The sequence below is a fragment of the Numenius arquata genome, chromosome 24 (assembly GCF_964106895.1).
Source record: "Numenius arquata chromosome 24, bNumArq3.hap1.1, whole genome shotgun sequence".
In the NCBI taxonomy this organism is placed as follows: domain Eukaryota; kingdom Metazoa; phylum Chordata; class Aves; order Charadriiformes; family Scolopacidae; genus Numenius; species Numenius arquata.
Window position 1 is genome coordinate 1183327 of NC_133599.1, and position 66284 is coordinate 1249610.

At 51.6% G+C, this 66284-nt stretch overlaps 6 protein-coding genes across 6 annotated transcripts; 3 read left to right on the forward strand and 3 right to left on the reverse strand.

Moving 5' to 3' along the window:
* Positions 1-10887: 10887 nt before the first annotated feature.
* On the forward strand, positions 10888-12823 carry ADORA3 (adenosine A3 receptor). Its single transcript, XM_074163414.1, has 2 exons — positions 10888-11237; positions 12220-12823. The coding sequence occupies exons 1-2, from the start codon at positions 10888-10890 to the stop codon at positions 12821-12823; spliced, it is 954 nt and encodes a 317-aa protein (XP_074019515.1).
* Positions 12824-16938: 4115 nt separating this feature from the next.
* Positions 16939-20231, reverse strand: C24H1orf162 (chromosome 24 C1orf162 homolog). The gene is made up of 5 exons (XM_074163522.1): positions 20222-20231; positions 19084-19204; positions 18697-18785; positions 18072-18151; positions 16939-17500 (listed from the first exon to the last, which is right to left on the reverse strand). Exons 1-5 carry the CDS (start codon positions 20229-20231, stop codon positions 17447-17449), a joined length of 354 nt encoding a protein of 117 aa, XP_074019623.1. The 3' UTR covers positions 16939-17446.
* On the reverse strand, positions 19685-24749 carry ATP5PB (ATP synthase peripheral stalk-membrane subunit b). The gene is made up of 7 exons (XM_074163162.1): positions 24623-24749; positions 24464-24506; positions 23896-24041; positions 23023-23186; positions 22504-22629; positions 22120-22299; positions 19685-21554 (listed from the first exon to the last, which is right to left on the reverse strand). Exons 1-7 carry the CDS (start codon positions 24648-24650, stop codon positions 21483-21485), a joined length of 759 nt encoding a protein of 252 aa, XP_074019263.1. The 5' UTR covers positions 24651-24749; the 3' UTR covers positions 19685-21482.
* A 93-nt stretch (positions 24750-24842) lies between these two features.
* Positions 24843-30131, forward strand: WDR77 (WD repeat domain 77). Its single transcript, XM_074163377.1, has 10 exons — positions 24843-24990; positions 25100-25285; positions 25403-25544; positions 25617-25666; positions 26326-26396; positions 26775-26829; positions 27099-27170; positions 27274-27382; positions 27924-27992; positions 28181-30131. The coding sequence occupies exons 1-10, from the start codon at positions 24849-24851 to the stop codon at positions 28338-28340; spliced, it is 1056 nt and encodes a 351-aa protein (XP_074019478.1). The 5' UTR covers positions 24843-24848; the 3' UTR covers positions 28341-30131.
* A 4505-nt stretch (positions 30132-34636) lies between these two features.
* On the reverse strand, positions 34637-47996 carry C24H6orf132 (chromosome 24 C6orf132 homolog). The gene is made up of 5 exons (XM_074163483.1): positions 47849-47996; positions 43200-43315; positions 38260-38335; positions 35024-37922; positions 34637-34742 (listed from the first exon to the last, which is right to left on the reverse strand). The coding sequence occupies exons 1-5, from the start codon at positions 47994-47996 to the stop codon at positions 34637-34639; spliced, it is 3345 nt and encodes a 1114-aa protein (XP_074019584.1).
* An 8608-nt stretch (positions 47997-56604) lies between these two features.
* Positions 56605-60064, forward strand: GUCA1A (guanylate cyclase activator 1A). Its single transcript, XM_074163523.1, has 4 exons — positions 56605-56802; positions 58721-58870; positions 59409-59499; positions 59904-60064. Exons 1-4 carry the CDS (start codon positions 56605-56607, stop codon positions 60062-60064), a joined length of 600 nt encoding a protein of 199 aa, XP_074019624.1.
* The last annotated feature ends 6220 nt before the right edge of the window (positions 60065-66284 follow it).

A 66284-nucleotide genomic window follows, 5' to 3' on the forward strand; every position in this document is an offset into this window, starting at 1 on the left:
AAATTAAAAATAAAAAGGTATAAACAATGCTTCCTTCCTAAAGAGCCTCCCTGGTCAGCCTGGGCTCTGAGAGCCTCCCGAGCCCGGCTGCCTCCGGCACATCTTCCTGTTTGCAGAGGCTGCTCCGGCGCGGAGCCGAGCTCTGGGGGAGGCTCCAGCTACTTGGGACCCTCTGAGGACCACAGCCCCGGGAAATGGGCAGTGTTTTCGGTAGCATCTCTGATCGAATAAAGACCAAAAGCTTTTCCTTCTTCCCCAGCACCTTCATTTATGACTTTCCTTTGGATTCTGTCCTGGGAACCTGTTGCTGCACGAGATGGGCACAGCAGCCTCGTGCCGTCTCTGCTCTGATTTGGCAGGATTTATGGCAAAACAGGATGGGATTCCCCACAGAGCCCAAGCTGAGGCACCAGTGAGCGGGGGCTGCTGCTGCGGGAGCCAGTGTGGGGACACTGCGGGGGCTCGGGGACACGGGGGCAGCAGGATGGCTGCGCCTCTCTTGCTTTGGAGCCATCGGCTCCTTACGCCTTCAGAAAGGGCCTTTGGGGCTTCATTTGTTCATTTTCATACAAATTGCTGTTCCTCGGGGGAAAGCCTCTGCTTCCACCTCGGAGAGGATTACTGCAGCCACAGGACCAAATCCCTCTGTTCATTACACCCGTGTAAATCTAGAGTAAATCCTTTTAAGCCGTTGGGGCCACTCCGGGCTTACCCAGACATAAATGGCCGTACTATAAATAAAACCTTGGTTTGATTAGAGAACTAGAGGCAGGAAAAAAGCACTTAAAAGATATCCAGGGGAAATACAAGCTCCTCCCCCAGGTAGTTATGCTGACGAAGATGAATTAGTCCATGAATGGCAGTCAGGGAGTGAGTCATGTTTCATAAATCAATTACACAAAGATGTTCCCTGTCCTGGAGTACTCACCCACGGCAGGATTTCCACAAAACACAGCAGGTGAGAAGCCAGACCTGGGGGAAGGTGAAGGATGGAGCAAGGCACGCCCGGAGGCCACAGTCTTCCTCCTTGTGGCAAGCAAATTCCAGCTGGCCCTGACCCAGGAATCCCCAGTTCCGGAGGTGGGCGACGTCCCGCCGGGCTCCCTGCAGCTGCCCGGCAGGAGTGGGCTCGGGGAGCAGCCGGGGCGATGGAGGGGATGGAGAGAGATGGGAAAGGGGCAACTCGGTTCAACCCCAACCGCTCATCAGCGGCCCTTGGGGACTCCAGCAGCAGCCAGCCCTGCCTGCCACGTGGCTCGGAGGAGGCAGAGGTGGCACAGTGTGGCACCAGCCCCCCGGGAGCTGGTGTCCCTGCCCAGAGAGAGCCTGAGCGCCGCACGCTTCCCAGGCTGTTGCTCCTGCACCCCTGCTCTCGTAGCCACGAGGCCCCGCTGCCTCACAGAGGTCTTTCCCCGGACAGAAACCAGGCGTTGCCACCTTTACTACTAGCAGTAATAAAAATAACATTCTGCATCTGGTCAGCACCTTTCACCCTGAGACACGACGGTGCTTCACAAGCTGCAGCGCCATCGTTTCTCTCGGAAGCTGCCTGGGATGAAGGTGACCGTTCCCGTCCAGCCCAGGGCAGCGCCGGGCACGGGTGAGGGCAGAAGGGAGGGTGAGCTCCCGTCAAGAGCCCAGAGAGTTTGGAGAGGCTGAAAATAATTGTCTAACTTGAAAGGCAGCCAGGGCAAAGGAACCAGCAGCGCTATTCGGGACGTGTTAATGGGCTTTTAAATGACAACAAATGGCCATGCCTTCAGCTTGAGGCTGGATGGAAGAGGCTGCATCTTCAATCATTTGTCTAAATGTTGGATTTTCGCTCAGGAAAAAGGAAGGCAGGCGTGTATTGTTCAAAAGTGAGCAAATACTTTGCAGGCCTCTGTTCGAGCACCATGAACACAGCTTGTTCCTGGAGGGCTTTTCAGCGCCCAGCTGCAGTCTCCGTGCACACCTGGGTCTGACCCGGGACACGCGTGGGCTGAGACACAGCTAAACATTCAAAACAAGGAATAATTCCGTGACCCCGTATTAAGCACGTATATTTGCTGGGATTGACGTTAGAGCCACACATTTCGTGCAGGGTCAGTGCAGCCCTTCTTGGAGACAAACCCATTCGGAAACGCTGCTAAATGGGGTTTTCCCCCACCGTGTCCTCCAGCCCCTGCCCCGGAGCCAGGACAGAGGAGTTGCCTGTGGCCAGTGGCACGAATCCTCCAGCGGCCACTCACCAGCAGAGCAACGGCACTTCCTTCCCTCTCCCTCTTAAGAAAAAGTGGCTACTGTAAATTGCAGTCCACTGCAGCTAAATAATTTAATGGTGGTCAAAAATAAGAGCTGGGAAGAGAGCTCAGGCCCTTGGCTCTGCCGTTTCACCCCTCTCCGCCTCCCCCAGCCTTGCCATACTTAGATGCGAAATTATCAGCAGAAGAGTTTATAAAACGTCAAAACAGTTTCTTTCACATCAGCTAGACAATTTGTATAAACAGTGCCTCTTTAAAGAGCCTCCTGCCAGCTCAAACCTCCCTTTCATCTCCCCGGGATTTATTCCATGCTATTTTTATGGGATTTTAGAACAGTCCCTAATGAAGAGCGAGGATGGAAAGCTCTGTGCTGTGCAGAGGAGCCCTGGGCGGTGGGTGATGGCAGGGACCGAGCCCCAGCAGGGTCCCCTGTTTGATGCCACCCATCTGGTGCCTGGTAACAACCACACAGAACCACCTTCAGAGAGAAATGGAGAGGTAATTTCCTCCCGTTACACGGGAGGCAAACGCTCAAAACTGCTGTGGCTCGAGGGGCGATGTCTCTGTATCGCTGTGCAACAAGTCGGAGAAGCACCTCTGGGGGCAGAATAGTCCAAAAAGCTGCATTTCCCAAGTATTGCAAAGCCACTTGGAAGAGCAGAGGAAACCAGCTCAGTCCTGTTTGCTCTGCAAAGTGAACAGGGAAGCACCGTGCCAGGCAGAACCGTGGAAAGGTTCTGGTTCTGGCTACTGCACAAACGGGGGTCAGCCGTTCTCAGCAGCCCCCAAACCCTTTTGGCCTGTAAGGAACGGGTCAGGAGGAAACACACAGTGCGATACGGCTCACTCACTCCTGGGTACCTTGGGAGAAAGGAGCAGCCGTGGGCAGGGAGAGGGGGATAACGGGGGGAATCACCGCTCCCACGGGCTGGGGATGATCCTTGCCGTGTGGGTGAGAGGATTTGGCATCACACGGGGAACTGCGCTGCTTGCTCTGCCCTGGCTGCAGCTTCCCCCACTCCGTAGCCACACCCGAAGAAAACCATAAAAAACTCCAATTATAATGCAATTAATTGTGAAACACACAAAAATATCATGTGCCCAAGCCCCCGTCCCCACGTTCCTGCCCTGTTTGTACTGGGAGTCCCAGGGGCTGACACCCGGGAGCCGTTCCAAAGCCGCAGCAGCCCCGTCCTTGGGCAAACCCCCCCGAAGGGTTTGACACTGGTTTGACAGCCCGGGCTCCCTCCCACGCAGGCGCTGCGCTCCCCAAGGAGCCGAGCCAGCCGAGCAGACACAGACACTCACTCCCAGGTTTCGGGAGCTTTAAAAATCCAAAGCCACATAATCCACCTGAGCAAAACCACACCGGGAGCGTAAGTATCACCCTAGTTCTTGGGTTTTTTTTCCCGAAGGACAGGTTTAACTTCTGCAGCAGCACCTCCTCCAGCCCCGGCGCAGGTCAGGGAGTCCCCAGTCGCCCTGCAGTGGGACCCCCCCGAGGAGGCGGCTGTGCCTGGGCAGAGCAGGGGGGCAGAGGCCGGAGGGGTCCCACGCTGCCGGACTCTGGCGCCGGCGCATCCCGCTGCATCCTCTGCCACCTCTGCGCTCACCGAGTCCCGCGTTTCACACCCCCCAGCCCTACTGCTCTGCTTGAAATAACACCCGGGACCAGGCAGGACCGAGTCACTGCGCCGCTGTCGCACCGGAGAGCCCTCGGCAGAGGACACACATTCGCTGCCTTTTCTGGCCCTTCCAAACACCGCGGGTGAGTCACCAGGAGAATTCCCCCCCATTTCCAGCACAGTTCAAGCTCGGGGAACGGGATGCAGAGAGGAAGAAGAGCTTTCCAGATCTCCACTGACAATTTGCTTTTGACAGTGGTTGAAATCATCTTTGGAACAAAATCTGGATTCTAAGGACAGTGAACTTTGCCTTCCAGTAAAGCTGGATGCGTAGTGGGGGGAGAGTTTTCTTCAGGTTTTCCCATCTGTGAGAAATACTGACAGTGGTTTTTTGATACCGCTGTGCCCCCCATATCCACGGAGGCCGGTGAAACGATGCCCAAATTGGAAGCTTCAGAAGGAAACCCAAAGGACCCTGCTCCTGTCCAGCCCTCCCCAGCTCACAGAGCACTCTGTCAAGACCGGATTGACCTTCCTCTTTCCCCGGATGGGGAAACTGAGGCACAGAGCAGTGTGCTGCTCGGTCCCCTTAGCCAGGCTCCAGACTCTCATTCTGGCTCGTTCTTCACCAGACCACAATCACTCTCTGTTAAACCAGATGTGACCCTGCTTCACATTCACATCCCTTCTCTCTTTGCTTTCGCTTCCTTTCAAGGCAGGGAAGAGCCAGGACAGCACCCGCCACTCGCCGCCTCTTGGTTTATGAGCTCCAGCTTTTTTCTTTTTTTTTTCCTTTAAGGTAAACATTAAATGTTAAAGTCTCAGAATAAAGCGCTCCTCCACGCCTCCTGGCACGAGAGCAGCAGCTGCCAGAAGGTAAGGGAAGAGGCCCGAGAGCGCGGCACGTCGATGCCTCAAAGCGACGAGGCTCGGCTGCGGGAGCGCAGGCTCCGGGGGGGAGCCGGGAGCCCCGACCCGAGCGGGGAGCGCAGGCAGGGCTGCCTCTCGCTGCCTGCAAGTGTTTTACAGCCCCAGCAGGACAGAGGCGGCTGTCGCTGCTCTTGACTCACACCGTAAGATCACTGTTGTGGGAATTTTTTTTTTTTTTCCTGCATCTATGTGTCACTAAGAAATATCATTTTTTCTAGAAAATCTGTTGTCCTCCCTTCCACCCCCAATGTGAAAAGGGAATCTGTGCTCAAAGCTGCAGCTGAGGCTGCAGATAGACCTTCCCTTCCTGATCCTTATCTCACCAGGATGTAGGAGGATCCTTGGGGAATAGCTGGAAGCCTTTCGCTGGAGCCATCCAAGAAGTGAGCAAGCTGACTACAGCCTTTAAATGGCAAATCCATCAAGTGCTTGGGGAGCGGGATCCGAAACGCTGTTTAACCCCATGGAACTGCATCATTCCCGGGCTCTGCCTGGCGGGAGCCGCCCCGCGCTGAGCCCGACCTGCCCCGGGCTCCTCCTTGAGCCACCTTCTGCGCAGAGCTCTGCGGGCACCGCCGTGTCAGCTAAATAACACCCTCTAAAAATACACCTCCCAATCCTAATCTAAACCAAAGCCTTAAATTACTGGCTCACAAACTTATTCCAGCTGCAGCCTGCTCATGGGTGGGGAGTTTTGTGTGCCAGCAGATGCACGGCTGGGTTTCCCTTGGGCTGCGGGCGCTCCGGAGGTGGCCCCAGCTCCAAGAGCCCAGACTGCAGACTGGCAGGAGCTGGGGACAGGGGAGCTGGGTGCCCCAAAGCTGGTGGGGAGCAAAGAGGGCTCTGGTCCTTTCCTCCACCTTTCCTGGGTCACACCAGCTCTTCTGGACGCAGCTCTGGGCTACAGCTGGGAGCTCTCGATGGCACAGTGGCCACGGGGAAGGACAGAGCCACCCTGGGAGACTGGAGAGGGCTGGGGGTCGGCGGATGCTGAAGCTCCCAGTGACAGCCATGAGCCCAGGGGCTGACGAAGACCATATCATCTACCTCAGCATCATCCTCCCACTTGTCCAGAGCAGACTGCTGAGACGTCCAACAGAGTCTCTGCTTTTTCTCGATGGTTGATGCCCACCTGATGCCATGGAGGAATGGAAAAATGAATCCTGGATCCCCAGGAAGCCGAGCTTGATCCTTCTTACTCACCGTCCCTCCTGCTGCCAGATTGATCGGCTTGCACAAGGTACCCTGCTTCACATCACGGCCGTTTTTATGAAAGAAATATTACTGTATGTGGCAAGAAAGGCCTCCAAATACTCCAACCACACCAGCGCAACTCGCAGAAGGATGATCTGTTACGGCAGCACATATTTGTACGTACACACATGCACACACAGAGAGCACAGCCACCAGCAGCGGCGAGCGGAGGATCGTTAGCACCGATGTCGAGCTCTGCTCCCTGAGCTCAGCCATATGTTTCCCTAAGCCTCTCGGTGGGGGCACAGCGCATGCTCACAGGAGAACTGTGAGCGGAGGGAGAAGTAGCGGAGGGAGCCCTTGGGCCGGGGGCTGGATGCTGTAAGCAAAGAGCGAGAAGGGGAAGGCAGAGCTGGTTTCCACACCAAGACCCTCCCCGATCTCACGCTCCGGCCCCATTTGGCTCCTCCGTGCAAGGAGTGTTTAATCACTTTGCAAGCCATAAAAACCTCCAGCCCAGTGTTTCCTGATGCTGGGGCTGAAGGAGGGCAGTGGGAGAGGAGCCGAGTGCCCACGGAAGGAGGATGTGGGGGTGTGAGGAGGATGCAGCACCTACAGGTCCCCAGGGCATCCCAGGCTGGGGGTGAAGCCACGCTCGTGTGGGGCAGAGACAGCAGAAGGGCACAGGCTCGTCCTCCGCTGGTGACAGAGGAGCAGCAGCCCAGCAACCCAGTTCTCTCATATGTAGGGCAGGAAACAGATGCTGCCTGGCGGAGGAAACATCTGAAGAAAATAAGTGCACCTTGTGCCTCCCCCGGCAGGAACCCGGTGGGAACAGGGGGTACAGGTTGGAAACGCCCCGATTTGGCCCCAGCCAGGGCAGGTGCAGCTCAGCTGGGTGCGATGGCACCATCCTGGGCTGCACCAGCAGGGACAGGGGCCCAAAGGGCCTTTTTCCTTCGGGTCTTTTATTTCTCCTTAGAAGCACGGGGAGCTGGGGCAGCAGAAGCAGGGGTTGGTTACGTACCTGTGGACAAGGCAGTGGTCTCCTCCTCTCGCAGCAACGGCTGCAGCAGCCTCTTGTGGCCTGAGGGTCATGGAACGAGCGGATGAAGCACTTCTCACTTCAACTGCAGCCAGGAAACCTGGGCTTCCCTCTGCTCGGCGGCAGGTTTCCAGTCCCGGGTCACACACCGACGCAGGCACAGGGACACAGGTTTGCTGAAGCACAGGCGCTTTTCTGACCCCATCTCCCATCCACAGCTGCTAAAATGGACAGACCAAAAGAAACCCACCAGCCTGTGCCCTGGCGGGACCAGCAGTGCCATGGGCAGCTTTTAGTCGGGGGCAGTGTCCCCGTGGGAAAGCACCTGCCTTCTAAGAAAAAGCTACGGGGTGATAAAACACTATTAAATTTTATGGGCTGGTGCAAACAAAACCTCACACAGAGGCTGCTCGGTTTCCTTCTGTTCCAAAGCACTTTTCCACAAGCGGGTGCTGCTGCCCCGTTGAGCCAGGTCAGAGCATTTTTGGGCCGTGAAGCACCCTCCTGGGTCTCCGGGCATCCCCCCCCCACCAGACCGGGGTCCCCTTGGCTGCATTTTGCCGTGCTGCCCTTTGTGCAACCAGAAACGTGGCAGCTTCTGGTTACCTCCCGCGGTACCTCAGCGTTTACAGAGACATTTGTGCCGGGGCGACTTGTCAGAGCGTTTCACAGAATCGCTTCTTGCGAGGAGCCGGAGCCGCGGGGAAGCGCTGCCACCTCCCGGCGGCCGCAGCCACCCCCCCGAAACCCCCCCATGGCGCAGCGATGCCCTCGGTACGGTGTGGGGAACCCACAATTTACTGTCTTTTAGACAATTATTCTCTCACCCGATGAGCCCTCCCCACCCGGGATGGGGAATCGGGAAAAAACAAGTAAACTCACGGGTTGAAATATAAACAGATTTAATAGAATAAGACTAAATGATTAACATTAATAATTCTAAAGAACCAATATTGATCCCAATACCTATATAAAACACACAAGAATTATCCCCAGCCCATTCCATCCCAGGAAGCTGGTCCCTCCCCGCAGGGACAGCCCATGTGGGACCCTGCGAGCGCTGGGGCTTCGGGAGGACGGGAAGGGCTCAGGGCTCCCGCACCGGGGCAAGGAGTTCTCAGGACCATCGCCGTCAAGAGAGAGACAGAGAACTCCTCAGCAAACTTTCTAATTTCTATTGAATGTGACCTTCATGCTCCATGTGCTGGACCAGCCCCGCCAGCACCGACACGCGCCAGCAGAGGCCCGGGACCACACAAATCCTTTTCTTGGTGGGGGCTGCCCTGTACCTGGGTGGGCAGGGAGCACTAGCCACATTAGATGTGATTCTTCAGAAAAAAGAACTACAATATTCAGGAATTTGTGCTTTTAAGCACTCATTTCTGATCTCTCTAATTCAAGTTAAGCACAGTTCTCTGCACTTGGGCCTTAGCAGCTTCTGATATTTAAAATGTATTTTCAAACTACAGGGAAACCTCCAAACAGTCACCGATCCCTTTTCAATGAGAGCCCACGGACACAGAGTCAAACCCTTTCCTCAGAAATACTGTTTCATTGCGACTCGTATGGTGTTCCCTCGGGGGAAAACCTAAAAACCACCACCTTATCCAGACTTCAAGCACACACTTATGAGCGACTCTTCCCTGACTCTATGATTTTCAGGCATTGCTGAATTTCCAGGAGTTCCCAGGCTCCCGGTGCTCCGTTGCCTACAGTTTAGGAACCTCTCCTTTGTATGAGTTTCTCTCAGAGACCCAGTGATGCCCAGGGAGCCCTGTGATGCTGCAAATAAGGCAGAAGGAAAATATAAGGGAGGAGAGAAATGGTGAAAAGATGATAAAATGGGACCTTTGTCCAGACTCACCGGGTCGGCAGCTTCACTCGCAGGTACCTGTTGACTGCGATGGCCAGGAGAGACAGGATGGAGGCATGGGAAAAGGTCACCATCGGGCAGCACATGAAGAGGTAGGGGTAGAAAGGATGAGGACTCCCAGGCTCACCATGACAGCCAGTGGCGTGACAAGGATCCCCATGGCAATGTCAGTGAGTGCCAGGGAAACGACGTACAAGAAGGTGGTCTTCTGAAGAGCTGGGTTCAGCTTCACTGCCCACATCACCAAGGCATTGCCCACCACTGCAAGTATCCCAGTAACAGGCTCCATCACAGTACAGGTCACATCCATGCTGCCTGCTGACATTTTGGACATCTGAGGCTCTTTACATCCAAAATTATGAAATGCTGTGCTGAATTCTTTTTTTAACTCCACCAGCCGGGTCAGAAGCCAGCTCCTCCCCGATCTGCTTTAAATTTAGCCCCTCGTTCAGAATTCTGCACCCCTTCCGATCTGCACACACATCTCCCTCTTTAGAGGTGAGCAGAGCAAATTGGTCATGAAGATCCAGTTATCAGATCTTCTATAACAAACCCTCTGACATCTCCCTTTCTACCTCCTTGAGGTTTCAGCACATTTTTATACCCTTTTGTACAAGAGTCAATGTTATATAGTGGCAGCATCTCACTGTGAACAAACCACCGGCGCAACCTGTTGCATGTGGTAATTTTGCTGGTCTGTTTTAGCCACAAATGCACCATCTCCCCCCGGGTGCTCTGTGCTGCCCAGCGGGGTGAATTACCCGATGCACAGCTCTACAGCAGGGAGGTTGCTCCATCTCAGAGCTTCTTTAAACCGTTGATTTCAAGGAAGCGGAATTTGTCCAACTCTCTCAAAAGCAGAGAATATAGAAGTCCCATCTATTTCTGGCTCTGTCTCCTCTCAGGGCTGATTTCACTTCCTCAGTTTTGCCAGAAGGTTGGGTGGAAGAGCTGGAGGACTCAGTGTCTGGGACACAGAATAGTACCCGTGTTTGCTCAAGGCTTCGTTACACTGACACGGCACCATCCACCCAATTGCTTAATCGCTATTTGCTCGTTCCTGGAGCACGTGCATTTCTATTTGCCCAAGGGCCAGGTCACCCTGCGAGCCACGGGCTGACATGAGCTCACAGGTTTGCATTTCTCCCCAGTTTCAACTGAAACAGGAGCAGCTCTTTCACTGCAGACACATCAAGGAGGAGGCACGACACGCTGCCGGGCTCACCCACAGCAAAGGGGTCACAGATTTCACACCCTCTCCCCGCTACTTCACACCTTTCCTCGGTTTCCTAAAGCAAGCACAGGACAGTACGCCACTCCCTGAACGTGTCGTCCTGCTGATTTCCAGCAGAAATGAGGGCTCTCACTGAAAACGTCAACTGCGTTACAAGTAAAGAGCACTTTTCAGCCACCTCAGAGCCTTAACTGAAATAGAATTAAATCAAGTACTGCAATTTAATGAAAAACTCTTCTGACATCCCCTGAACTGTCTCATTTCCTACAGTGACTGCAAAGTGATTATCTACATGATAAGTGGCAGCTTTGCACAGTCAGTCCTGGTTACAGTTCTCCCACTTCTAACACTGTGGTCTGGAAGAGGAAGTAGTTAAATTATTTGTTTATAGGTTTCTGGTAAGCAGGCTGGTGGAAGTTTTTCCGTTCTTTTCCTTCAAAATAGCTTTCCCTAGTACTTTCCTGATACCAGGCTGCTGAAGGAATGCTGTGAGCTTCAGGAGATGTGTCGGAGCAGGGAAGGTTTCCTGGATGCTGAGGCATTTGCAGCTCTGTGGAAAGGCAACCGCTGATTTGCTGCCCGAGCATCGAGGACGTGAGACATTGAAAGAGGTTTCACGCCCCAGAGTCACTGGAACCACTGAGCACCAGACACCGAGGACGAATCCCACGCGGGGTCATCATCGGTGCCTATGCTCCCATCTGGAGCTCAAGCCGAGCTGGGGGCGTCTCCAGCAACTGGCCATGGCCAACGAGAGCCTGGCGCTGAGCAGCCTGGACGGGATTTACATCGGTACCGAGTGCTTGGTAGCTTTGTTCGCCACTTTGGGTAACATCCTGGTCATCTGGGTGGTGAAGCTGAACTTGACGTTTCAGAACACGACTCTGTACTTCATCGTTTCCCTGGCGCTGGCTGATATTGCGGTGGGGGTCCTCGTCATGCCCCTGGCCATCGTGGTGAGCCTGGGCATCAGCCTCCACTTCTACACCTGCCTGTTTATGTGCTGCCTGATGGTGGTTTTCACCAACGCCTCCATCCTCTCCCTCCTGGCCATCGCGATCGACCGGTACCTACGAGTGAAGGTGCCAACCAGGTGAGTGCTGGGCCACCACGGGCCCCTCCGCTTGCCCAGCCTCCACCCCATGGGTGCCACCTCCTCTCTCCTCCTTAACTTGGCCCTTTTCTAACAAATCTTTGCTCTAAATGCATGTTTGTGCATGGAAAAGATACCTGTGCCTAAAAGCCCACCCGAGACGAGTTTTCTAGAGCAGGACCCACTCCCTGCAGTTCCTAATGCAGCACGGAGGGACCCCGAGGGTATTCATGTGGGGCCTGGAGCTCAGTGTCATCGCTGATCAGGAGCTGGCCACAGGATGAGCCTGTGGTCACACAGTTGAATTCTTCAGATGTTTGTTAACTGCGCAGGACGCAGACAGTACTATAGATCTCTTTGGGTTTCCGAGGCTAGTCTTTTATATAGAATTCCTTTTAGTCTTTGCCGAAAACACAAAAGAAGTAACAGGCTTATTAAGGGCAAACTTAAGAAGTTGTTCCCTTTTTATATTTGAATGGAAAAGTACATAAGCCAGAAATCCAGAGCATAACCTCAGGCATGAAGGTCGTCATATTTTTTTATGGGAAAAGGACTTATAAAATTGAAGAATGAAAGAACAGTTTGGTCCTACAAACGGCATAAACCAAATATAAAATTAAAGTACACCCAGGGAAGCTGAGAAATAAGACAGGACTGCTAATAGTAGAGGAGCAGTATCTAGGCAAGAGGAGCACCGAGATCATAATGAAACAAGAAATGAAGTAGCTGAAAACATCCAATTATAAAGAGAGGAACTTAAGCATATTGCTTTAGATGGGTGTTGCAAAGTAACTGTTACAAATGAAGAGTTAGGGCATGTCTCAAAATAAGATTTTGTCATCTCTTCTCCCCCCCCCAAAAAAAAGCTAATGCTCTGTTTTGTGACGATGAACCTGTAGTATTTGAATGTGCGAGTTCCTGAAACCATCCTTAACTATTCAAAAAAACTGTTTGACACAACCTGGGTTTTCTTCCCCAACAGATACAAAATAATCACTAGAGAGAGAAGAGTTTGGTGGGCGCTGGGTTTGTGCTGGTCTCTGTCCCTGCTGGTAGGATTAGTCCCCATGTTTGGATGGAACAAGACAAAAACAAGAAACTCTGACTTCCTCAGCTGTCGATTTACCTCTGTGATGAGGATGGATTACATGGTTTATTTTGGCTTCTTCATATGGACCCTCATTCCTCTGCTCATCATGTGTGCTCTGTACACGGAAATCTTTTACATCATCCGGACAAAGCTAAGTCAAGGTACGACCAACGTGAGAGGGGCAGGAGCTTTTTATGGACAGGAGTTCAGGACAGCCAAATCTCTAGCACTTGTTCTCTTCCTGTTTGCAATATCCTGGTTGCCTCTGTGCATTATAAACTTAATTTCCTACTTTTACCCTAAGTGGCAGATCCCAAAGTCTTTGATGTACTTGGGAATCCTGTTATCCCATGCCAATTCTGCCATGAACCCCATTGTCTATGCTTGCAAGATAAAGAAGTTCAAAACCACCTACCTTTTAATTATAAGGACCTATATCCTGTGCAAAAAACCAGACCCAGTTCTTACAGAGCAAACAACAGACCAACAGTCATAAATGAAGCATGAATGTTGACCTGCCCGTACACACCAGACTATTGATAAACCACTTTGCTTTGGTAAGAAACTCATGGGAAAATGTGTCTTCTGTTTTATCTACTCCCACTCTTGTACAAACTGTTTTATGATAAGGGCAAGCTCCTCTTAATCTGATGCACATTTGACATTAAGCTCAAAAGGATCATTTATGATCTTCTGCATTATTGTACCCCAGAGCAGTACCCCAGAACTGCTGGGGGGTTGCTGTACCAAGCCCAGACCTTCCAGGTAAACATCTTCATTTAACAGTTGCTGTTTCCTGGTTTGAGCGTTATTTGGCAGACCAGCGACCCAAAGCACTGTTAACAAGGTGGACTTTTTGCTCCTAGTTCCCCAGCTCAATCCATGGACGGCTGTGAAAGCTACTGCTTGTTCATTTCTAGTTCTAACTCAAGGCTGATAACTCTTTTTGTTCTAATTTGGATTTCTCTTTTTGCCCGGTTATGGGCCCTTTGCTTACACACAGCCAGACTTGCCCTGATTTACTTTTTTGTGTCCGCTAGCACTTATCCAATAAAAATATAGCATCTCCTGTGACACCTCCTCCTGCGGCTGAGCTGCGCTGGGAAAGGGCCCTCACCCGCTGCTGACCACCTCAGCTGAAAGGCCAGAACCTGCACTGACTTTGGGGACCCTCCTCTTCTTTGGGAGAGACCCTGCCAGTGGGAGACTTCCCTTGCTTTTAAACCAAGACAATGCTCACCCCAGAAGGCTGCAAAATTGACCTCAGATGTAGAGCAGCAGGCGAGAGCCCAACCGCCGAACACACAGACTATTAACCAAGGAGACACGCTGGGGCCGGGCGAGCACGCCAGCCAAAAAATAGAGACCATCAGAAAATAAACTAATGATATATTGAAGTTCTTTCCTCCTTCCCCAGCTCCTTAACCAAGGACGGAATCAACTGTCTCTAAACCATTAAGGATGCATTTTCCTCATTTTTTACTAGAAATCATACATTTTGGAGATTCTTTCTGCACAGCAAGTTCCCACACGTAATTCTCCCTGCAATCACAGGCTCTTCTCCTAACACCCGATTTAAATGTAATTTGCTGCAAGTCTTCTCTGTAAACCTGTAGAACTGTAGCAACCTGTTACAGATCTGAGGACTACGCTAAAGGTGGATGTAAATACGTGTCTGTATTAAATCATTTCAAAATACAGAAGAGATACTTAAGACAAATTTCGTCCAGTATTTTTTTTTCCATACGGATTAGTCGAGTCTACTGAAAAATAGGGTAAATGTCTCCTTTGTGTTGATAATACAACAGTTTGCAATCCAGGCATGTCCTCACCAACTATTCTTACACCCTTTGCCTTCACTGTCAATTTAAACTATAAATTTGAGTCTGGTCAGCTTGTGCTGCACTCAGTGGTGTCACATTTTCATGAATAATAATAAATATTAGATAGATTTTACATTAGTTCAGCATGCTCTTCTCCCATGACAATCAAAAAAGCAGCCTGTGTGAAATCTGTACAGTTTTAGTGGGTGTCCTGACCGGGACAGCACAGAAATAGTGAATATTACAGCCCAGTTCACACAGCCTGGGTTTAAGAGAACGTGGGTCAAGCTAAAAATAGGTCATTAAAGGCCAGGCTCTTTTTGCCCCATTTTTAAATAATGAGTGATCTAGAAAAAGCAGAAAAGGGAAGGCATCATTCTGCTGCTTCTCTCAGAAAGCGTTGGCATCTGCTCCTTTAGCTGAGATCAGACATCTCAGTTTATTATCTGATGTAACCCTCGTCACAGGCCAAAGCTCTGCCCGGTTACACAATTCAACTCTATTAATGAACAGGCCAGCAAAGGAAGTCGCTGCGTAAGTTTATCAGAATTTTGCTACATGATCTCTCACTATAGAGATAGAAGTTGATAGAACTGATTGCTTTCAGCAGAAAAACAAGCCCCACCTAAAGAGCAGGAAATTATTCCCCAGAATGACGCACTGCAAACTTTGCCTATAGATTTTTGAGAAACAGTAGGTGGGTTCTGCCCGCGGCGGCGCTGGCTGGAAAACGCTAGTGTGGGTCTCGGTCCCTGGTTCCCACTTCAGCGCTTACCCTGGAAGCAGCTGTGGCGTTCAGCCCCAGACAGAGATCCAACAGGCCGGATAACGCCGAAGCTAGATGTGGAGGTGAGTGAAGGCACGTACCAGCAGCCCATGGGCGTACAAATACCACTCGGGGGGAGCGAAGGACTCGGCTCTCCCGGGAGAGCCGACTCAGGGCTGGCTGAGGGAGATGCAGCCCAACAGCTGCCGTAGCTCTAATAATCCACCTTTTAACAGTGCAACCAGACGTCACTCCCAAAACCTCGGGGAATATCATAGGCCACTACTGTCCGTGCATCCTTCAAAGCACCACGTAACCCGTGAGCCGTTCCCAGTCACCCTCCCAGGGCTGGACAATCCGTACTGGATTTCCCCATACCCGTGCATTTTGCCTTGCAAATTCCTGCTGTGAAAGGCTGTCTTTAGGGAGAGCACAAGTACAAACACCTCTTGCAGAATCCTACTGAAATAGGGGAAAAGGGAGAGCCAGAATAGCAAAACAGCCGACACACCACCTCCTCTGTTGGGATTAGCAGACTCTGTTGTCCCAGATTCCTTTAGTTGTCTATAAACAGAGAGCTGGCTGGTGGCTGCCATGAAAAGCTGTGTGTGACTACAGAGAGCTCTTGGGGTGGAAAAGGGAGGGACAGGCGGATGCTCTGGGATGAGCCTGGGACTCATTAGCAGCCATGCAACACCCCGAGGGTCTCTGTCACCCTCGTCCCCGAGGGCTGTACCGCGCTCAGCTCTGTAGGCAGGGACACAAAATCACTGCGCTCTGGTTGGCAACGTTTCACAAAGAATCATGGAATGACGGAATTCTCAGAGTTGGAAGGGACCTCTAGAGATCATCTAGTCCAACTCCCCTGCTAAAGCAGGAAACTAAATGAAAAGAAACGAAATGGTTGTGCTAAGTCTCAGTACAATTCACACCTACAGTAAAAACCCAACACCCTAACTGGTCTCGGGGGTAGGGGCAGCCTGTGGCGAGTCACCTCTTCTCACATTTTAACACTGGATCTACCAGAGGAAGGCAGCATTCTTGTTGGCATGGTGAACTAACATTTGTGCAAAACAGGTAAATTTTCAGACGTTCTTATTTCTCAGCTGCTGCCAGGCAGCAGACTAACATTGTTATTAATTTTAAGCCAAAAAAGAATTGCGAACCAACTACAATCATCCCTCATGAACCTTTTGAGGAGTAATAGCGTATTTTCTCTATTAAATAGCGCTTGAAGAAACTGCCATGGCTGAGATGAGAGCAGATACAGCAAAACAGACGACAAGTTCTATTCCTGGCCCCGTGGAACGCCCAGCAGCCTTACCCACAACACCCCCCACGCCAGATTTCAGAACATAACGGTGTCTGTGCAACTGCTTTTCAGTGGTCCCCCCGGATCCCACCAGCTTCTTCGGGCAGGGAAGCAGGACAACCCAAGGAGATGGCAGAGGTGGAGCCACTGCTCCTTTAACTGCTTGTTGGAAAGACACCAAAGGCACCAGGGTTGAGCTGAGCTGGGTCCAGCTGCCCATCCATGGCCTGGTGCTGCCATCAGGTGGCACATCCCACCCCGCTCCTCTGAAGCCTCCCAGATGTCAGACTTGTGTCTTCAGCTGCAGCTCATGGGAGGCTGTAGGACCCGAGGCATTTGTCCTGCCCAAGACATTCTTCCAGAGAGGCGTTTACAGCGGCACACATGCAATCATCTGTGTTTTCAGAAATGGGAAATACCTGCTGGAATCTGACTCTCCCTGGTGACCAGAAACAAGGTGGCTTCTGAAGACCCCAGGGCCAAGGCGGCAGAAAACCTCACTCTGCTGGAGATCACGGCACTTCCTTGGATGACAAACCTCCCATCCGAGAGCACAGGAACATGCAAAGAAGCTTCTCTGTGGCTGTTAAGACTGAGTCATTACTGGTAACATTTCCCCAGTTTATGAAAAGAGAGTGATTTTTAACTTTTTAGAGCGTATCTAGAACACTATGGGTAATAACACATGAATGAACATTTCCACAAATTTTGAGGGTCACACTGTGATTGTGCATTTCTTTTATGGGACCCAATCAGGAAGCAGACATTTCCATACAAATATTTCATTACCATAATTTCAATAGGCAGAAAATAACTAAGCAGAGCACTTGGTAATCATAAAACCCAAGAAAAGTACCACCCTCAGTGACAGAAAAGGGAAACAGAAGGGCACAGACATGACTAGACACAGAAAAATTTCCATTTTTCAGTTCTCTTTGGTAGTTCAAAGCAATAGCAAACACACAAGCGGAAACTTTACAAGGGCATTGTAAGGACTCACTAAGATTTCTACAGATGAGCAACTACGGTATAAAAAGGAGTTTGTCCACAACTGTTGGTAAGCGGTTTGGAACAGGAGACGTTAGTTTCCCCTTATAACTATAAAACGAGCTAATGTTACACACATTTCTCAGAGCACTGTAGGCATCAGCATAATGTTCTGGCAGCATGTGATGGGCAGGAAGCGCAAGCGTCTTCGTTTCACCAGAAACTTCACCATCACACAGCCATCGGTGCCCGGTGGAAGACCAGAGTGGTGTAGGCAACCTCATTCTGGGGATGTGAAAGCAGCCGCAGACATTAGAGAGAGTGCAAGCATCACACCTCAGCATGAATCCCCTCAGCGCTACACGCCATACACGGTCACAGTCTGTCCCTGCACATGAGAAATCTAGTAAAGGCTACGCTGGATCAGACCAGCTGTTGGCCTGGCTCAGGATCCCGATTATTCCAAAGAATCAGTATCGTGAACGCAAACTGCAGAAATGCTTGCCATTTAAAAAGATTTTCCCCTAACCTGCCTGATAAGTGGTTTAATTTAGCCCCAGAACCCTTGAAACATGTGGGGAGTCTGGCTTTCGAGCCCTGTGATAACGGAGAAGGAATATCTTTCCTTCTACTGTCCAGGTACCTCCTCAGGTAAGTATAAACAAAGGCTGAAGCCTTGGATGCACAAACAAAAGCATTTTTCCTTAGTCAAAAGAACTGTCAAATTAACAATTGAGTCTTGGAAGAGCTAACCTCTTTCCCCCACCAAAAATAAAATAAAAATAAAAATGTACCATTCTATGAAGAATCCGAAGTCTCTGCATAAAGTATTACAAATAAGAGTTGTGACTTTTACCTGGACATTCTTAGCAGGTTCCTCAGTCACTGTCTGGGAGGGAGCTTGCTCTTGTGTGTTCTGGTGGGATTTCTGGCACCCTGGGAAGGAGAGGGAGACCTGTCTGCCCCGTGTCTGGAGACAGCAGGGCAAGAGTGGGGCGACCGAGCAGCACCAGAGAGCACAGGGCTCAGACATGGCTTGTAAAATCCGTCCCAGTCCGGCAGCCCCAGCCCCTGCCCCTGCCCACTGGAAGTGCCTGGGATGAAAGCAACTGATGCATTTGGTGAGAATTCCATGTGGCCAGTGTTAGAATGAAAAAAATGCACCCCAAACTGCAAAAACTCATCAGTGCTAAAGTCAATTCCTCTGTGAAAACAGCCTCTGGGATGATTCATGAGGAGTTACTGCCAGAATGACCTGTTTATCAATACATTAATCATTCAAGGGAGACATAATTTGAGCCTCTTTTGAAATATCTCATGCAGAGGTTCCTTTGAGACCCTAGTGCTGTAAGATGCGGCCCCAAGAGCATGGAAACTCGGCACCATCCACGGCAAGACGTGCAGCGCCCTAAGTTAAGCACTTCTCTGCCGCCAGGTCCGGACCATCCTGCTGCCGTTACTCCCTCCACCGAGCCACTTACTTTTTCTGATGAGGTAGATGATTGCAAAAACCACAACAGTTGACAGGATGCCGGAGAGAAAGGCTAGCGATATGTAGAGTATCTCATGGCTGTTGATACACAGAACACACTGTCAGAATCCCCAGCTTTAACAGAGGTGTTGAAGAATCAGTAGTGCCCAAATTCACCAAACTTTATGAAATGTAATACATCATTTATCCCAAGCCCACAAGATTAAGAGATGCATATCTGCATTAAGCATCACTATGAATTAAATAGTGCACAGACGAGGAAATTCTAAGCAACCTTTTAAACCCCAAGATATAACTCCCCCCTTAGCAGAGGGAGCAGTCTGCAGTCCCACCGAACTCGGTGCGTAAGGTTAGGAAACAAAGGTGGAGCATTTACTTGTCGATCCAGCATGTGACTTCTGAAGCTTTTATGTCGGCCACAGTGGTGGTGTGTAGAGTGGTGGTGTGTACAGTGGTGGTGTGTACAGTGGTGGTAGTGGAAATGGGTTCAGGTGTAACTAGAAGTGAATAGGAAAAAAAGTATCAAAAACTGGATTTCAAACTTGTTACTTTCTTCACTAACATTACAAGCAACACGAACTATACAGGGACACGCGCCTGGTCAAGTAAGGATTGCTGTACATTTCTCTGTCAGAGGGCTGAAAGTGGAAACATCAGACAGTAAAAAAAATATTGCTATTATTTCTGTCCCACAGCAGCCTTTGGCAGCCACACAGTTCTTCCCCAAACACACACACGCCCCCGGCTGCACCCCCCCCCCCGGCAACAGCCCCTTGTGAGCCAGGCCATCACCAACCCAGTCAAGGACACCCCGTCTAGGAAAAGTCCTTAAAGTAGGAAATACCTGCATTTTTTTTTGAGGAACCGCCTCCCATTCTCTCTAAACACTAATGAACAGTAACAGAAGCTAAAAGGAGGGAGGGAAAAAAACAACTGTATTTATACATGTATATACATTAGAGAAAAACAAACCTCTTCTAATCCATAGACTTTATTTAGTTTTTATCAGCGTTTCAGGTGCCTGATACCACCCAGCACAAAGCCCCAGCACAAACCCGGGGGTTACTGAGCACAAACCCCTGCTCCTGTGCACACACGTGTGCGCTCACTGCGCTTCGATGAACCCGCTTGCCTTCTCTAACGAGGGGGGAGCATATTTAATAACCAACAAAAAGCACCCCCAGAATTACTTTTGCAGCAGCTAGATTTATGAACATTTTCACAAACAGAAGCAGCTTTGACAAAATGCTCCTTTAAGCTTATCTTTCTCAAGTTACTAAAAAGGTACTCCCACTAGAGTTACTCCCACTAAAGCAGGAAGGGTAACTTCTCAAATTTGGGGGTGGAATCTTTGACAGGGAAATACCAGTCTACTACAAAGTTTCTGGTATTTCTCACTGCACGGCTGCCACGTTCCAGGGTCAGACACCGAGACCTCCCGCTTCCCTGTGCCACCAGCACCTTATCCGCAGTAATAAAAGCGGCACCAAAGCCGTTCAGCTCCAGCATCTTACCTGGCACCATGGGGCTGCCGCCTGAGAGCTCCGGAGGTGCCGGCGCAGCAGCTCAACTGCCTGCTTTGTGAGAAGAATCTGTTCCAGCTCAAGTCATTCAGACGTGGGGTTACGCACATGTGGAAGTTGGGCAACTTCACTTTTTTTGATTAAAAAAAACAGGAAACTATGAAAGACACCTGCGTTCTCAAGAACCGCTGATCTAAAAAAAAAGTAAGGCAGTTTCAGCCCAAGTCGGCTTACTTTACTTCTCACCCCTGAAGAACACCTTTTTTCCTGCTTTTTTGTCATATTGAAAACTGTAGAAAACTATTTTACTAACTCCACTTAAAACAAGCATTTCCCAACTCCAGTACCAATCCATATAAAAGGCTTGTAAGCACAGCCTAGCCTGCTTAGTGAAGTTTATTTACTAAATAAATCACAAGAGAGAAAGGGTGAGGCTACACATCAGTTAGGGCTTTGCTCAGCAGGGACATTGGAGATGGAACAACCACTTTCAGGGGAAAAAAATGTTTCCCATAAAAAGAAAATTAAAAGGCTTATACTGTGTATTATTGTAATACATATAGAACTATTTTCCTTGTTACACAAAAAAAGAAAATAAAGAGCAACCTTTTTTTTTTGTTCCTATGAAAATCCAGTAAAAGCCCACCCTCTTGAAGAAACTCATCCATTTCACTGACTTAAACTCAATACTGGTGAGTTCAGTTGCGGCCAAGTTTTCCGGTAGCTTTTGTGAAGTTTCCTGCCACCTACATCCTCTTTTCCACACAACAGGAAGGCACTTTCATCGCTATCTGAAGCTTTGTTATGAAAATGTTATTCTTAATTTTTAAATGACGACATTCATTCTGAGTACCTCCAAGGACCAGACGAGGTGAGTGGGAGCACTGGCACTCATCTTGATTTTAGAACACGTTTACAATTACAGTAGGGATCTACAGGTCATTATTAAACAGAATTCTAAACCAAAAGCTGATCGTTGTGTTAGCACCGGAATGTTTCACTGTGAAGTGCTCTGTCTTATCTCTGGAATTGGTCATGATCAAACAGGGAACCAAACAGAACCCCCACTATAAAGTAACCGCAGTGGTTTGTGTGTCTGACCCAGCTACTTCAAACACAAAAAACAAATTATTGTTGCTACTGCTAGTGACAGACAGCAGAGTGGTTGGTTGGTTTCTTTGTTTAATTACACTTTAGAATCATACAGTTTCCAACAGGAAGCAATGAGACTGGTCAGTGGAATTGGAGGTGGTTACACCGTTGCCTGCGCACTCTTCGATAGTGCCTTCAGGTCCAAAATGCACTTTGCAATACTCTCCTTCTGCTGCAAGAGAAAGAAAAACAGCTTTCAGACTTTATGAAAGACATTTAGACATGCGAAAGATGCCATCTCTAATGCATTTTAGAGACCCCTTCTTGGACGCATAAAATGGGGTATCATTATAACTCGTGAAGTCAGAGACTCAAACCCAAACAATGACCTGCATTAAAGCACCTCTGTGCAGTACTAGGAAAATTTTTTTCCTTTTTTTGTTCTCAGCCTCATTCCTTAGAAATGACATCTGGAGCCCATCTGCAGATCTGAAGCTGCCATGGTCTTACAAGGAGAATTTTACAAGTGAGTTCCCTGACCTGGTAGCTGCACACCTCATGACGAGCTTAGCCCTACGCTGCAACAACAGACACCACACCCGATTCTAGCTAAAATCACCACCAACACCAGCTTGTGGTCCCTAGTACCCGGGCTGGTCAGCTCTTACAGTAGGAATGCATTGCAGCCACGTGTGGAAGCCACCCAAAGATGCCCTAACATCTTCTGGCTTAAGGCAGAATCACCGGACAGCAAAGATTTGTACAGACTAAAATGCAAAGCAGGTAAAAGCAAGTACCTGTTGAGGCGTGATGCTCTGAATGACATTCTTCTCCACCCACTGAATCATGTGATCTTGCTCTTTCTGACGCTTTAAATTCTGCATTGCCACTTGATAGTCCAGCCTTTTCTTTACTTCATTGTACACCATCAGTAACCTTTCTCGATAATTAGTTTCCAGCAGCATCGCAATATTATTCTAGACACAGAAGATGAAATCAAAGGGTTAACATTTGGCAAGAACCCAAAGGAGCAGAACACGTTCTATAGCAAAAGTCACTGGATGAGGCCATGGAACTGGCCCTGTCTGCAACATCCAGGGGGCGAAGGGCTCATTATCATTAGCAGTCTAAGAGGCACCCAGATTACGTAGTGGAATGGACAGTGGAGCTGGACCGCATACCCGCTTAGCGTCAAAGAGGTAACTGCGACCTTCAACCCGCCATTGCTCCTTCTTCTCCAGTTCAATGGCCGTCTCAAGATCTTTAATAGCCTCATTTTTCACAGCTGAAGCTTTAGCAACTTTCTCCTGAAAGAAGAAACAGAAAATATGCTTCAGAATGTAAGTAAGATGTGAGGAGAACAAGTGATCTGTAATTAACTTCTGGAATTCTGCATGAAGATTTGAGAAATGTCTGCATAAACTGGCTTGTGACAGAGTCGAGGTTAAAGGATGACAAGACAGAAAAATCAGGGGTCACAATCAATCGTACTTTAAAAAAATCATGAACTGTTTTCTTTTTGAAGATTTATGTAATGATACCAACGTAAGATCTAAACCATACCTTATTTAAGTAAAATTCTGATGATATTAGTCAGATTTTTATGACAGCCTGGACACAGTATTATTTTAAATATTTAAGCAGATAATTTAGAATAGTTATTAACCAATACAAAGTTAGATTATGGATTCTTTTGTTACCTCATTAAGTTTGTCAGCAAAAGCTGCTACATCAGGCCCAAATCTTTTAACGCCATAAATGATGACTGATAATATGCAGGCAGCTGCAACCGTCTCGTGGTTAATTACATAGATTTCCTTGGAAAGAAAGTAGAGCAGGAGTCCAGTTCCCAACATATAAGGCCCTAAAGGAACAATAAAGCAGCATTATTTGTACAAAGCATGAAGAGGCTCACTAAAGTTAAACGCCTAAGAGGGAGCTACTTTAAGGCATACAATAGGATCGGGAATTGGAAGTATCAACTCCTGATGTCCCAGAATTGAGAAGAAACATTAAGTCTTCACTATTGATGAGTTTTGACTCTTCATGATGACAGAGTAAAAACAAATTAACAAAATCAGTGAAAATGCTTTTAAATACGAATGTAAAAAAGTACTAGAATCATATCAATGAATCTAAAGCAGGTCAGCATTTTAACCACATCAGAACCATTCCATGGTTCTCTTCTACCATGACAATGAAAAAAACCCAATACCGCCAAGGGGAAGAGAGCCACAAGGAGGCTCACTGGAAGCAACTTGCACAGGACCTGCTGCTTCTGCTTATTCAGAAACAGGCAAAAAACTCTGTTTAAAGGTTTTGAAGGTCAGCAGGCAAATAAACCTTCCTGCAAGATAGCGCTCGTGACATTCTTTGAGCCTTTATTTAAAGCACAGGTACTGAGCTTTAGAGGTAGTAATTGCTGCACTGGCTCATTTTTCACAACCTCCTTCTGCATATACAAAAATAATTTTCTCGAATATTTTACCTTTTCAGCTACCAGAAGTAGTGGACAGAACTAAATAAGCATAACTAAACACATATTTAAAAAACCATAAAAAGTATATATTAACCTGTTACTCCTGTTTTAGGATAGAGAAACTGGAAAAACTCCTCAGGGATCAAACCATGACGGACTTCTCCTCCTTTCTCAGGCAGAGGTGGCAACGGAGCCAAAGACTGCTGAGTCGTATGCAGTGATCTTGCAGTGTGCAATACACTACAAATAACGAGAAACTTTCCATTAAGCTTATTAAAAAAAAAACAACAAACAAACAAAATTAAATAAATCTACCCTGAGATGAAACTCAAACATATTTCCAATTAAATAAGTAGGCATTCATTAGACACGCCTCCTTTGGGGAAATGGGCGGGACTAGATAACCTCCAGAGCCTCCTTCCCACCGTAACTATGCTGTAAGCCCGCAATATCAATTAGAAAACTAAAGACAAACCCCCGGAATAACGTTATTTACAAACAACGACTGGTGGGTTTCTGAGGCGCTGCCAGGCCTCCTCAGGCAGCCCCTCGCTGGGCGGGGGCAGCAGCCGGCCGGGCCGCCCGGCACTCCCGAGGCGCCGCTAGGCCTCAGCCGGAGGTCCGAGCCCCCAGCGCTGCCCACCCAGGCCCCCGGTACTCACCCTACGGCTCCGGGAGGCGGCAGGCTCCTCAGCGCGGCCGGGGCTGAGGGAAGAAGAGGAGCAGAGAGCGCGTCAAGACAGAGCTCAGCCAGGACAGCCCCCCAGCGCGCCCCGACATCCCCCCTACCCCTGGGAGACGGCTCTCCCCCCTGGTCTCACCGGCGCGGAGGAGAAGACGGGACAGCATGGCGGGCGGGACCGGGCAAACAGCGACACGACCCCCTTCGTCCCGGTGACCGCCGGCCGCCTCCGCACCAAGATGGCGGCGGGCAAGTTCTCGCGAGACCCGAGGGGGGGCGGGGCGAGCGCTCTCGCGAGAGGCGGCGGCGCGCGCGGCGCGGGAGCACGTGGGGGCGCCGCCGGCCCCGCCGCCGCCGCCGCCGCCATGGAGGAGCCGCCGCCCGAGCAGCCCCCGCCGCCCCCCGCGGGCGATGAGGCCGCGGACGCATCCGGCCCCGAGTGGAACATCCCGCCCAACGCTCCCGCCTGCATGGAGCGGCACCTGGAGGGCGCGCACTACCGCGCAGGTAGCGGGGCCGCGGGCGGGCCGCCGGCCCGGGGGAGCGGGGTGAGGGGGCCGCGCCGGGCCGCCCGGTCCCTCCGCTCACCGGGCCTCTCCCCTCGCCTCTCCCGCAGACGGGGTCCTGCTGCTGGGCGCCTCGGGGCTGAGCGGCCGCTGCTGGACCGGCTCCCTCTGGGTCTTCGCCGACCCCCGCCGCGCCCCCAGCGAGGGCTTCTGCACCGCCGGCGTCCAGACGGAGGCGGGCGTCGCCGACCTGCGCTGGGTGGCGGACAGGGGCATCCTGGTGGCCTCCGACTCCGGTAAGGAACGGGGATCCCCATCCTGGGACCGCCCCTGAGGTGGGTGCCACCCCCCTAATCCATCGCTGAGGTGGGTCCGGGGCCCCCCGCGCTGAGGTGGGTGCCGCCCCCCCCCAGGCGCCGTGGAGCTGTGGGAGCTGGACGAGAACGAAACCCTCATCGTCAACAAGTTCTGTAAATACGAGCACGATGACATCGTGACGACGGTGGCCGTCCTGGCCAGCAGCACCCAGGCCGTCAGCGGCGGCAGGGACTTCTGGTGAGTGTCCCCCGCCCGGCTGCCCTGCGGCAGGGCCGGTGCCGGGCGCTGACTGCTCGCTCTGCTCCACAGCGTGAAGGTCTGGGACCTCCCGGAGCAAACGGTGCTGCACTCCTACAGAGGTGAGTGCCACCCCATCGCCCCGCTCCTCCTGGCCCCTTGCCGGTTGCTGCAAGCCCCGCTCGGTCCTGCAGCATCCCTGGTTATCTCCCAGCTGCCAAACCACGCTTAGGGCCATGATCTAGTGTTTGCTAGTCTGTGAAGTTTCCAGCACAGCCTTATTTCTTTGTCCGTTGTTCATTTCTCCCCACAAAACGAATGGTATAAGGCTTAGTTTGTCTCGTATCTCTAAGCATATTTTAGAGTATTTCTTCTGCACTGAAATCTGTCTCCCACCTGCACACGAGTGCGTGATCTCCTAACTGTGTTCTCTCATTGGAAGTGCCCGTCTCTGGAGATCTGGTGTTGTGATCTCTAGCCATGACAAAGGACATATTTTGTTTGATCTTGCCCCTCCTGGCCCCTTTGTAATGGACTCTTGGCTGGAGAGGCTTCCTCGAGCTTATGCGCGTCGCAGGGACCTGACTGCAGTGGCTCTGGTTGGATTTGGCAGCTCATCAGCTTGGTAGGAAGCAGTTGGCTATTGCTGAGTAGAAGTTAACCCTGTATCTGGGCTTAAACTGTTCTTTATTGTACTGCTGTGCTGTCAGAGGTGCTTGGGAATAGGTGGGAAAGTTGGATACAATCTTTGAGGCTCTTTATCCTTTTGTGCTTTTGGTAGCTCACTCCGGTTCAGTGACATGTGTGGCTTCCTGTCCTGGTAAGGACACTGTGTTCCTGTCCTGTGGTGAGGTAAAGCTTGCTTTCCGTCTAAATCTACAAATGAGATTTAATTGTAGTCATTTACAGTTAAATGCACTTACTGAGAAACTACTTACTGTGTTACAAGCTGCATACCTGTGTTATTTAAATGTTACACTCTGATAAGTTGCCAGTCAGCTTACCAAGGTGATTTCTACGGGTTTGTATTAAGATACGCGAGTTCCCAGCTCTGTCCTGGGCATGACTGGAGGAGCTAACACAATTAATGGCAGCATCATTTTCCCACAGAGGAGGAGGTGGTGTGGGTTTGAATGTGGGTCAGTAGCAGTTCTGCAGCAAATCTGAGTTTATGCCTCCCCCTTGCCACAAAGAAATTATAAAAACCTTCTCATTCACTTTGATTTGTAGGACAACAGAACTTTACTCTGGGACACCAGATGCCCCAAACCAGCTACTCGAATTGGTATGTTTCTGTGTGCAGTCACTGCTTGTGTACGAGTTTTTGTTGGAAGTCATAGAATATTTTTTATGCCTGACTTCACTATGTCTGATTTCAAATCTGACCATTTGGGCAGAAAAGCCTGTTGCAGCCTAAGGGAGTCTAATACTATTGCAGAAGTACCATAAGCTTTTAAATACTTGTCTTGGTGCAGTAGCAGTGCTAACTGAGATAGTGTGGCAGTATCTTTGTACTGACTCTTTTCACGCTCACCCCAACTTCTGTACTCGCAGTTTGCAGTGCCTGTAATCACCTCCCTACCTCAGTCATGTGGCATCCACAGAAAAGTGACATCTTTGCTTTGGGTAAGAAGTGAGCTTATTATTTGACTTTCACCAGATAAATTAAGGTCTGTGTTCTCATGTGACAATTTTGCTAATAACCTCATTCTCCCTTCCTCTCTTAAAGGTGATGAAAATGGAACAGTTGCACTAGTAGACACAAAGAATCCTGATTCTGCCCTCAGCTCCACTGTGCATGCCCGAAGTATCACGGGGTTTGCGTTTTCTACACATAGGTACAGTCTCGTATGCTGGCATAGAATGTGTGACTACATACACCCGAAAGCCTTATTTGTTTCTAGAGTAAAACTTACGAGTATTAGTTTTGGTCTCTGCCAGGAAGATTGATAGTGAAGAATAGATTAAACCAAAGAACATCTCACTTTTGACAAGTGTGTGAATATACATGAGAACCCTTCTGCAGCATTCAGAATTATTGTGGGGATTTTTCTAGTTACAGTCACCTCTGCTTGAGGATGGATTACTTGCTTTCCAATGCTCATAGAATATTCCAGCTTAGTGTGCTGGCAACCTGCCAATTGATGATGAAGATGTTTTTGTAAGATTTGGTGTCTGTTACAGAATCACAGAATGATATGGGTTTGGAAGGGACCTCTGGAGATCATCTAGTCCAACCCCCCCATTAACTGTAATTCAGTAACTTAATTCACTGTACCTGGGTCGGGCTCACCAAGAAGCGTGCTTTTCACATGTTTATCCCTAAGAAGCTTTCCTGTATTTGGTTGGTCTAACCCCGGTCTCGTCTCTCTCCTCCAGTTCACCCTTACTGGCTTCAATCAGCGAAGACTGTTCAGTAGCTGTTCTTGACTCAGACCTCTCAGAGGTGTAAGTACCAGACAGAACGTATTCACTACTGTAGCTGTTTGTCTTGTTGACTTCTCATTAAGTTAATTATTTATCCATATGTTGAATGGAAGATGAAAATACTCTTAAAATGGCAGTTAGGAATTGCCCGAGCCCCTAAATTCCTAGGGCCCTTGCTTTATGGCTGATGGAGGGTTTGTGTTTTCCAGGTTCAGAAACCGTTCTCACCGGGACTTTGTAAAAGGGTTATCGTGGTCTCCTTCGGACAATGCCTTGCTCACTACAGTGGGATGGGATCATCAGGTTTTACATCACACTGTCCCCGTACCAACTGGTGAAGCTTCTGGAGTCAACTCTGTAAAAGAATAGTTTGTTGTGTTTTTTTTTAAACTCACTGTCCAAATTCCTTCCTGGCATTACTTTGACTCTGCTGAAGTCAAAGGTGTGTGTGAACCGGAGCGGGGATGGTCTGCGGCTGCCTTCAACCTTGTGACTAAGAAGGTTCCTGTAGTAATTTTAAGTTAGGCATAAGTTAGTTACAAACCAAGCTTTACCCTCTCCTCAGGAGCTGGCTTCACCTGTGATAAGACTTCAGTATTTTACTCAGAAAAAAATTGACTTCAGGCACAGAGGAGACTTGGAGAAACAGAGAATTAGGTATAATTAAAAAAATAATAATCAAATCACTCAGTTCCTCCCTCAGTTCTTCAAACCATCCATGGAATTAATAGAAACATTTGGGGGGGGGAGATTAAAAACAATATCTCTCTTTAGTTGGATGCAAGAGCCTCCCCCTTGAGCAAAGTTCCTTGTTTTGTAAAGCAATTCTTCCAGCTGGATGGGAAGGCGTGTTCCATGTACAGGCTAGAGGGGTGGCACTGAGCGCTGTCTGTGCGCTTCTGCTCCCTTGGTGGGTACCAGAACACCAGTGCTCGGTGTGAGGAGTCCTGTGTGCTGTATGATAAGGATCCCAGCCGTAGCCCTGTAGTTAAACACCGTCGTGACAGCGCACGACGTGCTGAAGCACTGGGACTGGTGATGCTCAGCACTGCCTCGTGGCTGAGGCCGGCTCAAAGGGGCGATTACTGTCACATGCGGAAAGCCCAGGGAAGGCAGCCACTGCTGTGCTGGTTGACACCGTGTTTCATCTCCTCTGTGCTGAAGACAACTTACTCAAAGATAAAACCTGTGAACAAAAGTTAATGAAAGGGAAAAACTGGACTAAAGACTTGAGGTTTCATTCGCTTGCTCCTCTAACCAGACTCTGCTTAGTGATAGGTGAGACACGTATGCGCTTGTGATGAGTGACTTTTTGTGCCAGAGACCGAGGGGACCAAGCAGTCCCATAATCCCCAAAACAGACTCTTAGAGGCGGTTTTTTTGTAACACATCACCTTAGAGGCAGTTTTTTGTAACATACCACACACGTTTCAAACTAAACTGTTTCCCTGGGACATATTTAACTGAAAAAAAATCATTGCTGTGCATGCATTGCCACTGCTCTAGATGTGGCCTGGTCTGGCCGAATATTTCCTGGAGAGAATAAAGCAGGTACTGACTAACAAAACAAAAAATACTATTGAAATGAATTCTACTCCTGTTTCTTTAGCATGATAGCAACACTAAAGCGTGCACCACTTCCCGTGGGCTTATCCCTGCATAAACGTAGGGTTGACTTGATCCAAACTATGCAGAGCCCACCATTAATTTTTAGGCAGAGCAAGCTTTCCCAGGCTCTGTGCTTTTCTCGTGCTCATTTTAAATCTCATTTGCTGTTTTTTTTAATTCCTATGTCATACAAGTGTTTCCAGAGCAAACCTGATCTAGAGCAGCGTATGACAAGGAAAAGGTAAATGATTATAAAAACTGACAAGTTTCCTCAAAAGTACCCCTTGAACCACCAAAAGAGTTACCTGCTGTGGGCCTCTGGTGGTGTCCTGAAACTGAAACAGGTCTTGTGCTGCTTGTGAAAAAGTTGTCTTGGAAAAAGTGGAAGACAGTTTTTAAATAAATCATAGTTTTCATTTCTACCTGGGTATAAGTTTCATCGGGCCGCTTCTGTAGTATTGAGGAGCCAGCTGAGATCATTCGCACGAAGTGGGGATTTTGGTCCCTGAAATTAAAGCTGTTCTTAAATAAAGGTGTACCGTACAACTGTTTAACCCCAGAGTGCTCCTGTTCTTCAGCACCAGTGCAGGGCAGGCAGCAAGTCCTGCTTGTTTTCAGGCAGTTTTTCTTTCCAAAACTTTTTTCTTTCAAAATGGGGTTTCCATCGTGCAAAGCTAAAAATAAAAACTTTGAATGTCAGGTATTAAACCACGTTAAGCTCCTCACGTTGCCACCCTGTGAGCAAAACACAGCAGTCTGTGGCAAAAAGCATAATGGTGGAAGGTGAAGCGTGTATGGACAACAGGTCACTACTGAGAGATTAAACCTCTTTTTACAATTGCTTAAAGACTTTTGGTGTGGCAGCGTGAAATCTTTGGGTGATGGTTTATGCCGTGCCACAGGAGGGCAGCAGCTGCCACCTGACAAGCCGCAAAGCCGCTTCCCCCTCACCAAAAAAAGTTTGCACTCTGCTTTTAAGAGCATCTGGTCAGATTTTACCACTTACACCTGGGGCTTTTCACCATCAGAAGAGAAGCACAGAAGAGTGGCAGTTTATCTAGGAGTCACTGCTGCTGTGTTAGCTTGGCTCCTCGCTGGCTGTGCCCTTGCTAGCAAGGCTAGGGAGAGACATACATTAAATAGTCGCGCCAACATGCAGAAACTGGCAATACCACATCAATGCTTGTTGCCTTCACAGCTATCTGCGAGGGAACGGGAGACTTCTCTGGGTTTTGTGGCACGCTTACGCTGCCTGGATTACTTCACACGCTGTTCAGGTTTGGGGACACTGCTATCAGTACACTGTGGCTACAGCAAAAGCCTCAAGATGCCCACTACACACCTCCCTCCTGGAGAGCCAGGCTCTGTAACCAGGGCTGGATTAAAGAGAGGAAAATGGAAATAAATACAATTTTGAGGAGCAGAGAGAATAAGCCACTGAAGATGAGCCTGCCTTTTATGTTGCCGCTTGCATTGCTCATGCTGCATTTTTAATTTTAAGTACAACATTCTAGTTAGGACTTGCAAATAACTATGCCGGTTTCATTACTCATGAAAAGCTGAAAACCGAGCGCTATTTATAGAAGTGGCACAGGCTGAGCTGCACAGGCTCCTCTCCAGCCGGAACCCAGGGCTGTTTCCAGGGGGGCAGCTGCCCCTTCGCTCCTGGATCAGCCCCCTAAAAACCACTTAAATTGCCACAGGGTTTACATCAATGACTGGTAAGTAGGAATTGGGACTGAGCTGAAATTCTGGCCAGTTTGAGCTGTTTTCCTGTCCTTTTCATCTTACATGCAAAGATCTTCATCTTACAGTAGAGGGACCACTTAATACTAAATAAAGTCAGACCACACATGTAGCAAAACAATACGTCCAGACACATTTAATGCAAGAAGGTTGGTGTTCAATGGCAGTCATAAATAAGAGACTCTGTTCAACGCTTCACTGTAAAGCTATCGGTTACACTACGTTAGCAGTACTTGTGCGGCTGCAGGGAATAGCTTCAGTTGTCCGGAGACTGGAATGACCAAAGAGCAGGTTGGAGTGAGAGCGATTCCATCATGGGGCTCCAGGATTGCTTTCAGCCCTGAGACTGGGCTTTGTCCTGTTACTACCCCTCAGTTTCCTCTATTGCTAAATTCATTCAGTGAAAGCGAGCTGGGAAGAGGCGCAGGCAGAGGAATCGGACCCCGTTTATCTGTGCTGTCCTGACAGAGCGACCTGAGCCGGGAAGAGGGAGCAATTCCCCGGCCCCGAGCAGCCCAGCCATCCTCCCTCTTCATCAGGATTTAACTCTCCCCAGGAGCTCTGGCCGCCAACAGCTCTGACAGTGGGTTCTTTGTAACACCAGCAGTTCCCAGTGGCCCCGGCATAAATGGCTAGCTGTTACCGAAATACTAGAATGTTGCTTAAATGCATTCAAACGAAGCAGGGAGAGCCCAATGCGTTTAAAGAATAGAATGGTTCCACTGCTGAGAACATTCACACCAACCAGTTTCATGGCTGTGAGCAGAGTCCTCCCTGATTTAGTTACAGCTTGGCCCACTATGCATTCCCAGAATGGGTGTTCTTTGAATGAATAACGGCTCTATTTCATAAAACTGACTTATGTTATCGTGCTTCTAACATTTAATACAAACAAATACCCGTCTGCTCCACACTATATAAACACCGTATTACAACTATATATGAATTGTGTGTCTGGGTGAAATAGTAACTGTGAAATTCAAAGCAAGTGCCACCATTGGAGTTTCACATTTTGCTCTCAAAAAAACCACCACACAAACTTGTGTCGGGGATATGCTCAAATTTGGGAGAATTCTTGAGGGCACCCCCCCTCTTTCTAGGCAAAGTCAATCTTCAATTGAAGTCTCACAACAAGCCTTTAAATTTAAAGCTGCTTTTGAGAATTCATTTGCAATTATAACTTAATATTTGGGGAAAAAAAAAAAAAAGAAAAAATCAATTAGGTTGCAACATTATCAGAGAGGCTTCCTTGTTTTGTTTCAAGTTAAACTGGTGAAACTTCATCCAATACTGAAACAGGACCCTGCAGCCACTCAAACAGCATCACGGCTTTACTTCTACAGCTAAATAAGAATCCTCCAGATGCTCCTCACCTGGAGGAACTTCCATGTTTTAAGGGGCAGGGGGGGTATTCTACATGACACCAGCACAATACCCAGAGAGTTACTCCATAGTCACTTTTCTCCATAAACATCTTTCGTTTTTAAATCAACAGCCAGGTATTTAGAACCTGTTATTTCAATACTGGCTGGGGTGAGCACGAATGGAAATCTTCCAAGTCACTGTGACTTGCTGGCATAAAAATGTCCTTTGAATTAGCTATTAGACCGATTATAGTATTTGCATTTTCCTTTTATTCACAGCAGAGTAAAGTTCAGAGCACTTTGAAGCTGCTGCAATGTTTGAAACAGCTGTTAAATTATTAGGTAAAGTAGGAAATAACATAAAATGTAGAATGCCAAAGACATGACATTAACATCAAGATAACCTTTTTGAAAATTCCACTGTGAAGGAAAATTTGTCACTGAATTTTGAGTTGAACTGTAGAGCAAAATGTGGTTACACGCCCCCACAGACACATGCAGCGCGGGATCAGCTGGAGTGGAACTAACGATATTGTATAGGATTGAAAAGAGAAAGTGCTTTCCATAAAAAGTAGACTAATGTCTCAAAGTGCTTTCAGTTTGTCAGTGATTAGAAAACATTCTCTACAAGTTTTTACACTTATTTTACAGTGATTTTCAGCAAGTTTACCTCTGAGGAAGATTACATATTCCTAATTTTCGTTCAAACCTTTGGTCGGCTATCGTGAGACTGCACTGCTCGCCCTGTGGGACAGAACACCCTGGTATCTCCCACCCCAGCACACCCCGTCACTCGCTCCCCGGGGACGCTGGCAGGAGGCAGGGACAGGCTTGCTTTGGTGTGTCACCACAAACATTCCACACACCAGGAGCGTCAAATACTCTACAATCACAACAAAATTAACCTCCCAGTGCCCTGAATCAGACAAACTAAAGCCAAGTCTCAGTGCAACAGTGCATAAGGACTACGTGGCTTAGCTTTTGGAGGTGGGGTTTATGTGGGCATGAAGTGGCAAGAGACCCCTGGAGGAAAGCACCATGTTGTGGTGGGTCCCCGACACCTACCAGCTGACACAGGAAAAGAAGGATTGTTCAATGTCTTAAGGCTCCAAAGTGCTTTACAGCCACCCATCCAGGTCTCGCAGCCTTCTTCCATGAGGAAGAGTTACCAACAGAAACATTTCCAGTGGCCAAAAGGGGCAGGAAAGCAAAGACCTGTGCTCCCGGAGCCCCCCATGGTTGATCCCTGGAGAAAGGGGCTCAGACCTCGGTGGCGGAGCCGCCCCCAGCTCGGCAGGGCCAGCACTGAGAGCCAGGAGCTGTTTTTAAGGCATTGGCATAATTGATTTGCTCAAGGCTGTTGAAGGAGGTGGGGACAGAAGAGGAAAGGATCTGGACATCCTGAACTCTATTTCTATCCCATTGGCCTCACATTCTTATTTTAAATCCCCTACATTTAGCTATACACTGGCTTGCTTCCCTTATGCACATCTCCCAGCTGGTTTCTCCCCACTCCCAAGCATGTTGGATTTAAACCAATTAAAAAAACAAAACAAAACAAAACAAAACCCAAAACAAACTGAAAACAATCTCTCCAGTGGTGATGCTCTCTAAAGAGAACTAAGGATGCTTTTTGACTTTCTTAGAAGAACTATCAGGCTGCAATTTTGAAAATAACACAGGGGGGAAATAGGAGAAGGAAAACCATGTTTGCTCACGTAACAAGACAGCAGCCGGTCCTCTGTGGTAACTACTCTCCATGACAGTCTTTTGCAAGGAGTCCAAGTCCCAGATTCACTCCCCACCTTCTCCATCAGCAGTTTCAAGCAGTGTGTTTGCTGGATGGGCTGGGACCATCCCTGGTGCCCACAGAGGAGATGACAACCCACCCAGGCACCTTCTCTCCCTCTCCCAGCCGAAGGCAGTGGAGCAGCCCTGCGGAGAAGCCTATCGGTGGCCGCTCTGGTAGGCGTAGGAGATGGGCTGTCGTGCTCCGGGTCTGACCGTGAAGGTGTTGGTGGGTCCACCGTACTGCGGGCTGCCATGGGCAGGTCTGGAGGGAAAACAGAGAGAAAGTCACTGAAAGCTCAGGAAACTCTGGTTTTATTCCAAATTGCAATTTTTTTTTGTCTTCTGTTGGAGCAGGGCGACTTTCACATTGCCTCGTGCCTCCGTTCAGGAACACGGCAAGGAGCCAGGGTTATGGCTGGGAGCGGGGAGGCACCACAGGACAGTGACAGCCCTGGACCCAGGCAGTGGGACTTCTCTGGGGCTCTGCACCGCTCTGGGGCCACAGAGAGGACAGGGAAGGGCTCAGCTCAGGGGGACACATACCTGCTGGCTGCCACCGCGCTGGCAGGCAAGAAATCCCCGTTCTGCCCCTTGTACTTGGCGTCAGCCCCGGCGCTGCCGTACGGCGTGGCTTTCCCAGCGGCGTCCATGGACGTGCGCCTGCCCTGCGTGCTTGTGGGGCCGTTCCTCTGGGCAGGGCCCAGGCGGCGCACCCCCTCCCCGGCCGCGGAGCTGTATCCCCCGGGGCTGTAGGAGAGGGTACCCGTGGCCCGGGGGGCCGCCGCTGCCCGGGTGTAGGAGCTGTCGGGCTCCGAGACGTACAGGCGCTTCTTGATCAGCGGCCGGGGGTTCGGGCAGCGGCCAGAGTAACCGGCAGAGCTGCTGTAGTCTGGGTACTGGGGCGTGAAGTCGCCATTCCTCCTGCTCTTCTCTGAGGGCAGCGGGGCCGGGGGCTCACGGTTGCCCCCGTAGCCACGGCCGTAGCCGGGCCACCTGAAGTACCGCGGCGCCTCCGAGCCCTGGCTGCAGTCGGGGAAGCTGGGGCACTTGCGGTTCTCCTCCTGACTCGCGAGGGGCCCCTTGGCCTCGTCCGTCTCGTTGCTGAATTCGGGGGGCGGGGGGATAATCCCATAGTCCAGCGCCGTCTCCCCGTTCTCCTCCTCCTCCCTGGGCACACCATGGCGGGCTGGGCCGGGCTGGTTGGGTTGCCCAGACTCGAGGAGGCCCCGCAGCAGGCTGGAGGCAGTGGCCCGTCGGTGGCCAGGGAGACTCGGAGGCTGCGCCTCGGCCACCACCCGCACGTCCCGGCCCTGCTCCGAGGAGCTGGAGAAGGATGGAGGTTTGCTCCATCCTGACCCTGCTATACCCACCACGGGCGGCCGAGGCACCACGGTGAAGGAGTAGGGCTTGGACTCGTGGCGGTAGAAGCTGGTGGAGGTGGTGTCCGACGAGGCGCTGTTGAGTTTCAGGGGTGGCTTGGCCCGCAGCGCGGCTCCCACCTCACCACCCTGCCGGCCCCGCTGGGCACGCTGCCGGGCGGCCAGGAGCAGCGCCATGGGGGAGCCCCGCTCCACCCGCTCGCCCGTCACCGGGTGGATCAGCACCTCCTCCTGCCCGGCTCCCGAGGTGGCCGGTGGGCTCCTGGCCGTGCTGGTGGGGCAGGGCGGTTCGGCCGAGCCCGAGGCACACGGCGTTTCGGCTGAGCTGGCCCCAGCCTGGTGCACTTTGTACTGGAAGATGGCCGCGCTGGGCTGCGGTGCTGGGCTCTCTGCGGGAGAAGTGGGGGGCGAGGGGGATGTGGGAGCAGGGGGCTCCTCCGCCGGTCCCTGAGGTGGATCTGGGGGGCTCACGCGGCTGTTGAGGGACCCGGGAGCAGGGGTCAAGTTCTCCATGGCCTTGCTAGCGGCAGGAGCGGGATGGTCCTCGTGCCCCGTCTCATCCTTCTCCACTGCAGCCCCTGGTGCTGGGAGGGGGCTTGGGGCCGGTTTTGGCAGCACCAAGTCACCCGGGTCAGGGGAGCTCTTCCTCGGGTCAGGGGGGCTCTTCCTCATATGAGGGGTGCTGCTGCCATCCTCGGTGCCCTGCTTCTGGCTGCCGAGCCCCACAGCAGGTTTCCCTTCTTTCTTCATGTTCAGCACAGCCTCCAGCTCGTTCCTGATCTCCATCACGCTGCGGGTCTGCGGCGCAGGGCTGCTCTCTGGAGCGGGTAATGCTGCGCTGGGAGAGCCCCCCTTGGCACTGGGGGTGCTGCTAGGCACCTCTTTTTTCTTGCTCTCCCCTCCCGCGGGTACCCGCGTGTCCTTCCCAGCAGGTCCAGCCGGTTGGGGCCCGTTGAGACTGGGCTCACGGCTGCCGGGGCGGTCAGTGCCGCCGTCCGTGGGCTGGGGAGCAGCCGGCTTCTCCGCCGGCCTCTCCTCCCTGCGTGGGGAGCGCAGGAGGGCCGAGAGCTCGTGCCGCAGCCTGCTCAGGTTGCTGGCGTCCTTCCAGTCGTCCTCACTGGTGGGGTAATCTGGAGGGGGGAGCTCCAGGTCGTTCGCAGAGAGAGATTCAGATTTTGGAGGGGGGTCTCTCTCAGCTGTTTTTGGCTGGGGAACCTTCTCCATTTCGGAGCCTGGCAGCGGGGACCGGCGACCAGCAGGATTTGTGCCTTGGCTGAGCCCTGGACCTGGCTTGGGGCTCAGCGGTGGGGGTGTCAGCACAGCCGGCTTCGCGAGGGCCTGTCTGAGCGGGGAATTTCTCTGCTCAGCTTCTCCTCCGGCGTGAGCCTTGGCCGCGGGTCTTATGGTGAAGCATGGCGGGAGGGGAGGCCGGGCATGAGGTTGCTTGGGGAAGGGCTCCCGCCGGGCGGGCTGGCTGTCCTGCACGGGGATGGAGGAGGACCGGGCTGGGGCCGGGGGGGGCACCTTGAAGGACCTGGGGAAGGTGAGGTGGGGCTCGGGACAGTGCTTGGGCTGCAGACTCTCCTTTGGGCTGGGGGCAGCTGGCACCCCAGCCTCAGCCGGGCAGAGCGGCCCCTCGGCATCTGCCTGCCTGGTGTTCAGCACAGTCTCGGACTTCCACTTGGAGATGCTGGTGGTGAAGGGTGCTGGGGCCTGGCCGAGCTGAGAGGCACCCGGTGGGGCTGGTGGGATGAAGTCTGGAGGAGCCGGTGTGCCGGGGGAGGACAGGGCAGAGGCTGGAGGTGGCGGAGGTGCCATGGCAGGAGGTGGCGGCACCATCTCAGGTGGTGGCGGTGGTGGTGGAGGCAGCATATTGGGTGGTGGAGGGACTGGCGAGGCTGCAGGTGGTGGTGCGGGTGCTGGTGCCGTTGGAGGGGGTGGTGGGGGTACTGATGGTGGTGGAGGGATGTCTTCATCCAGGTCATCCCCCTCGAGAGCCTGTGGGCGCAGGTCCCCCACCGAGCTGTACATTCGGTAGTTCCCATTGATCTGGGAGCCAGAGCCTGCAAGGAAGAGCGAGAGCACCATGGTGTGAGCACCTTCTCCATCAGCACTGCGACAGCCAGCACCACGCCTGGCCAGCTAGCCTCCAGAAGCCAGTTTATTTTGCTCAGCAGCTGTCTAAAGCTTGCTGAACCGTAACAGCCACTATGCCTCACCCCGTAGAAATGAATTCATTTTCAATGACTTCAAAAAATAATTAATAGTAGGGTCTATTTTAGCATGAAAATCTCATGATCAGACTGTCTGCTCCAGAGCTCGGAACACGCATGTCCCCCAAGGGCACGGTACTGCTGAGCACTCAGCACCGTCCCGGACTCAGCAGAGGAGATTCCTTACCAAGTGCTGCTTTTTCCTCAAAGTCTTCTGGCACCGACGGCGTTGGCACAGCCACCCCGTGGGATTCTTGGGCATTCTGCAATAGTTGAGAGATCGGAGCTGTTAGTTTTATGCCCAGGGTATCAGAGCAGAGTGCTGACAAGCAGGCCCTAGCCTGTATAGCTGGTAATTTGTTTACACAAACAGGAGCCTGACAGGGTCCGGGGCTGTTTCCGAGACACTCAGGTCCCTGCGGTAGCTGCCGTTGACAGGGCTGAAGGGGACGAGTCTCCACTTGTGATCAAGGCTGCTCAAGCTACGGACACAGCTCCCATGTGCTAGTGAGGGGCAGAGGGGCTGGCGAGGAGCGCAGCTTCGTCACCCCCAGCCTCAGGGCTCCCCAGCGTGAGTTTCTCACCATTCACCTACCAAGCAAATTTAATAGCTCCCATGGGTTTTGTGGGTTCTGCTCTCCAGCCCACGCTGCAGCCACGTACACGCCGCACCGAAGTCCCAGACAGTCTTCCAGCTTTTTGGGAAACCGGCACCAGCAGATCTGAACGCTCTGGGGAGAACTGCTGCTTGTGTGGTTTGTGTTTCACTCTCAATTACTCCCTTTGCATTCATGCTGAAAACTCAGCAGTGCATTTAGGTGGTGCAGGACCGTGCAATTTAGCAGCCTACACATTTGCGAGGACGCTTACAGCCAGGGCGCTGTGGCTAATTGCAGCCACCCATGGTGAGATATTCATGGCACGCTGACTCGCCCGCAGCGCTCACCAGGGCTGCCTGGTCCCCCTGCCAGAAGCAGAAAGCCTCTCCTTTCCTCCCGTGACTCACCGCTTTGACTGCTCTGCAGAGGGACTGGAATTGCTCACACAACGTACACTAACGCGCCCACGTCCCAAACGCAAACCGATGCTGAATCAGGCTGGCAGCACGGACGTCAGCGACCCAGGCAGTGGCCTGGGCTTTCGCATACCAGCGCTGGGAGAGACCCATAGCAAGGGAATAACGCCCCACGAGCTCGCAGACCCCACGGGCAGTGTCAGGGACACACTGCCCCGTTCCCAGGCTCCGGGGCCCACCCTCTTGCACTCCTGCTCACCCCAGCAGCTGTTTGCACTAGCTGTTAACAGCCCTTGTGCGAAGGAAACGTTATCCTGCCATCAGCCCCACCGCTCAGTGCGGGTTCTCTGCACACAAAAGCCTAGATAATGATTGAGCCCCTGCCCTTTGCCTTTCACTGGCATTATCACAATTTTTACAAGAGAGTCCTGTAGGATTCCAAAGTCTCCTCGATCAAAGGTCAAGCTGGGTTTATGCGGCCAGCCCCATCCGGGGCTCCCATTAACATCACACACCGTCCTGGGCGCAGGGAATGCAGGAGCTGCTGGGGCAGAGCTGAACAGCAGCCTGGGCTCCTTCAGGAGAGCCCTGGAATCCCCCAGCTTTCGACAAACTAAGAAAACGCACATGCTTTGCTTGCAAGGTCCATCACCCTGCAGATGACCAGAGATCCTTGATAGCCACAAGGGAATGAGCCGGTTACTGGTGGCCCAGGAGAGAGAGAGTGAGAATTCACACTCCTGGAATCATACAACTGATGAGAGAACTTGGTGCTGGTGGAGAAGCCAAGATCTAACAGATCTGTTAGTATCAGACAAGGTGAGCCTTATAGCCTCATGTAAGGCCTCCTTACTGGTCCCAAAGATACCGTGCAACACAAAGGAAAGATCCTTAACTTCAGCTGAAAGCCAGAGGGAAGACAAAGGCTAACACAGGCACTTCCAGACCCGCTAATGAAATTGTCCAGAGCAATGAGATACCAAAAAACCACAAAGAAGAAAACCCAGCAATTCTCATTTGCTATGGAAATTCATTGCTGCCAGTCTCCAGAGCACACTGAGGATACCTGCTCATTTACAGGGAAACAAAGATGTCTGGGCACTGAGTTAAAAGCAGTATATGCATCACATGTCTGGATAGGAGTAGCAAGGGAATGGCAGTCGGAAGAGATCTATGCAAAGCTGGAGGAAACGAGTCCACATTTCATAAACGAGCAGTAATTTTGGACATGTCATTCCAACAGGTCCTAAAAACTGGGCAAGCCTGTTTCACCCCAAAAATTTCTGTTGCAGTTGCTAATGCTCAGCATCTCTCTCAAAACCCACCCATCCTCACGTCACGGGCTGGCCTCTACTATGGAAAGCATCTCCAGTACGCTGCCAGCCTCCAGAGATGACGGGAAAGATTGTTCCCCTCTGCTGTGTTTGCCGGGGTGCGACCAGCCCAGCAAAGCTCCAGCTGATTCAGAGCAGGCTGCTGGGCTGGGGTGGTGCACCAGGAACCGGCATTTCCAGTTTGTGGTACCTGCATCAGATTTATTTGTGCGGAGGATCCCTTTGAGGGGAGCTTTCACTGCAACCACCAGGAATCGCTTTTCAGTGCTGGAACAGAGTTAGGTGTCCCCTGTTCCCAATGAAGGGGAGCCTGCCCATCCTGGTCTCTCAGGAGCCCATGCTTCCCACCCGTTAAATCATTGAATCCCAGCTTGGAAGGGACCTCAAGGATCACCTGTTTCAACCTTTCTTGGCAAAAGCATGGTCTAGACAAGACGGCCCAGCACTCTGTCCAGTTGAATCCTAACAGTGTCCAATGCTGGGGAATCTGCCGCTTCCCTGGGGAGATTATTCCAGTGGCTGATAGTTCTCATTGTGAAAAATCTTCCTCGTGTCCAATTGGGATCTCCTCTGGAGTAATTTGTACCCATTACCCCTGGTCTTTTCCATGTGGCTCCTTGTAAAAAGGGAGTGTCCATCTTCTCTGTAGCCACCCTTTAAATACTGGAACACGGTGATAAGGTCTCCCCTAAGCCTTCAGAAAAGAACCAACCCAATTCTCTCAGCCGTTCCTCATATGAGGGAAAATGAGCCAGGTTTGAGGCTGCCCCTTAAAAAAAAGGTGTCAAAATGTATCTGCTTTGCACGCTGGGATCTCAGGGAGGCCAAGGATTTCTCCAAATTTGAAGCGCTACCCCAAAACTCCTTGTTTTGAAGCAGAGCTAGGGAAGTTTGGCGGTTAACTCCAGGAATTTATTCCCCTAGGATGCCAAAGCTCTGCCTGAACCCGGGAAGTGGGGCGGGCAGGGGGAGGTGGTGGTACCCGAGAGGCAAGCAGCGAAGCCCCCTCTCCTGCAATGCCTCGGGGCGGCCGAGGGCCAGGCGGTTTGGGGGGCAGGACACCGATCCGGGGGGCAGGCACTGATCCATACGGGGAGAGCTGCCGGGCAGGGTGTGTGCATCCTCCTGACTCACTGCTCCTCAGCCTCCCCCCCCAGCGCCCGAGAGCGGGTGGGTGGAAAGAAAGGGTTAAGGCGGGAGCTGCAGAACAGCCCAGTGCAAATATGCATGTGGCAGCAGAAGTGTCTGTGCCAAATCACATCATAACCAAACCTCATCAAAATAATGCAAATATACAACACAGACTGGTCCTTAAAAAAGCGTTGCTCGTTCCTACTAATTTCTCCAGCTAAACCTGCTACTCTTGGAAGAGAAGCACAACGAGAGGGACCCTCACAAGGGCAACTGAGGGGAATAAAGCCCCAGGGCTGGCTGTGCTTCTGTGGGCAGCAGAATAGCACCGTGGCTGGGTGACAGCCCTTCGTATTTATCCCAGGGACATCTGCGATGTGTATTCCTCTACCACATACACTTCCACTAGTAAAACATTCGAAAGCTCAAAAACATACGCAAAAGGCTAGTTAGACTCAAAAAACCTGGTAATACGGGGTGCCAACTCTGGTTGCACACCCAAGCCTGTGCTACCAGAGAGGAGTTTCTCAGGCACCAGCCCTACAGTTACTGGACTGGGAGCCCAGGTGAGATTTTTCACCCACTGTGATCTTTTGGATGGCATCACGGAGGGCACAACTCCTTTGTAGAACCTGGGTAACCCCATACCTTCCTAATGATGCTCTCTGATAGATAAATAAACTCCCTCTCCCGCCCAGTTGTCCTCCAAATGACACCTGCACAACCCCATTGACTCCTAATTGCACCTGGGTGACACCAGACCAGCCCATTTTCTGCTGTAGGTGATGGCCGCTCTAAAGGACAAGGATGTATGAGGAAAAACATCCCCTGCTCTCAGAGAGGATTTTCTTGTCAAGACCAAGGGCTTTTAAGTGTTTTACTGTCTCCGCTGACCTTCAGTGACCCGAGTGCATCACTGCAGCTTTAGCTATTGCCATCTCCAAAGCATCCCTGAGCAATCATGCGCTCTGCTGTACTCTTCAGGGGATAAGACCTTTGCAAAGGTGTGCTAGGTGGAGGAGGAAAGCTTGCTCAGCACATGCGGCAGCAGAGCCTCCAAGCCAGCAACGAGCACGTGTAACTTCTGGAGTCCCAGCTGCGTTAAAGCCATCTCTGGGTCCAGCTGAGCTGGCACTTGCCGCTTCAGTCCCTGCATCCGGCTGCTGCTGGAGCACCGGCAGCTCTGCCGGGAACGGCGTCCCTCATATTGAGATTGGAAAAAAACCCAAGCTCTGCACAGGCACCTGCTGCATCGCCTCCTCCTCCCCTGCTGTAGACAGGGCACAGCTTTGCTACTGCTCTCTCCAGCAACTCGCCTGATCCAGGGAGAGATACCGCCAGTAGCGGTTAGATAAAATGCAGTGCAAGCCCGATCTATCATCTACACGCTCAGCAAATTTTTTTTAATTGAAAATACAAGACTGATGATGCTGACGTCTCTCGCCCGAGCATCTTGCCTATGTCCAACACAAGCCTTGAACTCAGATCACCTCCTAATCCCTCGTATCCAGCATCATTACAGAGTGGTTTTACTTTTCATTTAATTTCTCCCCCGAGGTAGAGGAGGGGAGCAGCCAGCCCAGCTGGTTCTGGGCACCAGTTACATGCGCCGCCGTAACGAATCCCAGCGGCGAGACGGATACTCACAAGGGGTAAAAAAGTCAGCAGCGGCCGGACTCTCGGACGAGGTTTAAGCGTTGCTGTGCCAGAGTCAGTCATTGTCCCAAAGCGATTGTCACCATAGTACACTTCAATCACATCACCTGTGGGGAAGAGAAGACTGTTAGCAGCAGCACTGCATTCGAGGCAACAGGAAAAAAAAACCACTGGATGCCACCTCATTTTAAAAAGCTCTGTGAAATATCTGCTGTATCATCTCCCAGGGATGGGCAAAACCCATCAGATTCTGAGGAGTATCGGGGTGTTTTGGAGCAGAGTTGAAGATGGGAGGAGAAAGGTCCCAGGTGAGTGGGACACCCGGGCAGGCGCTCCAGCCCTGACACATGCCCACAAGGTACAGAGACCCTTCCCGGAGCTCCGGACACTGGAGTTCAGAGAGCACAGATGTCAAGTCTATTCCGAAAGGCTTATTTCTAATTGTAGCTAACTTAAATTTACCTCAGGAGGGTCAAAATTTAGCACGAGCACTTAATTCACTCCCCACTCTTAAGTTCAGGGAAGGAATATGCACCAGGATCAGCTCTTCACAGCGCCAGGAGGCTCCGACCCGCAGGAGAGCAGGAGGTGGGTCCAGGGCCGGTGCCCGCAGAGGTGACACAAACCAGATCGTACGCGTGAGCAGGATCTGGCCTCGGCCGATCCCTCAGCGGCTGGAGTCGAGGGGGAGGCAGCAGCGGAGTCTGACCACCAACCACAGCAACCAGAGGCAGAGCTCCTGCCCTTCCTCCCCTGCTGACCATCAAAGGTTGCCATCAAAACCCAGAGCTAATTACAGGTTCTTCACTCAGCCCTATCACAACAACAGGTCCCTGTCACTTATGCAGCGGAGAGGGACAGCGGGGGCATCCCTGACCCCCGGCTTGTGCCGAGCAGGACCAGGGCAAGCAGAGGGGAACGGCTCACTGCTCTGCCCGGACACCGCGATGGAACTGGGACATGCAGAGGCTCCCCGAGGAAGTGTTTTCCCTCCACGTTCTGCTGCCAGCAGCCAAAGGAGGTGCCACAGCTGTGGATGGACCCCCCCAGCACCCACAGCATCCTTCTGCACGCTGCAGGGGCAATTTGTCCCCGACCCTGCTGCGATTGGCACTGCAGGACAAGTCACGCTGGCCACTGCACTGTCACGCTTCAGCCTGCCTTACGGAAAAAGGCTCTGAAGTAGTCATTTCTTCCCACAAAATACTACTCTGAATGGAGACGCCACGGCAGAAAGCGGCCACCGAGCCCCAGCATTACGCGCAGGAGGAGCCACCAGGTACTCCCAGTTCCCAGCCCTGTGCTTCCACCTTCAACCACACCTTTTGGGCCGGTTTATTTCTGACAGTGAATAAAGCTCATAAAATTAGTTTAATTACGTTCTTTGTGTCTGATTAACAGCATGAATTAACAAGCAGAAGCACTGAAGCATGTAAACCCCACCTTGGCTGGAAGGAGATACACAAATAATTCGTAGCCAAGGAGACCAACATTAAAGGAAAAGTGAGGGTTTGAGGAAGGGGGGGGGAATTGTTGCAAAATGGCTCTGATCAGAGAGAAAACTCTGCAGGAGTGTTCCCACCTAACAGAATTCCAGAGTGGTTTCAGTGCGAAAGAAGAAGCAAACAACCTCTCCCTCCGCCCCAAAACACAAACACCGAGAAGTAAACAGCTTTTTTTTTTTTTTTTTCCCCGCTTTAAAAAGTTTGGGAGCAGTCCTTGAACCCGAGCCCATGCTACAGTGTGAAGCACAGACACGGTTTCTGTCAGGTGCCGTACAGCATTAACAGGCGCGGAGCAGAAGGTGAGGGTTGTGTAAGCTCCGCACACAGGCGGAGGGGCTGGGCTGCCTTTCCAAACCTCCGAAACCCACAGGCAGCGCGTGCCAGAGGAGTCCCCGAGACTCTGCAAACAACCAGTCACTGCCACAGCGTCCCCTCTCCCTCCTGCACATCCCTCGCTGCCCCAAGGGACAGCCTGTGCCCTCCAAACGCTGGGGTCCCCAACCCACCATGGGCTGCCATGGCACATAGCGGTGGTTGGTCTCTGCCCTCCTTGGACGGGCAGAGATGAAGCAAGAAGCTCCCTTCAAAACAGAGTTTAGTAAAAGAAAAAAAAGAAAAGCGAGCAAATGTTTGTGTATGTGTGTTCCCACAGAAGAAAACCACTTGCATGAACACCTGGAATGAAGAACCTGACCACGCCAGGGGCTGGGCATGAGCTACCTCAGCCTCTGCTGAAGTTATGGGTTTGGAGGCAGATGAATTCCACACAGCCTTGAAACGCGCCACCGAGTCCAGCAAGCACGTCAGCTCTTCCTTTCTCCCACCATCTACACCACAAGTTGCCCTGGGATACACCCAGGAGTATCCATCATCCTACCACTGTGCTTACAGTCACAACTTTCCCTCCCTTATCCCAAGCTTCTCCCACTACAAGGGATTCTTTACAAAAAAGGACATTTTCTTCAGCTTTCAAAATACTAATCAGCCTGTACTTCAGTTAGTGTGGTCCTACCAACAGGTGAGCACCTCCCTGCCTGAGAGAGACCCAAGCTGGAGCAGGAGCTGCTGGAGTCCCGAGGACAGCTGAGACGGCAGCAAATTGTTATTATTTTTGCATAACCCCTTGGGTGACCCCACATTCGGCGAGCGAGCAGCAAGAATTAATACAACATCAGAGTCTGGATTCAGACAGCTTTGTGGAGCTGCGATAGAGCAGTTCAGAGCCCTGAAATGATGAGAGTTTTATATTAAACTAGACACCAGGTAAACTCAGTGAGAAACTGTATTAAAGATCACAAGGTCTTTGATCCTAGATTACTAAGCATCACTAACCCGAATGCATTTAATTAAAGTAAAATGAAGTGCTTGTAGTTGTGTTTTCTTTGCTAGATAAACAGGACTTGCCTGCTAAGAGCCTGTCACCAGTAAGACCTGTGCTCTGCCAGCTTGGTTTCCTGGAAGGAGGGATGGGGAAAACACACCTTCGGAGGCTGTTGGACGCAGCTGGCCCCAACTATGCTTTGGCCACTTTTTGACATACAACCTGTTCTGGAGATGTTTGCGTCCTCTCAGCCATGGGAAATAAAATAAACAACCTACAACACATGCAATGGAACTTCTTCCTACTTGAGGGTTGCATCACCTGGAGTAGGCGTAGCAGGTTTGACGCTGGGGTATCCACAGCTCACAGCGAGGAGGCGGCATCAGTCACTATATTCAGGAATCTCTGAGTCAGTGACATGCAAACCTACACCCATTCCACATTGCTTCACTGGTGTTTACTTTGTATGAAAAACTAAGGTGGGGATTAGCAGAAGCAGTGGACTCCTTTTGGCAGCAGCGATGGCATGAAGCTATGCAGCAAATATTCAAGAGACAGAGCCAGGGATGGGGCTTCCCTGGGTAAGACGGTGGCACCAGGGAAGTCAGGATACGATAGGACCTGCCCCTGGACTGTGTAGCTGTGACCACGCCATTCCTCACGACGAGCCCACACCTCACACACGCTACTCCAACCATGGTCACCCAGCTTCTGTATGTCACACTACCCTACACAAATTACACATAAATATATATAAATGCCAAGAGGATGCTAAGGAGTGATTCAGCAGCTTTTATTTGCGCTCAGATTTCAAGGACTCCTGGCTTTTACTTAGCAAGCTGATCCGCACGGCAGTTCCCCACACCTGAAAGGAATGCCTTTGTACTGCAATTGCAGCCACGGAAATCAGGCTTGTAATGAGCAGACACAGGGACTTTTTTTTTTTTTTTTTTTAAATCCAAACCACATCAGAGGGAAGCTTGAATCCTCCTCAGATTTACAACAGTTAGAAATCAGCAATTTTCCTTTTGTGTTTAAGAGTTGCATGAAACTCTCCGTCACATTTTCATTTTATCTTAGTTTCACCAGCGTGGCCTGCAGGGTGTAACCACCTTGCAATAGCTTTAATGGACACTGCTCCCACATGGCACAGCTCAGCAAGCGGCGCTTCCATTTCTAAGCTCGGAAGCGTTCGTTGGAATCTTACAGCCACCAAACTCCATCCACAAACTGCTATCTTTTATCTACCTGGCTCCATTACTATTAACTTGGCTCCCTCCTACATGAGCCTCCGGGGCACAGTATTGCAATTAAACCCACAAAGAAATACAAATAAATCCTGCAGGAATACGCAACCCTCGACTCCCCCCTCGCACAAAGTCAAGAAACAGGTTTACAGGTAAATAGCTAGAACCTGGGAAGGCGCAGATCAGACATGGCGTGGGAACGAGGTGGAAGCAATAAAACAGATTCCCAACTATTTATCAGCCGGCTTCGGTCAAGTTTGACTTCCCGGAGCGGATCACGGCCCCGTGAGGGCACCGAGCCGGCCCCAGCCCGCGGGTGCGGAGCCTCCGCGCCCTCCCCGGCGCCCGGAGCGCTCGCCAGCCCGCGGAGCGCAGGCTGGAACTCGCCCTTCGGTGGCCCAGCCCTGCCAAACGCCTCCCGGAGTTGCCCAACCGGGCGGCGAACGAGCCACCGCCGCTCCCCGGCCCCGTCCGACCCCTCGGCCCGCCGGCCCCGTCCCCCGGCCGGAGCCCCGTCACCCCGGGTTCCCAGCGGCAGCCCCGGGGCGGGAGAGAGGGGACACTGACCGGTGCCACCCGCGCTGTCCGAGGTCACCTCCTGCGTGAAGATCCAGGGCGGGTTGGTGGCGAAGAGGGAAGCGGCGGCGGGGCTGGCGTGCCGCTTGCCGAAGAGGCGGCTGAAGGTGCCCTGCACCGAGTGCTGGTGCTTCTTCATCCTGCCGGAGCTGCCGCTGCCCCGCGCTCCCAGCCGGGCAGCCCCGCCGCGGCGGGCCGGGGCCGCTGCCGGGGCGGCTGCGGGGCGGGGGCGGGCCGGGCCGGTCCCACCTTCCGCCCCTCCTTCCTCCCAGGTGCCTCCCGGGGCCGCGCAGCCGCTCCCGCCCTGCCCGGCGGAGGGAACCCCCGCGGGGCTTTATCGGCAGGGACGGCCCGGGGGGGGTCCCCGGAGGGCTCGGCCCGAGGGGCTTCTGCAGCCGCGGGGGGGTGTCCCCGGGCCGCCGGCTGCCAGCCCCTTCCCGCTGGTGGGGAGCGCGGGTGAGACCGGGCGGGACAAGATAAACCTGGAGGGTCAGCGGGGTCCGCAGGGCGGATGAGCCCGTAGACCCCCGTACAGCCTTTGGGTTGGCAAAAGGGGTCGGGCTGACACGGGCCGCTTTGGAGTTGCCACGCAAACTTACAGAGTGGCGAGACAAGGCGGTCACCAGTATCGTCAGGGTCCACGAAAAACTGGTGGATGATTACGAATATCGTGATGCTCAGCGGGCGATACAAGCCAGGGGCTGTGACTAGGTGGACGGGCCACCTTAACTAACCCGGAAAAGGAGCGTATATCTGGTATATGTGCTCAATAAATAGCTGAACACCTGACTCCTCTTAAAAAGCCCCGACACAACACAAACTATCGATCTTTTCAAGCTGGCCGTATGCTGAGCATTTAGGTGTGAGAGTTTTGGTCTCTTTCTCTCCCGTGTTTATCTGCTTTTTCTCCTGCTGCTGTCACCCTGACCCGAGGGCTGGGCTCCCCGGCCCCACGGCTTTCTGCTTGTGCGGTGCCTGAAGTCGCTGTGTGAGATCTGCTGGTGTCCTTGCAATACAAGGAAATGTCAGCCGGAGCCAGGGGAAGCCGAAGTGCGATCCTTTCCCTCTGCCGTGCGTATGCCAGGAAGCAAATTAGCACTGAGGTTTTAGGAAGCCTCTTACTAAGCATTAACCCCCCCCCCCATCCTCCACGTGTATGAGCCCCTCTGCAGATCCCTACGGGCTTCGCTAGGACTGTGCACCACCAGAAACATCTCCCTGTCCAATGCGACCTGCCTGGTACTAGGGTTTGGGGTTTTTTTGATGCAAAACCTTAAAGACAGTGGGACTTGACCCCAAATCATTTCTTGTTTGAGGTACAAAAGCAAGTCTCTAGCATTGCCTACAATCTCCTGTGTCATACGAGTAAAAATTGGGAGTTAATGGGTAACATCGGTTATTAATAAATGCTGGGATTTCTGGAGAACTTTAAACCCACAATAGCTGTGGAAACATTAACTGAAACACAGCTTCAGGGTAAGGTCATCCTGTCTTACATCTGTTTCTATTTCCACCACATTTTGAGAGTCAAAATCATATAGTCTGCATTTTTCAGTGATAAATATCACTTATTTAATCACTTTGAAGTTATGCTTTTCACAACCTCTTCTTGCCACAAAGTACAAATTAGGGCAACACATTCAATCACCCGTCAACAATGAAAAAAGAGCACGTTCTGGTATTTCAAAAGGAAAATCTAATCACAAAATAAGTTGTCAGGCAGCAGAGAATTAACATGAAGGGCAAACAGGGGGAAAGAAAAGCAGAGTTAAAATGTGGTACCGTGTAGATTCAAGGCTGTGGTTGTAATATGGGGGTTACAGTTATTTACGACAGTTTCCAGAGCCTTTAGCCCGCTCTGCAGACGGGCAGCTCCGTCCCGGAGCCGCTCCCGAGATCCGCTGGAGGAGCAGCAGGTGATGCCGAAGGGACGGCTCCGTGCACAAGGCCTACAATTAGTGGGACTCGCGCCCTTTCCGACAGTTATCTTAACTGCTGTTAGAGCCAGACGGGGAAAGGACACAGCCCTGCGGAGGTCTGCAGGAGGGTGACACCTGCACGCCCGGAGCTCGCGGCACAGGGGACAGGGGATGGCAGTGAAGGGCAGTCCTGCCTGCAGATAAGAGCGTTATAGGATGGAAACTGTGAGACAACATCCCTCCTGAGAGCGGTGCTGGAGCCAGCTCTTTGCGGGGACCCACCTACCCGAGCCCCAGTGGTTTAAAGAAAATTCCCTGGTACCTCTCGAAAGCAGGAATCAGATGACGCGAAGGACCTGCCCGCTACTGGAAAGACAAAGGACACAATATCTTTGCAAGACAGGCAAGGCATTACGCGCTCGCTGCTACTGACAGTTCTTGCCTGAACACACTGAACAGGGTATACAGAGAGACAGAGTCAAGGAAAAGGGGAAGGAGAAGAGGAACTATTTTAAGAAGAGAAGCCAATAAAATCCCGTGGAATGAGAAAGCCTGGGCTGGTGCACGAAGGCGTCCCACAAAATGTCATTAAAACAAAGAGACTTCAAAGGGTCGATGCTCTGCGGGAAGGGGAGAGCGTGACTCAGCTCGGCGGTGTTCCTCTGCCCCGGGGCAGGGGCAGGGGGATGCGGAGCAGCTCCGGGGGCGGTGAGCTGTACCCGGAGCCACCCCACCAGCGGTGGGTTTGCCTCACCCTGGGTGGTGAGCATAGGACAACACACTCCTCACAACATGAAGGGGTGCGTGTTTTCAGGTGAATTTATTATCCCAGTAAACAGAAGCTGCTAAACAAGTCTGCGAGAGCTCATATGCACACTCCTTGTATTTGTTCCAGCTGAAAAAAACATTTGCACCTCCCAGTAAAGCATGAACCTCCCCCCAGAAGAGCGGAAAAAGCTCCGGACCAGCAAGAAGAGGGTGTGAGGTGTGCCGCTCGGCAGGCTGGCTTCTGCGAAGTGTGAACCCCAAAGATGCAGAAAGGTGCTCGGTTTGGTGGCAGGGCTGTATTTTTAAGGGAGGACAACTGCCGCTCGCTGCTCACCGTGATCATCTGAGTGATAGAGGCCACCCAGCTGAAGGGACAAGGTGGGCCGGGCTGGGCACGGAGCACGGGAAAGCACTTGGAAGATCTCCAGCGGATTTTATGGCATAGAAATAGCCACGTGAGCCCTGCTCTGATGTAACACACCGCAGTGTGAGGCTGCCTTTGATCCCCACACGAGTAAGCACCCCCAAACAATCTGCCTCTGCAGCAGCGTGAGGAGCTGCACCCTGCGGATGCTGCGCTCGCAGGGGGGCGAAGGACCCGAACCGGGAGGGGGAGCGGGAGAAGGGACACAGTGTATGGCTGCAGAACAGCAAACTACACCTGTGGAAGGAGAAACAGCTCATGTCTATAGAGGGGAGCGGGTCCGAGCTGCCACAGCCACGCTTCAGTGGGGGTGGCAGGGCCAGCAGAGCAGCCCAGAGTGTCCCGGCTGGATGGGCAGCAGCGATGGTTCCCATCGGGGTGCTGCCCTTCCCCAGTCCCATCGGCCCAAGAGAAACAGCACCCTCCTAATCGCCATGGCTGAGCCCCTGCGTTCCTCCGCACCCTCTGCCCCGAGGGCCACCCCTGTGACAGCCACCACCCGGTGACACCCCAGTGGTCATAATGGCCACTAGTGGCCCTGATGGCCCTGACAACCAGCACTGCCCACCCCGGCGGCGCTGCCTCCAGCCTCTGCCCCAGACGGCCCCGTGCGCCGGGGTCCCCGCCGGGAAGATGACATTGCAGGTGGGAACTCATGGTTTGGCAGGAGGGACTCTGGCTCGCCCTGTCCCCTTCCTGCGGGCAGGGGGCTGGAAGACCCTTGCCCCAAGGGTGGCCATGACAAAAGGGTCCCCATGGTGTCCGTATGATGCATCCATTGTCCCTCTCCTGCCACGCAAATCCCAGCTGGGCTGCCATCAGCCGGCTTCGCCCTGGTGGTTGCCAAGGGCTCAGAGCGCACAGCACATGATAGCCCTGGGATGGCTCCGTGGGGACAAGCGAGGAGCTGCTGGTGTGGGGACACTCCGGTGCAGAGCGAGGGGGGTGGGGGGAGCACCGCAGCCCGGGGGATCCCTTCTCCTGGGGTGGGCGGCTGAACCCCTCCTGCTTTCCCCATTAGTGCCATCCGTCATCCCCCTGTGACCCCACCCGTGGGGATCCTCTTCGAGAGACAAGAGACAATTTGGGAGGGATTAGGGATCTCTGAACGTGAACGTCCCACAGCATCACGTGGGACTCTGAATTCGGGCACAGAGCTCTGGCAGCGCCGTAAATAGCACCGGGGACGTTGACCTGGTGCTTCCCCTCGAAGACAGCGATCACGTAAGCAGGTGCCCTCACCCGGGCACGGGGGACGCTTCTGCCAGGCTTTAGATGCCCCAGAGGATGAGCAGGAACCCCCAGGGCAGACGAACCCCATCGCAGGAGCAAAGCCCCAGAGCTCAGCACTCCCTGGGAGGGAGAGGGTGTCCTCCCCGCCACTGGAGGTGACCGGCAGCCCTGTATGGCCGAGCGCACGCAAGGCTTGCACGTCTCCAAAGCAGCTGGGTTTTCAAAGTGACTACGGCCTCAGCTCCAGAGCCCAGCTGCGCTGCTCTGACGGCATTAATGCCTCCCTGTGGGCCGGGGGCAGCTGCAGCAGCGCAGTCGTGTACGTACTTGTCTCTTATCTTCCACAGCGAGAAAGGGATGAGCTTTATAATCCTGCATCCGTGTGAACAGAATCATTTCTGACCAAGCGTGCTCGGAGCAGGGATACATAAACCACGCTGAAGTGACGGTCATGGTGCAAAATCTGCTCTTCAGGAGTCAAAATCCCATTGTTTTATCCCCTGCGAAGAGGGGATATTGTTTTATCCCTTGCGGCAGCGGCTGCTGAAATAGGACTCGTCCTGAGCTCCAGCAGCGGAGCCTGTCAGGCATCTGGCAGGTGGCTGTACTGGGGAAACCCGTGACAAAAAGAGGTGGTAAACGCTTGAGGACCTGGTAATTTCCCTCAAAGGCTTTAAGGAGATTTCTGAACAATTTGTGGGTGTCCCCCTCCTAATAGGTTTAGGAGCCAGAGTTCAGAGCCGGTGTTCAGTGAACAGAAATAGAGCACCAAGTAAGCCAGGGCGTCACGGAAACTAGGAAACCTCTTTACAAGGTTAAAAATAAAGCCAGACAGCAAAGCGTTTATTTAGGACGCCCAGTAGTAAAGCGGATAATTGCCGGGGGAAGAGCCAGTTTCCATTAGCATAGAAGTATCATCAATGAAAACAAGATAACTGAGTCACGGTTAAATAACAGCAGCAAAAACACTTTTCCAGTCAAGGACAGCCTTGGAGCAGCCGTGGGTGACAAGTGAGCCCCACTGTGTCCTGGGGCACACGTCCCCACTGCCTCCTTGGCAAAGGGTCCCTGAAAATGCACGGGCTGTTCCTGCAGCCCTTGGTGCCCCACGCCGTGCGTGCGGGTGGTGGCTCTGCCTCTGCTCCGAGGCTTCGGAAAAGTGACCCAACCGATGACAAGGAAGAGCTTGACTCACGAGAGTCAACAACCCTGTTTTTCCCTTCGCGTGTCTGGGGGGAAAACCCACGGAGAGCTGTGGGGAGAGCAACCAGCGCGGCCCTAGCAGGGTTCCTGCGGAGGGACCCGGAGCCGGCCGAGCCGGTGCCCCAGGCCGTGTTTGCAAAGGATGCTGCTGTGTTTCCGCCATCGCTGACGATGCCCCGTTGCCTCTCGTGGCTCAGGCTGGGTTGAACCATTTTCATGGCTGGTTTGCCATGGCTGTGGTTTGGTGAAGACTTTACAAGGAGCGTGTGTTGCTGTCACTTACAGCCGTTACAACGAGATCCTGATCTGGGACCGGGGCTCCCCTGTGCCAAACAGAAGGAAAACGTAGTATCCCCCAAAAGTGATGGAAGGTTGAGCCAGGTCAGACTGACAGTGGGAACATTAGAAACTGGGAAGCACCTTATATTCACTCTGGGCTGCTACAAATAACCAGCTGAAATGCAAATCAAGAGAGAATCAAGTCCTTCGAGTCTCATCCTGTGCATTCCCTCAGTATACTTCGGTTTATTTCCACTAAGTCGCTTCCATATTTCCAGTACAGCATTTGATTTTCGACTCACTTTCTCCTTAAGTAACACCAGCTTAGATTTTTAGCTAAAGGAATGTAAATACCTGAGTTCTCAGCATTTATGCTGCATATTGACTGCCCTCACAGCGAGTGTCAGCGGGTTGGCACTCCCCAAGCTCTCCTGGTGTGATTAACTTGATGCTTTTCGGTTGCCAGTGCGCAGCTCCTGCATCAGGACGTTAAACACGGATGAGGATGGCAAAGTGTGGGGGAAATTGCAATGCATTTGTCTGGCTTTTTTTCTCCCCAGGTGACTAAAACACCAGAAGCCCCTGGCAAAGACCAGAAGACACCAGAGGGAATGGAGGAGACCAAGGAGAAGCAGGAGGTCTCTCACAAGCCACCCGTCCCAACGAGCCAGGAGTCTCCAGCCTGTCACCAGCCACTGGCCACTCGCTTTGTTCCTTTTGTGGCCCACTTTGGGGGCCGTCAGCCCGACTCCTTCAAGTTTCTCTTCTACCAACCAACTTGCTCCAACTCGTACAGCCCCTTCTACACCGCGCAGAAGCCAACCTGCGGGTACCGCTACCACCGTGACACCGATCACACCAGGAAGGTGATGGACGTATCGAGTGTGAACATTGTGAAATGGAGCCCCACCATGGGCAGAAGGCCATAGTGGAGAGCAATAAAGCCCAAGCAATGAAACCAGCGTCTGGTGTGACTTCAGCTTCCCATCGAGTGTGTGAGTTATGGCCAGCAGTGAACACGTGAGCTGAGGAATGGGTGGTGAGGCCCTGCTGCTGCTCCCCAGAAAAACATGCGGTGAGGATTTTGCTCTAAAAACCCGGTCCGACTCGTCCTGTCATTTATTGCCACCTGCTTGCACAAAGGCACTGGGTGTCAGCAGCACGGCAGGGCAGGGACGGCCACCAGCCCGGCTCCTCCGCACCAGCCTGGCCTTGGCACAAGCTGCAGAATCCGGGAAGGTTTCACCGGCTTCCTCTGCTGATCCTAAACCCTGCTCCTTCTTTGAAAGGACACCTTCTTTCACTAGGCTTTCCCAGACACAGGCAAAGTGTTGTTCTTAGCGAATGGAAAAGCAGTTTCCTTTGTGCTGCTCAGAAATGAGATAGTCACTGGAGGTGACGCTCAGCCGGCGCGTCCCCACAGCTCCCCTCCATCAAGCGGTTCAGGGTTTGCATTGCCTCTTCTGGGGAACTGGGTGCCCCGTTAGCAAGTACTACACATCCACATTTAATACACAACTTTTCTGCTTCTAATGAATGCCTCGGTATTGCAGCCCCTCTCTCTGCCCCAGGGAGGGCTGTCTCAGCCCTGTCCCCCTTGGTGGGGGGGCTCAGAGCCCGGGGTCCCCACTGAAGCTTCCCTTGCTCGCGGGTGCTGGGCGCAGTGGGGACCTGTGCCTGCTGCTGGCGAGGGCAGGATTAGCACATCCAATTAGCGTTCCTCAATCTAATTCCTGTTCCCTAACTGTTTCATGCTTGTGTAACACCACCTGCTTTAGCAGAGTTATTCCTAATTTACTTCAGGGTGAACACAATACGAAGCTCTGCAACACATAAAAGTTGGGCTCTTTGTCTTAAAGCCATCATATATAAAAACATAAGTGTTACAGGACAGACTCTGCTGGTAGAGATCCGGTGGTCACCAATTTCATTATTAGTGGAGGATCTGGCCCGTGCTGCTTTTTACCATTTTTCATGGTAATTCATCATAAATGAAAATCAAAGCCACATTCAGCTCCACTGGCATTGGCTGAGTTTGGTAGCCCAGTGGCCAGGACACGCTCCGGGGCGTGCGGGGCGATTCTGTGGGAGAAACACTCAACTGGCAGGAGCAGAGACTGCAGAGGGGACCCAGCAGCTGGTGGAGAGGGAGCTCCCCAGGAGAAGACCATCATAGCATCCGGTGTCTGCATTAAAGCACTTAAGGCTTTACCACTCAAAGCAATTATGATTCTATATAGGTCTCAGCACGCCAAATTTACCCTCATAGAGCATCCCTTACAGGAGCTGAAATGGTTCTTCCTTCTCCCTGAATTTCAGGCTCAGCCGGGCAGCCCCGTTGGGAAATCCTCCAGCCAGAGTTAGTCTAAGGGAGACCGAAAAGACAGTAAGAGCGCGGAGACTCCCGAGAGGTTTTCTCTCTTTGTTCTTACCCTCATTTTGGTGCAAAAGTTATTGCTTATGTCACCCCACATAAAATCATAAATGAAGTGGATTAGGAGATTACACCGTTATGGAGAACATTCCACCCTCATAATCTCCTGCTGGGCCTGTAATCTGCAAGACTTTCCCATTTTACCTCCTTTCTATTTTAACCCTGAACTCTTAATGCCTGGCAGGAGCTCATCACCCCCCTGAGCCTCATTGGCCGGGGAGGGATTTGCTGGGTACTTAAATGTCACCCTTTTGTCCAAAGAGGGTTTTGTGCTTTTGATTTTTCCTGGAGAGGTGCCTTTTGCATCCATCACCGCCGACACTGAACCGGCACAGCACAAGGTGGTTTGTTTTTTCCCGATACTGTGATCCCTGCAGTGCTGGGGACACTTGGACTTTAAAGGCAAGAAGCAGAATTTGAAGGAGAGCCCTCAGATTTCAGAAAACATCAGTTTTTGGCTGCGAAGTGACCAGCACTTGGTGCGGAGATGGGGAACATGGATGGGAAAGCCGTGGAGGAGCTGAGCACCACCGAGTGCCACCAGTGGTATAAGAAGTTCATGACGGAGTGTCCTTCTGGCCAGCTCACCCTCTATGAGTTCAAACAGTTTTTTGGCTTGAAAAACCTGAGTCCGGCAGCGAACAAATACGTTGAGCAAATGTTTGAGACGTTTGACTTTAATAAGGTAAATATTGTCCTTCCCGCTCAGCCTGTGCCGGATCAGCTGGGCTCTGCTCCCTGGGTGCGATCGCCTGTGGTGTGTTTGGGTGTATGCAATGGAGATGTGTATCTAAGAACGTATGGGTTTATTCTCCATGGCCTCATAAATTGTAAAATGTTATTTAAGGTGAAAAATGTCCACAAAACCTCCTCACTTGCTGGCTGTTCTGGGAGGAAATAGGGTTCTCCCAGAATTTATATTTCCCTTTTAAGTTATTAAAATAGTGGAGGTTTATCTGCTAGTCTGTGATCCCTTTGAAATGAAGTGCCCTTTAATTCTTAAATATCAAATATTGTGACAGTGAGGAACAAGCGAGCAGCGTGGGAACAAGCGCTGCATTCAGGCAGAAACAGCGAGTTCCCGAGCCGTGCAGTGTTCCACGAGCCAGGGCTTATGGAACAGCTCGGCTTTGCTATTCTTTTGTTTTAAATTATAAATGGATTACAGTTTCATTGGTTTTATTGCATATGCCCAGTCCCATACGAATGACAAGGAGCTCAGTCCTTCTGTTCACTGCGGAGAGGCTTTGCTGCCGGGACAGTCCTGGAGCCATCCCGGAGCCGTCCCGGAGCTCCGGCAGGCCTTTGGCAGCGCCGTCTCCCCGGCACGGGAGCAGGGGCAGCAGATGGATGCTGTGTCTCCAAGGGGAAACACCACCCGCTTTTACTTGCAAATGATGTGAAATTGCACCTCGTGGGAGATGAGGAATATATTTTTATGGCAACCCAAAGGGCTTAGTGGGCTTAATCCTATTGAAAATAATACAGTTCAGTCCCTAAATCCTTTAGGTATTTTGTTTGTGCCTTGGCCTTTACCTTGCTGGCTGCCTGTGTTTGAATGCATGCCTGGGAAGGGAATTGATGCACAGGAAATCCTGCTGGGAATGGGGCTCAGTAGCTATTTATAGCTAATCTGGCTCTGGCAGCAGTGGGATAAAGCAGATGATCTCTTCTTGAACCTGCCCGTGCTGCAGGGGCTTTGTTCATTGACCAAACTCTGGCTTTTTCCCTCCCAAAGACTTTCCGTGGTTTAGAGCATGTACCATTTTCCTTCAAAGCGCTTTGTGTCTCGGGGGTATGTGCCGTCGGAATGCCCTGAGGCAGCCACTACGTGTTTTAGCGAATTTCCTGGGAGCGGGGAATGTCACGGGCAGTGTCTGGGGGCTGGTGGGATGGAGCTCAGCCCAGCACAGCTTTGCTCTGGTACCATAACCCCGGCTGGAAGCCGTCTGCGGGCCCAGCCGAACGTCTGTAATGCCATGGCGTGAGCTGGAGACGGGAAAACACCGAGGAGGAAAGTCAAAGATAAAGCCGTTTGTGCTTTTGACGTGACCAAATGCGGAGCAGATACAGAAATGGCGCAGGGACAGGGCAGTCCCTTCCCCTCCCGAGCTGTCAGCGACCTGCTGGGGGAGTTTCTGGGTTTGTTCCTCTCCGGAGCTTTGCCCCTCGCAGCAGCGAAGAGCTGAGGGTGTGTGCGGGCAGGATAAGGTTAGGGAATCCACCAGGGCTCATCTCCACAAGCCTGCTCCTCTTTGACCTCCGAATTACCGCTGCTTTGCATAAAGAGGTTCCTTCAGCGCACGCAAGCTTTCGAGGCTTCGTTAGTCCCCGAGCCGGCTGCACGCACCGAGTTTGTTCGTTATCGACACGTAACGGCTCTGCAGGGATCGGCGCGGAGCCCTCCCCGTCCCGTGCATCACCTTTAACGGTGGGCGTGCAGGGGACACGCACCCCCCCTGCGCTCCCCAAGCCCCTGCTCTCAGGGTGGTGGCCACACGCTGAAGCCTTCCTGTGGGGGCTTCCAAAAGCGACCAGGAAAACCACTCACTGCCTGACTCTTTGCTCTGAACCTCATTTAGCTTCTAACCTTCTGCTTTCAGGACGGCTACATAGACTTTATGGAGTACGTGGCAGCTCTGAGTCTGGTCCTGAAAGGGAAGGTGGATCAGAAGCTGCGATGGTACTTCAAGCTCTACGATGTGGATGGGAACGGCTGCATTGACCGGGGGGAATTGCTAAACATCATCAAAGTGAGTGGGCTCAGCAGCTCTTTCCCTTTCCTTCGCAGCCGACGGTTATTAAACGCGGGTAGACAGAAAGGCTGTAACAGGAATATTCCAACCCAAAAGACAACTCCCTGATAAATTAATAGGCAGCGGCCAAACCTGCAGCCTGTCCTCTGCCAGTCCTCCCACCGGGCTGCCTCTCCGGCCGGACCCGTCCCCAACACCCCGCGCCTCCTGCGGGCTCCGACACGCAGCAGCCCCTGCTCCTCTTCGCAGGCTCTTTAGCCACGGCCACTGAAACCCGGGCTGAGATAAGCACTTGAATTTAATCTAAGGATTTTCAGAGGTGAACGGCTCCTGGCTTATCCCAGTATGCCCGCTTAATCTCTTAATGCATCAATTGCCTTTTTAAGTGATTTTAATCCCCAGTTTTTTAGAAAGGGCTTACTCTTTTTAGAACCTAACTGCCTGCAAAAAAAGTTTGGCCTCTCATGTCCAGTCACTTGGCCACTTGTACCGATGGATACGTAACTCTGTCCCCTGTGTCCTTCTTTCCCTCCAGGCTATCCGAGCTATCAACCGGTGCAACGAAACGATGACGGCCGAGGAATTCACAAACATGGTGTTTGACAAAATCGATATAAACGGAGATGGTGAGGAACTTTCTTATGCAGTGCCAAACGTTGCTCCCGCTCCCCCTGGCCCCCGGCTCACTCTGCCAGAGCAATTCCAGGTGCTGGATGTCCCAAAACCCCAGGACATGGGGAGAGCTGGCAGAAAGCCGCTCTCCAGGAAGGTTTAGCTCCCTGTCCCCTCCACAGGCTGCAGCTGGCCCAAGGGGACACTGCAAACTGTCCCTCGTCATACTGGATGAGAGAGGGTCTGCGCGGGGATTAGCTGTGATGGGGTCTGGGGTGTTCAATACACAGACCCAGGACCCCAGGAAGGGCCTGGTTTTATGGTCCATGAGCTCCTGGGGGGCTGCTCCGAGGCTGCCGGTGGAGGGAGGAGAAAGGCTGCAGGATTTAACAGACCTTTTCTGAATGTGCTCTCACAGGCGAGCTCTCGCTGGAGGAGTTCATGGAGGGCGTGCAAAAGGATGAGGTGCTGCTCGAGATCCTCACCCGCAGCCTGGACCTGACGCACATCGTCCGGTTGATCCAGAACGACGGGAAGAACCCACACGAGCAGGAGCAGGCGGCGGAGGCTGCCCCTTAGGCTCCCAGGACGCCCTCCCTTCGCCTCCACTTTCCCCCCCCTGCTTTATTAAAACAAATGGGGCTGTGGTGGTGGGACCTGGTGAGCCGTCCCAGTGCCAGTGTGACAAGCGATAGACTATCCTGCTAGCGCAGGGACCAGGATCTGCTCCAAAGGCAATGCCCCCCTGGGAGGGGATTTGGGGTGCCCAGAGCTCCCCGGGCACTGCCCCAGCCACAGCTGCCCCCACCGGCGAGGGGAAAACTGCTGCAAAGAGGGGGTTCTGCAAGGGCTGCTCCTCACCTGGAAGCACAGAGCCACCCCCGGGACTGCCACCGGGGCCAGCGGGGCCACCGCTGTGCGGGGGCCTCTGGACATTGCTGCTGAGCGGAGAGGGGGGAAAGAGTCGCCCCCCTGTGAAGGGGAGCAGCACCCCGTGATGTGGCTTGAGAATGCACCAAAAGAGCCTCAAAATTCACCCTGAGGACGTGGCTGACACCAACGTCTGCAGCCACCGCAGGGGACCAACTCCAGGGCTGCGGGACACTTGGCCCCGGTGAGAGAGGTCCCCCAAGGACACACATAGAAAACCTAGAAATTAGACCAGAACCTTCTTTTTCCACATATATTTCCAGAGCATGAGATCAGCAGTTTTGGTTACTTGCTCTTTGATTTGTTATTATTATGTTAGCAACCATTAGTGATAATGTAAGATAAAAACACCTATGACCTAGAAAAAGGAGAGCGGTGGAGTGGCGAATGCAGTGGCTTTTCTTTGTTTAAAAGCACTAAAACATAGAACGGTGCCTTTTTTTTAACAACTGTCTGAGCTTTAAGGGCATGTTTGTCTTTGCAATATCTGAAAGGGCTGCAGTGGCAGTAACCTGAGAGGGAAAATTGGAAAGTTTATGAATGTTTGTAGGAATATTCCTGCACGTCTTATCACCTGTACAACAAACTCAAACTCTCCTGCAAGTCACACTCCGTGGCACCCTCCAATATCAGGTGGTTTTAACTCTAATGGCAGCGAAAGGTCCGCATGCAGTTTGGAGGGGTGTGCTGCCGGAGACACAGCGTCTGCACCGCGAGCATCCGTGAGCACCTGGGTATTCCTGAGCAGGGAATGGGTACCATCAGCTTCACGGAACAGTGGGCTCAGGCACCGTCCCTCATGGAATAAACTCCAGTCACCCCTTATTATAGAATGCCGGGCACAGCAACCTCGTCTGCCAGTCCTAATTACCAGTGCCACGAGCAGGGGCTGTGCCCAGGACCCAGCACACGCACAAGGGCCTTGCCCCCGGCACTGCCCGACGTCCCCGCGCCTCCACTGCTTCTGTCGAGAGGTTTCCTCATCTGATGGGAGCAAGTTTCAGGTGTGGTGAGGCAACACAGGACACCAGGAGGGATTTCTTGCCTAGCTGAAAGACTTGTTATTTAGCACTGGGTGCTTGCAGTTCATAAACAACTTTCCGACTGTTTTCCCTGTGCATCTTTTTCATTTGACAGTGTTTTACCTGAAAGCTTTTGTACTTCCAATCTTATAGTGAACTAATAAACATATTTTACAAGATTATTTCAGGTTGTGCCTTTTCTTCTTTCAATCATTCATCCTATTTCCAGCAGGACAGATTCACTGTCTCGTGTAAGTGCAGAAACCTTTTTCTTGGGCTTCATTAAAATAGTTCTTTTGCAAGAACAGCATGAGCGTGGAGAGACTTCTGTTTTCTTCAGAATCAGTGTAAAAAAGGGGCTGCTCCTGGGTTCTAGCACCCCCTGAGCACTGCCTGCTCTTCTGAACCTCGGCTGCATTAACAAGCATAGCTTGCTTCATTAAACCCTCACCCCCCAGGTAGTCCTACAGCTCTGTCTCCCAGAGCTCTGCTTTACCCACCCACATTTCTAGGCACCTCCAGCTCTGCTCCCTCATCTCTACAACAGCAGCAGGGAGGAGGGAGCGAGTCCAGCGTGGGCTTTCTGTGCACCCTCCCTCCACAGACACAGCCAGTCCCGCCTGTGCTTCCCTCAGCATCTCTCCTCTGCCGGCCCAAGAAGCCACAAGCAGCAGCCCTGACAAGCCCGATTTCTATTTATAAAAGTTATGCTAAAAGGGCTGCCTCAGAATTGCCGGCTGGCCAAAGGCACCTTCCAAACCTCAGCGTCTCTCTCCAAAGGATGTTTTTTCAGCCTCTAAGAAAGCAAATTAAAAATAATTAAAAACTAATATTGTGACTCTCTTTGCCTTAACTCATGCACAATTAATTTATTTCAAAATAGTGGAGGCTGTTCGGGTGCCAGCCACCGACTCATTGCTCACTCTTGTGACGATACCACTGGTGAAGGAGAGGCAGCGCAGCCTCTCCAGGGTGAGTGGGAGAGGCTTTTTTTCAGGAGCTGCCACCGTGTTGTCCCGAAGCGAGAGGGGCCACGGGCCCACGAGGCTGCACGGCCCCGTGGCAGGTCTGGGGTCGGGTCCCGGCTCCCCGCAAGTGACCTGGGACAAATCCCTGGAGACGAGGTTTGTTAAGAGGAGTTGGAGCTACACTAAAACCACCCAGCAAGCGACTTTGGGCAGCACCACGCCGCTTATCTCAGTGGGGTTTAGATGCCGCCATAAAAGCTGCAGTGGGACGCAGAGCTGCCCTTTGAGAGATGCAGAAATGGGAGATCCAAGGAGCGTTTGAGGTTGGGAGGGTCCCAGGTGGGCTCTGCACCCGCGTCCTGCCGCCATGCCTGGAAGCTCAGGGCCTTTCCCAGCTGGATAGGAGGATGAGGAAATCCTCTCTGGAGGATGCCGAGCAGCGCTTCATCCTTTCGCATCCCCCCGGGGAGGGGGAGCCCAGCCCGGTGCTCTGGCCGCTCCCCGGGTACCGCCCCCACCGCCCCCCGCTCGCCCCGGGGAGTCGGGGCTACCCCGTCCCGTCCCGTCCCGTCCCGGTCCCCGTCCCCGCAGTGCCCTCTGCCTGCCAGCGCCGGGCGGGCAGCGGCCGGGAGTCCCGGGAATCCCGGGAGCCGGAGGGCTCCGAGACAGCGACGTCCAACGGGAGGGAAATGACGAGCTCGGGAACCGACCAGGGCAAATTGCAAAAAATATCTCCTTTCGCGTCCCCGTGCGTTGGGGTGTGAGGAGCAAAAGTTAAAGAAATGAAACCAAACAGGTTCTCGGGCAGCTGCTTCTAAAGGTCCCGTCTCCCCCGGGAATGTGGCTGCTCCGTTGTGCCGTGTCACGCATCAGATCCCACAACACACACTATTAGTTACCTTAAATACAAGGTCTTTAAGGATAATATGCTTGAGATACTTTCTAAACTTCTGAGCTGCACTTTCCTTTAAAGAAGGAAGAAAGAAATAAATTGGTGTTTTCCCATACTGCCAGAGCTAAGCACGGCTGCTGTGAGAAAACAACTGAGACCACAAAAAGTCCCTACAGCGATCAGCACGGGGCTGTGGAAGTCCTGGCACGGCCACTCTGTATTTCAACATGACATTTTCAAGGGGAAGCTGCAAATGGGTGCTTTGGGAATGACCAAACCCCGGCTACCCACGGGTGAACCTCCCCTCTCAGAACATCAGGTGTACGGACAAATAAAGAGCACAACTAAGCAGAGAGAAAGATGTAATTATCCTCTTTCCTTCTCAGTGCTTATCCTGGGAATGCACCTTCCAGAGTATTTTAGGATGCGACGCCTCCTCGGCTCCTGCTCCCTGGTGCCTCTCCCCACCAGCCGCTTTCAGCAACATCCTCACCTTCAGCTTTCTAACCTGACTATTTCACCTTCCATCCTACCCAACTTCAGAAGCACCAAACATCAGAGCAGATGGTTGAAGCTCAGAAAAATCACATGGCATTTGCCTTTTCCAAGCCATCCTGTTTCCCAATTTAGACTCAAGAGAAATCCGATCAGTCAAATCCAATTCTAGCTGGGCTGTAAGTCTGGAAAAATGGATTATGCAAAATGTCTGACATCAACAGCCTGATGTGAATGTTGAATTGAGTTTGGGAGGAGACCAAAGTGTTTATACCTATGGATTTAAAAATAGGACTAAGACTAAAGCACCTTGCGATTTCTTGACAAAAGATTACACCATTGATAAGAGGAATAATTTTCCACTGGGTTACGCCAGCGCTAACACGAGCTTTAACTGCCATGTGCTACCACCACAGCTCTTCCCCGGGCCAGGGGACGGGGAGGCATCCTGCATCCACTGCCGAGTCCAACGCTTCACTCTGAGGCCTAAATTCTTCAAGGCTCCTGTTTCAGTCCTGGCATGGTCAAAACAGAGTCCATCTCATTGCAGCACTCTCGGCTCACTTTCCTGAAAGCAACTATTTCAAATTCCATTCAGAAATTATTTTTTTGTCATACACGTGATTTCCACCATCACTATACAGAAGTTAACCAGAAGATACCCCTTTCCTCCTCTGCACCTGCAATCACCATCTCCGCCTTATCCATCCTCTTGCCCACATCAGCTGTTACACTTAGTGCCTCCCTTAAATTCATTATGCCTGTCTTAAAGACTACAATTTGGCTCAGATACTCAGGCGCTTACACAGGCCTTCACCTTCATTCTAACTGAAAAATAAATGCTACAAAACAGACAGAATTTTAATAAATGATTCTTTATTAAATCCATGTGTTACAAAATTTCTATGAACGACCGCACCAGTGCTCAGTGTTAGGATGCCCTCTACCACCGCAGCAGAGGACTGCTGGTGTGGGGGACACCAAACACCTTCCCTGCCTGATCTGACCAGCTGAACAGAGCAAGAAAATGTAAAGCATTTAAGTAAACCCACAGTATGCAACTAGAGTAAGTAAACGTGCACTTCATTTGTGCCAGAAGCAGAAGTAAAGTGTGTTTTGTTGGTCGAGTTGCTGAAATGTAAGGAATTAGAGACTTGTATCCTATCGTGAAAACATTTGTCCACAAGTTGGAAAATCAGTGAAGTGGATCTTCTCTTCCAGGCCCTCAAGTCAGAAGTGAGATTTTTCTTTCAGATCTTGAGCTGATAAACTATTGGCTTGAATGAGCTTTAAACAGCTGCCTTGCAGCAGCATAAACTAGGAGTCTAATCTGCTCTGATAAGCAAGCGCACCACAAGCTACTGTGTATTTACAGAGAACTCTTACAAAGGCTATTTAGAAGTGGAAATATATATGGATTTGAACTCTAGCACTGATTGTGTCATATCCTGACTACTTTCTCATAGTCCTGAATTTAAACATCGGTTAAATTGACAAGACTGCAAACCAGTAAACTAATCAGCTAATGAAAGATACTTCAGTCATAATTAAAGGCCACAAAAAAGGGACTGCAAATCATGGATGTGACTTGGCCCGCTGATTTCACGGGAAAATTAAAATAAAACAGACCAAACCTCATGTTATTTTCCTGGGGAAATTTTTCTTGAAAAGAATCCAATAAATCCAATAAAGGTGAATGAAAATTTTGGTTCAACTCAAATTCTCTTCCCACATACACGTACATATACGGGTGTGTGGGCTGGCCATAAGAATAGCAGAGCTCAGCCTACAACCTGTGCAAATTTTATCTCTGGTCTGCGGCTAAGTAAGTCCAGTGTAAAACCACTGTACTAATCCAGTAACTCACTTGGATTTTTCTGTCACTTGTTCCATTCTGTGGTCCTGCCAGTAAAGTGGTGCTGATCCTCTCATTGCAGAGACCCTGCCCAGCAAAACCCTGCTCTTCCCCCCTCTCTCCTTCCACACAAAACTTCTCCCCATGCAGAGAAAGTCCTGGAGCTCGTTCAGTCTTCACAAGGCAGGAAAAGCTGTTGCAGAGCGATGACTCGGTGAGAAACAGGGGCTCAAAAGGAGCAGCATCACACTTGTGCAAATCTGCCCTCTAAATGTAAAGAGGCACCATTTCTACTGCTCAGGGTGGGGAAATAACGTTTTTCCAGCCCCGCAGCAGCCCAGGTCTCTCAGGAGGTACAAGGAGCAGCGTCTGGTCCATAGGAGGGAGGTGCAAGGACCACTCCACCTGCTCAGCACACACCTCATATCTTCCTCAACTCTCTGTACTCTCTTGGCTACCCTTTCAATCCAATTCTCATATTTGATAGTGATATGTTGGTGTTCAATAATTCTACATTAGTAGTATAATCTAAATATGCATCGATATTACTGTGCATAACAGACACTCTGAATGCATAAAGCTGCCAGAGCACCTGGCTGGTTGGCAGTTCTGGTTCGATGTGTTTGTGTCTCTGCAG

Coding starts and splice junctions, on each gene's coding strand:
- ADORA3 (XM_074163414.1), top strand. CDS start 10,888: ATGGCCAACGAGAGCCTGGCGCTGAGCAGCCTGGACGGGATTTACATC. Junction 11,238..12,219: donor CGAGTGAAGGTGCCAACCAG/GTGAGTGCTGGG, acceptor CTTCCCCAACAG/ATACAAAATAATCACTAGAG.
- C24H1orf162 (XM_074163522.1), bottom strand. Junction 18,786..19,083: donor GTCACATGCTGGATCGACAA/GTAAATGCTCCA, acceptor GTGTATCAACAG/CCATGAGATACTCTACATAT. Junction 18,152..18,696: donor CATCTACCTCATCAGAAAAA/GTAAGTGGCTCG, acceptor TCTCCTTCCCAG/GGTGCCAGAAATCCCACCAG.
- ATP5PB (XM_074163162.1), bottom strand. CDS start 24,650: ATGCTGTCCCGTCTTCTCCTCCGCGCCG. Junction 24,507..24,622: donor CCGTCTTCTCCTCCGCGCCG/GTGAGACCAGGG, acceptor TTCTTCCCTCAG/CCCCGGCCGCGCTGAGGAGC. Junction 24,042..24,463: donor CCGCCTCCCGGAGCCGTAGG/GTGAGTACCGGG, acceptor CGTTATTTGTAG/TGTATTGCACACTGCAAGAT.
- WDR77 (XM_074163377.1), top strand. CDS start 24,849: ATGGAGGAGCCGCCGCCCGAGCAGCCCCCGCCGCCCCCCGCGGGCGAT. Junction 24,991..25,099: donor GGGCGCGCACTACCGCGCAG/GTAGCGGGGCCG, acceptor CCTCTCCCGCAG/ACGGGGTCCTGCTGCTGGGC. Junction 25,545..25,616: donor AGCGGCGGCAGGGACTTCTG/GTGAGTGTCCCC, acceptor TCTGCTCCACAG/CGTGAAGGTCTGGGACCTCC.
- C24H6orf132 (XM_074163483.1), bottom strand. CDS start 47,996: ATGAAGAAGCACCAGCACTCGGTGCAGGGCACCTTCAGCCGCCTCTTC. Junction 38,336..43,199: donor TGCTGACTTTTTTACCCCTT/GTGAGTATCCGT, acceptor CAACTATTGCAG/AATGCCCAAGAATCCCACGG. Junction 37,923..38,259: donor TGAGGAAAAAGCAGCACTTG/GTAAGGAATCTC, acceptor TCTTCCTTGCAG/GCTCTGGCTCCCAGATCAAT.
- GUCA1A (XM_074163523.1), top strand. CDS start 56,605: ATGGGGAACATGGATGGGAAAGCCGTGGAGGAGCTGAGCACCACCGAG. Junction 58,871..59,408: donor AATTGCTAAACATCATCAAA/GTGAGTGGGCTC, acceptor CTTTCCCTCCAG/GCTATCCGAGCTATCAACCG. Junction 59,500..59,903: donor AATCGATATAAACGGAGATG/GTGAGGAACTTT, acceptor GTGCTCTCACAG/GCGAGCTCTCGCTGGAGGAG.